General features: G+C 41.5%; 2 protein-coding genes across 2 annotated transcripts; one reads left to right on the forward strand and one right to left on the reverse strand.

The window, feature by feature from the left end:
- The first annotated feature begins 5,209 nt into the window (after positions 1-5,209).
- Positions 5,210-32,090, forward strand: LOC101921636 (translation initiation factor IF-2). Its single transcript, XM_055791084.1, has 8 exons — positions 5,210-5,254; positions 7,958-8,549; positions 9,191-9,301; positions 12,385-12,489; positions 27,900-27,961; positions 28,420-28,536; positions 29,267-29,360; positions 29,773-32,090. Exons 1-5 carry the CDS (start codon positions 5,210-5,212, stop codon positions 27,953-27,955), a joined length of 909 nt encoding a protein of 302 aa, XP_055647059.1. The 3' UTR covers positions 27,956-27,961; positions 28,420-28,536; positions 29,267-29,360; positions 29,773-32,090.
- Positions 32,091-32,230: 140 nt separating this feature from the next.
- Positions 32,231-55,269, reverse strand: MARCHF3 (membrane associated ring-CH-type finger 3). Its single transcript, XM_005240379.3, is given in 5 exon segments — positions 32,231-34,775; positions 38,203-38,412; positions 52,347-52,554; positions 55,003-55,112; positions 55,114-55,269. Coding segments are annotated over 5 exon segments (843 nt in total). The 3' UTR covers positions 32,231-34,616.
- Between the last annotated feature and the right edge of the window lie 16,820 nt (positions 55,270-72,089).

Below are 72,089 nucleotides of genomic sequence, written 5' to 3' on the forward strand. Positions count from 1 at the left end.
CAGACTGCCTCCGCTCTCAATTTTTTGTGCTCAGCAGCTGTCTCTGGCAGTGTTAATGCCCCCATGAGCTTCCTGTAGGCGGAGGGAAATGCAAAGGCCAAATAGCCTGGCCTCTCTGCAAACCATTGTCTTCCCTCCCTCCCCTCCTTCCTGCTACAGTTCTGTTTACCCTTTTCTAGCAGCCCTTAGCAGAAAAATGCTTTCACGTGTGGAAGGGAGACATAGGGCTGCTGCAATTTTCTCAGTACACCAATCCCATGGAGAATAGAGGAGTGTGTATATGAGACAAACTTTAAAGCAATTCTATGAGTGAGTTCATCTTAACAATTATGTGAGAAGTTATAAGATGAGAGCAATGAGAAAGACGTTGCTTATGGGGACTCTGCACTCTGGGGATATCTAAGAAATCATAGTCCCTGCCCAATAAATTTCTAAGAGTGGAACCAGTAGGCTCCTCCAACAAGCCCTTAAAAAATAGGAAATGGAATGGAACAGTTCCAGTTGGAAGGGACCTACAATGATCATCTTGTCCAAATGCCTCTGAAACCCTGACAATCATAGGGCATCAACCACCTCTCTGGGAAGCCTGTTCCAGTATTTGACCACCCTCCTGGTAAAGAAATGGTCCTAATGTCAAGTCTTAACTGTCCCTGATGCACCTTTGAACCATTCCCATGCATCCTGTTGCTGGACCCCAGGGAGAAGAGAAGCACCTCCCTCTCCGCTTCCCCTCCTCAGGAAGCTGTAGAGAGCAATGAAGTTGCCCCTCAACTTCACGTTCCTTAACAGCCCTTTTAAATTATGGGGCCCAGAACTGCACACAAAATGGCACACAATACTTTTTTGGTCTTTCTGGAGCTTTTGGGAGTTACCAATTTTGTCTAGGGAATCTTAAGCCTTCTAGCTGTGAACTGAAACTAATAATACTGTTAAAGCATCCCTGTAAAACTACTTGATATGAGTAATAGATTTCAGATATTTTTATGAGGAAATGAGTTTAAATGTGCAAAAGCAGAATATTCTTCCCTGCAGATGTAATTATATGCAATTTCAAAACTGCCATGTATTCATCGTGGTTCAGAAACTCTTAAAAATGACCAACAGTAGATGCATGTGCCTTGCCTTTCAGATCAGGATAAAGTGGCTAGATGCTAGCAGTTCAACACATACTCCTTTTAGCCTTTTAATTCAGAACACCATGCAGTATGATTTAATGAATCTCTTTCAAAAACCTGTGAATTATCTATGATTTGCAATTCAGAGTTCATTGCTCTGTGTGTACCAGGTCATATTGCAGGGAACAAGGCTATGCTACTGCTTTCATTTATTTATCAGTTCTTGATCTTGCACTGGGCAGAAAACAGAGAAAAGGATTTCCTGTGAAACGGAATTAGATGACTCAACAATGACTTACTGCTATGCTTTCTGGTCTTGTTCAGCAGAATTTTAGAGTTAAAAATGTTGTTGGCATTTGTGAAGTTGTACTAAGGCTATTTGAGAAGGCTACTTTCAGAAAAAAGTTGGGGTTTCATTTCTTTCATAACCCAGTGGTTGACCCTCCTATCTATAGAGTTGTATTGGGAAGAGTAGTTTTCTTTAAGAAATTTCATTAGTACTGGGGGAAGGGAAAGAGTCTTCAAGAGCGAGATGTGAGGAAATGTCAGCTGTATGTTACCTCAGCCACTTCTATGGCTGTTCCTGCGCTCCTGCATGCTTACAACTCTCTTCAGAGTGCTGCTGTTCACGTAGCATTGGACTGGCCATCATTCCTCTTCCCCACACAAGTACCACCAAGCATCTGCTGCAGTTGTCTCTAAAGGTGATCAGAGCTCACCTGCAGAATGCAGACCCCTGGAATATCTTTAAGTGTTTCAAATCCCCAGTTAAGGTTTTCAATTAAGGCCACTAAACATAGCTCACAAAAATCAGATAACCACATCATATACTGCATCTGAGTTAGTACCATACGAAGCAATGACCTCCAATCATGCAGTGCAAGTGTGTAAGATTCTGCCATTGCTTCAAGAAGGGACATAGCGAATGTGCTATGAATCCCCCCTTCCCACATGGCTTTTCTTAACTCTTTAACAACCTCGTATTGCACAGGCTGCCACTCTGGAGACTGATTTGGCTGCTAAAATACTGGATGTGTCATCACGACTCCCAGATACCTTCACATAAGCGCTTCCTGCTTACATTCCCACCACCAATCCCTGAGACCCCCTTTCATCCTCCCCAAAACCACCGTCAACTCATTGGGGGTGGGGAGGGGGAGTGGGGAGGAAAAAGGTCTGGTTCCTTTTCCGGATATATAGGACCTGGATCAAAAGGTTTCTCGGTGCCAATGGAATTGCTGCCCGAGTTGTCCTGTTACCACACTTGGTGCTGTGCTGTGAGGGTTGCTGCAATTGGTGACAGGAGCTTTGGGGGCAGAGGAGGTGCACACAGAGTCTCCATCATTGATGGTGTGTTGAGAAGAGTCACGCTGTCAGTGGAATTTACAGCCTCCCCTGGTTCAGCACTGTTACTGGAATTCATGGATGCTTGGTGAAGACTAGTCAGGATTTGCCACCAAGCTGCTGAATGCTTTCCTGCTGCAGAGTCCCCCCTCTGTGGCAGCATCATAAAATTGTCTGCAAAGTAATGTGCAAAGTGCCGTCAGGCAGGAAGTCCGGCACTTTGTCATGGATCCATTCTAACAGAGTCACAGCTTGTTACTGAGCTGCAAGCAGCTGTTGCAATACATCCAGGCTGCGCTGCTGATCTCAGGATAACTTCCCTCCTATGGTTCCCAACTGCTCACCTTCTTTGTAGGTGACGGGTGCACAAAGTTAGTTTCCGCTATGCCACCGGTTCAGGCTCCATGAGCCTCCTACCCAAGCCCCACTTTTGGGTGCCATTTGTGCCATATGAAGACACATACTCAGGTTGTGGTGCAACCTGAGATGCTTTATGGAGCAGAGAAGCTCATATTGATATCTCTAAGCCCAGATACAAATTCCAGCTGTATCTTCCACCAGGCTCAGGGTGGAAGCTGTTCATGCAGTTACATAGCTATATTATCATTACAAGCACACAAACCCCCTTTTGGCTAGATAACCATGTTTTTTTCTTTCTTTCCTTCATAAGACCCATCTGTTCTTTTAATCAGACATTCTCCATCCTTCTCTTGTACATCTCTCTTATCTCCTGTCAGTAACGATCGGACATTCTCTATCCTCCTCTCACACTTTTTTCCTTATAGAAAAATGCAAAAGACTTAGGAGGAAGACTAGCTTTACTTGCACTGAAACTGTCTTGTGGTTTACTGTTCCAATACTCTGCGTTAGGAATCCCTTGACATGTTGAGGTATTCACAGTTCCTAACTCTGAAAGACAGCGCAGTTTTATAAGTCTTCTTACTCATAAATAATTTTAAAAGAATAACTCTACAACCTAGATGCCAAACTTTACAATCGTAACTACTACCTTGCTAACTTATTTTGAAAATTCATAAGGCTTTCATATGCCTCCCTGTCCTCAGGTGTGTAGTGTGAAAAACTAGTATTTCCAATGCCCATAACACCCTTAGAACAAACACTGATAGTCCTTATCTTTCCATCCATGTAAAAGAAGCTGTTGGTATATAAAACTAAATATAAGAGCATGTTTGCATCTGAAATCGGCTAGATGTTGTTGCAGCATATTTGCACTGTCACCCACATCAGCTACTGTAGGACAGTCAGACTGTATATATTTAAAGTTTTCAGTATTTTCACTGAAGGTCTCAAAAAGCACTCCCTCATAACTCTGTTGTTAGGGAGTCTGGAGCTAAGGTTCTGATGACAGCAAGGAAATCCTAATACTGTGCATCAGTCTGAGTCACTCTTCTTGACCCTTCCCATCACCGCTGCACATGGGTTGTGGTGTTTGGGTTTCATTGTGTTTTTTCTGTGAGCTAGCACCACTGGTTTTATGCTCGGGCAGTATGGAGGATCCAGCCTGGTGAGCCAGTGACTCATGGTGTCAGATATAGTTAGGTATTTCTCCCATGGCTTTCACCTGCCTTTCCCAAGTGCTTATTCTCTTGAGGAAAGGATCTCTGACTGCTGAGAGCACAGCATATATGAGACAAACAGGCTGTTAAAATCCAGTTTTCTGAAATTCTGTGCTACACTTGCTCAGAGATGTGGAGCACACCATCTGCGTAAGTGCTCATCTTAATGCAGAGAAACTGGGAAACTCACTATGCCTGGTATTACTTGTCAGATACTAGTTTAGATTTAGAGCAAGTGTTTAATTTTAAGATGCTTAACTTTGCAGTGACTCACACTTCCAACAATATTTTTTCTCTACATCTAAAGGGACAAGAATCTAACTAAAACTTTGAGTTGTGATTAATCAGAGGAATTCATATAATTAGTCTTGGGAAAAAAACAATACCACGCTTTTATAAAACTAATGACAAAGTGACAGAAGTTGGCAACCCTAACCATACCCTTACAAAGTGAATCGGAGTTGTTCTGTCACCAGCTACAACAAAGCGCTCTCATATACTAGTAGGATTAATACCCCTGCAATTTCTTGGCAAAAAGTTTTTCCCCAAAACTAGTACTTCTGTAAAAGCATAAGGCATCTGTGCTTATGATTGCATTCTTAGCAAGGAGATTCTATATTTGTAATCTGGTTTATAGCCTGTTCTGCAGAAACATAACGTTTCTAGTTTTTCACAGTCATTTTTACAGTGAACTTAATCAGATCTTCATGTGGAGCCATACAGTTATCAGTTCCTGCTTTGCTTTACCATCTGCAGTTTCTTGCTGTCTCCTTTGGGCTTTTGTGATCTCCGTGGGAAGTGACTTCAACTACAACTAACAGTCGTATCACCACATCTCCCCTATCGGTACCTCAGCAGTGTCGGTAGACTAGTCCCTGGACTATTCTCATCCAAAATCAGTCATCCACCCCCACGTCTACATTCCTTTAAACACGCATCCCTGCATGGTTTAGGATCTGCTTGATCAAGGCAAACTGAAGAGCTGTGGTTTCAACAACAAATACTGAGGAGCACTGCGATAGTTACTGCTTCTCTTTCCCGCACTGTCTAGGCTGTGTTCTCCTCCCCCTCCCCCCTCTCATCAAAGTTGCAGCTTGTCGCAGGCATGCACATACAGTGTGGCTGCATCCCAAATGCATTTATTCATTCTATTTTGGCCTCTCCTGTGCCGCGATGAGAGACGGGACGCTGTTTGATGCAAAGAAATGTCGATTTATTGTACACAAACACGAGTTAATGTATGTTTTCAGAAGCTGCACGCTTTAAACAGATTGGTTCTTTAAGCTAAGCATTGCATACTAGGCAATCCCTGATTGGTGGTTAACTACAAACAAAGGACACTTTAAGTAAGTGTTTACAGTCATCAGTTAACTGCAAGGTGTTACCTCTCCTTGGCACCATCCCTTCCCCACTCCCCTATTCTCTCTTGGCATGACTCATCCTGCTGATTGTTATCTATTCACACTCCTTGTCCTCCCAGGGTTCGTGACCTACAAGCTCGAGCACATTCCCCTCAGCTAACTGATTGCCACCCATGGTCCAGATTTCCAGGCTCCCTCCTGCACTCCTGGAGGAGGAGATCCCACAGAAGACTAAGTAAAGTTTTCTACTGTGAAAGATTCAGTAGAAATGAAGAACTGAGTTTTCGTTGTACCTTAAACAGTAATTTTTAACAAATCTGTGATTTTTTTTAAATTTGTATTTCATTTGCATGCAGACAATATTGATAGCTCTGTTTGAATCCTAGTGAAATACAGTGCAAAATTAATATTTTAGAAGTTTCTTTTAGGCAAGGCTTCAAGTTATGCATGAGCAGACCTATTAAGAGTAGTGTAGTCATACATGAGCCATTGCTGTATAGAGCAGCAATCAGAAACACATGGACCATGCAGGACTTCCCTAACTGGCATCGTTTCTGCATTACTGAAGCCAAAAAACAGTGAGGAGTATTACTATTACCCCATCTGCTCATATGAGGAGTCTCCAGATTTTGCTGTCTTCCTAAGCAGCTGGCAGACACCCCTGTGCTCCCCACTCCTGCTGTGGCAACATCTCAAGGGAAAAATAAGATTCTGTCTCCTAGCTGCTTTGCCCCCAGAAGTGGTCTCGAGTCGGCATTAGATAAGCAAAGAAATCAACATTTTGGCTGGCTTGCCAGAGCTACACACCGTAGTATTTATGATGTATATATGATAACACAACAGAAAAAGGAATCTCCTGGCGGGGAGTTTTCTCAGCACTGAAGTGTAAACTTAACTGGACTTTGGATCAGGCTCTGGTATGGTGCCATGTATGTACAAGCTTGTTTTCTGCTCTGACATGAAAATCCTGTGCGAAGTGATGTGGAGAAATAGTGCAAAATAGGGACAATAAACATCGATTGTGATTGTATATGTCTGCTCAAGGAGTGTAGGTGTGGTGATTGGTCACATAACCATATCATTTTAAGGAAATACCTACTCTTCTTCCTCTAACAAAGGGGCTATTTATAAAAAGGATGAGAAACATTCCAATGTTACCTAGAGATCTCCTCGCTAAAGAAAACCAGATGATCGACAAGGACATGAATTAGCTGCAAACTTACAAGACCACCACATTCCAGGAAAAGGACTGATAAGCTAATTAACATACGAAGTGAGAGTATGGGGGTTTAGGTAACGAATATGGATAGGCTGGATAGGCGTCAGTTGAACATTCGTTTTTTTGTATAAATATGAGATGGTTCGTCACTTAGGGCATGCGTGCATCTGCGCACAATAAACATACCTACTTTATAACTTTCGAGTTATAAGTTTCACATACTTAACATTGAATGTAGCTGACAGGAACAGCTGCCCTGCTACACGTTGCAGGACTGTAGCTGTTCTCTCTAACCCTTGCCGTTACAGAAAAACATTTCTCTTCATTTTTTTGTAGTTTTGTTCTGTTCCTTGAAAGCACAGACCATAGCATTTACTCTGTGTAACTGTTCTTTAGCAGACATTCCCAAAATGGAAACCGTCGCATGTCGGTCTGAGACCCGAGCGTGGTTGTTTGTATTCACGGTGATTTAAAGAACGAAGTCAAAATTTCTTGGTGACTAAGTATCCTTTATTGGCAGCGCTGGGTGCATGGGGGATCGCTCCACCAAAGTCATGCACACTGAGGGAAGCCCTCAGCCCCCTCCTTATACAAGTCACTCACGTCTACATATCTCACACCTGGACAATCAGCACATTCCATTCAAGGACCCAGCACATCTTCAAGTTAACAACATAAACATATCTTGTGCCTGGACAATGTCCTTGAGGAGTTATCTCTACGCAGACTGTTCCTTAGCGGCCCTGTTTAAAGCCTCCATCTTCGCCATGTTGCAATGTACAACAGGAATCTAAGACCAAATGTCCCTTTTTAAAGATAACCAACCCAAGGACTTAGCAGTCTGTGCATCCGACATGTTGCAATAAGGGTCCCTGGACATCTCCCACCCTAACTAAACACAGGCGCGTCATCCTTTAGGTAAGTGGTACAGCATTCACCATTCAATGGGAACAGAATTAAGACTCAAAACGTAGTCAAGAGCCAAGGAACTTTATTTGCCCAACAATAAACCTGCAAATGCAAAAGAAGAGAGAGCAAGAGACAGAGAGAAAAGAAGGAAAGAAAGAAGGGGGGGAAAAAAAAAAGGAGAGTTCAGAGCAATAGCTACCACCCCAGAGCCGCAGCGTTCCAACAGTCGTTTCCAAGTCTGGAGGGGAATGTTCCATCTGATGTTAGTCGGTTCCATTTTTTTTATAGAGTTGTTACAAGCTGTTCTGCTTAACCACACCTTTCACCCGGCAATGGTGTACGTGCCCAACATTCCTCGGGGGCCTCCAGGCACCTTGATACCCCTGACCCCAAGTCTGGGCACATGCACAGGGGTTTGGTTAAGTTTTGCAGGATCAGCCTCCCCCGTTATTGCATGGCGTCAGCCGGTTTCGGAGCCGGCGGCAGCCGAGCGCGGGGCCCGGCCCCTTCGGCCCCAGCCCAACCCGGGCTGCGGCTGGCCGGCGGCCGCTCCCGGCAGCAGCGGAGGGTCGGGGGTGGGCCCGCAGGGCGGGGGGCCGCAGGCCACGTTTAGGTCGCGGCGCGGAAGCCGACGGTGGCAGTGCCGAGAGGCGGCGGCGGCAACGGGGTGGCTGCCCGCGCGCAGCTGCGAGCCCAGTCCCGCACGGCCCCGGCGCCCCCGCCCGCTGTCCTTCCCGCCTCGCTCCGCGTCCCCCCGGGCCCTGCTCGTCCGCCGCCACGGCTCACTGCGCGCCGCCGCGCCCCGCGGCCTGCCCGTGCGCGTCCTTGCCGCGGCAGCGGGATGCCCGCCCGGCCGCCTGCACCTGCAAGTGTGGGTGCGGAGGCGGAGGTGCCCGTGCTGCAGCGCGGGGTGAAGCAGCGGGAGCGGAGGTGCGGCCGCCGGGTCACCAGCCGGGAGGCGCCTGCGGGGCCCGCCTGGTCGTGGGCCGACGCGCCGCGGGAGCGGGCCGGGAGGGCAGCACAGGTGAACGGGGACACGGGCCGGGAGGGCAGCACAGGTGAACGGGGACACGGGCCGGGGGGGCTGCACAGGTGAACGGGGACACGGGGCGGGGCGCGCACAGACGTGTGAGAGGGAGACACGGGAGGGCGGCCAGGCTGCGCGGTGGTGGCCGCTCCCGCCCACCGGGAGGGCACGGCGGCGGTACCGCCTCGGCTTTGGATGGCAGCACGGGAGCTGCGCAGCGCCGCTCCCCCCGACGGGCGGTGGTGGCCGGGCCCCCGCGGCGGGCCCTGCCCCGGCCCCGAGCGCCGCCCTCGCCGCCGCGCCCTGCGGCCCCCGGCTGGGCCCGCCGCGGGGGGAGGCCTCGGAACGCCGCGCCGCGCACCCTCGCGTAACGGGGAGCGGAGGGCTCCGGGGTCTGAGCCGCGGGGGCGTCCACCGCCACCCCCAGCCCCACAGACGGATCACTGTCCTTGAGGCTTCAGCGGCTTCAAGGTCGAAAAATGTGCGGTGATGGCGGTTCGTGTAGTGGTTGTTGTGGGTCCTGGCTTTCCTAAGTGCCCTTTCCGAAAGATGTTATCAAAATGGTACGAGAATACAGGAGTCGATATTAAGTAGGGTTTACTTAAAACAGAAGATGACTAACTTATGTTTGTTTGCAGGATTTTCAGATGACAGAGAAGGTCACACCTTCTGTATCTTCATTTGGCCAGATAACCTCGAGTGCAAGCTGTATGGCACGGTGCCAGGATCTCCACTCTTGCAAAGAAACGGTTTGTGCTATTACGTTTTGCTGCTTACACGCTTGACTTGGTTCAGCTGTTTATTTGCTTCCTTGTTTGTGTTTACAGCAGTCACAGAAGTAAAATTTAAGGTAGTTTACCATTAGCAAAAGAGAATCTTCTGGTTTTTGCCTTTTTTTCGCTAATTAGGCCCCACTTGCTGTTTTAAATTCAGTCTTGGGGTCACGTTGTGGTTTAACCCCAGCCAGAAATGTAAGTACCAAGCAGCCGCTCACTCACTTGCCCTCACTGAGGGATAGGGGGGACAGGCAGAAAGGAATGTAAGACTTGAGGGTTGAGTTAAGAACAATTTAATAATTAAAATAAAATAGGAGAGGAAAAAAAAAAAGGACAACAATAATAATAACAGTTGTAATAATGACAATTATAATGAAAAGGAGGGAGAAAGGGAGAGGAATAAAATCCAGAGGGAAGCTCGCCACCTGCTGGCCGATGCCTGGTCAGTCCCCAAGCAGCAGTCGCAGGCCCTGGCCAACTGCCCCCGGTTTATATACTGAGCATAACATTCTGCGGAGTTTATATACTGAGCATAACATTCTGCGGTACAGAATATCCCTTTGGCTAGTTTAGGTCAGCTGTCCTGGCTGTGTCCCCTCCCAATTTCTTATGCCCCTCCAGTCTTTTCGCCAGCAAGGCCTGAGAAAATGAAGAGTCCTTTACATAGTATAAACATCACCAAGCAACAATTAAAACAGTCTGTTACCAGCATTGTTCTCTCACCAAATCCAAAACACAGCAGTGCATCAGCTACTAAGAAGAATATTAACTCTACTACAACTGAAAGCAGGACAGTATCCACTCCTTATTCCATACCATTTATGTCATGCTGTGTTTTCCAGTACCTCATCACCTCTCCTATCATTTAGTCCATCCCTCAAAACTCTGTTCAGAGTTCATTTAGTCTGTGACATTGGGCTGTCTATTATAACAGTCTTTCAAGGCAGGGAAGATGGTATGAGGTGTTGGATTGTTGCATCTTGAAACCAGTTCTGACTCTGTCAGGATGTGCTTGTCTGGTTTCACCAGTCAGTCTTTGTTGCTGTGGCAACTGGAAGGGAGTCAGGTTCAGATCTCCAAATCCAAAGCGGGTGCAAACAGGCATGTAACAGTGACTATAAATATATATAACAATGAACATCACACAGTTCTATTCATTGGCTATTTTCACCCAAATCAAATCCCCTTGCACACATGGAACTTCCCCATCCTCCCACATTACCTGCCAAGTGCACCCAGGTCCTTGAGCAAAAGCAGTCCCATGATGGGTTTGCCTTTGCCTGAGGCAGGAATGATGTGGAGTGTTTTCCCAAGCATATTTCTAAGGTGCACTACAGGAACTTTATCCCCTTCTACAGCATGTAAAAACTTTGACTGGTCAGGCTAGCAGTTCCTGTGGCGTTCACTAACCAGGTGGCTTTTACTAAATGTGTATCCCAATGTTTGAAAGTCCCACCACTCATTGCTTTCAGTAGTCCTCAAGTGTAGTCTTTAACAGTCCATTACATTGTTTGATTTTCCAAGAGGCTGGTGCGTGCTAGGGGTTATAATATACCCACTCAGTGCCATGCCCTTTGGCCCAAGTGTCTATGAAACTGTTTTGGAAATGAGTTCCATTGTCTGATTCAGTTCGTTCTGGGGTGCCATGTCACCATAAGACTTGTTTTCCAAGGCCCAGGATAGTGTTTTGGGCAGTGGCATGGAGCACAGGATCTGTTTCTAGCCATGTGGTATTGCTTCCACTGTTGTAAGCACATGGCACTTACCTTGGCAGGTCTGTGGGACCGTGATGTAGTCAGTCTGCCAGGCCTCCTGATATTTATGTTTTAGCCATTGGCCTCCATACCAAGAGAGGCTTTAACTGCTTGGCTTGCCTAATTGCAGCGTGTGTTTCAGATTCATGGACAACCTGTGCAATAGTGTCTGTGATTAAGTCCACCCCTCAGTCCTGGGCCCATCTATATGTTGCAGCTCTTCCTTGATGGCCTGAGGTGTCATGGGCCCACCAAGCTATAAATAATTCACCTGTACGTTGCCAATCCAGATCTACCTTAACCACTTCAATCTTGGTTGCCTGATCTATCTGCTGGTTATTTCTGTGTTTTTCAGTGGCTCAGCTCTTGTGTATGTGAGCATCTACATGATGTACCTTTACAACCAGGTTCTCAACCTGGGCAGCAGTATCTCGCCTAATGTGGCAGCCCATATGAGTTTACCTTGGTGCTGCCAGTTACTGTGCTTTGGTTGCACCCCTGCAGGGCGTTTGCCACCATCCATGAGTCAGTATGAAGTATTGGCCATCTTTCTCATTCAGCAATGTCTAAAGCCAGCTGGATAGCTTTCATCTCTGCAAACTGACTTGATTCACCTTCTCCTTCAGCAGTTTTTGCAACTTGTTGTAGGAGACTCCATGCAGCCACTTTCCACCTCCAATGCTTTCATACAATACAGCAGGACTGATGCAAAGCATATTGCTTTTCATGTTCCGGCAATTTATTACAGAATGGGGTCTCTTCAGCATGTGTCAGCTCCTCCTCTGGTGGCATTCCAAAATGTTTACCTTATGGTCAGTCCATGATCATTTGCAAGATTCCTGGACAACTGGGATTTCCTATTCAAGCTCATTGTGGGATCAATGCAGCCCACTTATTCCATGTAGCATCAGCTGCATGATGTGTAGAGGAGACCCTCCTTTTGAACATCGAGCCCAGCACTGCAACCAGGGCACCAGAAGGAGCTGTTCTTCAGTGCCAATGACTCCTGAAGTGGCTTGAACCCCTTCATAAGCTGGCAGTATCTTTTTTTTCAGTTGGAGTATAGCGGGCCTACAATCCTCTGCATCCCTGACTCCAAAAGCCCCAGGGTCGACCTTAAGTCTCCCCTGGTACTTTCTGCCAGAGACTCCAGGAAGGACCAGTCTCCCTTGCTGCGGTGTAGAGCACATTTTTTACATTTTGCCCAGTTCAAACTGGCTCAAGGGCTACTGTCTGAATATTTTAATTTGTTCAAAGGCATGTTATTGCTCAGAGCCCCATTTGAAATAATTTTTTTTTCAGGTCAGTTCTGCTGTATTGCCCCACATGATGATATCATCAATGTATTGCTGATGTCCTGGAGCTTCACCCTGTTCCAGTGCAGCCTGGATCAGTCCATGGCAGATGGTAAAGCTGTTGTTTCCACCCCTGGGGCAGTCGATTCCAGGTGTACTGGACACCCCTCCAAGTGAAAACAAATTGTGGCCTGCACTCTGCTGCTGAAGGGATTGAGAAGAATGCATTTGTAATATCAGTGGTGACATACCACTTGGCTGTCTTTGATTCCAGTTTATATTTAAGTCCTAGTATATCTGGTATGGCAGCACTCAACGGCGGTGTGACTTCATTTAGGCCATGATAGTCCATGGTTAGTCTCCATTCTCTATTAGACTTTTGCACTGGCCATGTGAGGCTATTAAAGGGTGAGGGGGTCGTGCTGGTCACATCCAGTCAATGAATCAGCTTATGGATGGGAATCAGGGAGTCTTGGTGGGTGTGATACTGCCGCCAATGCACTGATGTGGTAGCGACTGGCATTTGTTGTTCCTTGACCTTCGGCAACCCCAAAAGAGAAGGGTCTTCTGAGAGGCCAGGCAAGGTAGACAGCTGCTGAATCTCCTCTCTCTCCAAGGCAGCTATACTAAAAGCCCACCAGTGCCCTTTTGGGTCCTTAAAATACCCACTCCTGAGGTAGTCTATGCCAAGGATGCACAGAGCCTCTGGGCCAGTCACAGATGGGTGCCTCTGCCACTCATTCCCAGGCAGGCTTATTACAGCGTCCAACAGTGTTAGCTGTTGTGATTCCCCTGTAACTCCAGAAATACTAATGGGTTCTGCCCCCTCGTAGCTTGATGGCATTGGAGTACACTGTGCACCAGTGTCTGCTAGAACTTTGTACTGTGGGTTTGTCATGCCAGGCCATCAGATCCACACAGTCCAGTAAACCCTGTTGTTCCTCTCCTCTGCCTGGCTGGAGGCAGCGTCCCTCTAGCGCTGGTCATAGGATTACCTACCGTGGCAGCAAGTGGTGCAGAGTGGCTGTTGTGTAGAGCAATCACAGTCATGCCCACTTAGGTCTTGTAAAAATGGATTAGTACTCATTTCCAGAGGATTGAGAGTACAGTCAGCTTTTCCACTCTGGGAAACTTTTCTCTCTGGGAAACTCACTAGAGGTTGGAGCAGCAGCCTTCCTAAAGGAACCCCTTCATGATTTTTTCTTTTTTTTCCTTTCAATTCATGTACTTGTGCCTCCAGAGTTGAGGCAGGTTTTCCATCCCACCTTCTCATGTCCTCTCCGTGGTCCTGCAGGTAAAAACACAGAGTACCCCATGGTACATACCTCCTATACTCTCCCTCTTGAGCAGAAAGGTGCCTGTGATTAATAGCTGAGATGGGGGTCCACAGAGGTGGGGAGTAGGATATATCCTCATCGAGTCGTTGGACCAGTTTCTTCATAGCTGAGATGAGGGAGGTAGAAATGCTGTCTTTGTAGTTGTGGACATGGTGAATCACCTCATCCACTGTTGGTGGCACTTCATCTTTCCAGCTTGTTATTGCCAATGATGTGGTATGTGATGATGGTGCACTTAATACAAATTTCTGCCACATGGGTTGTGTGCGTAGGACTTTGTCAGGATCTGTGGGTAAGTGTGCACCATCTTGGCCATAATAAATCATCTCTTTCATGGCTAATTCCGTCAGGTACTGAATACCTTTCTCTGTTGCAGTCCATTTGCTTGGATGATGTGTAATATCCTCCCTGAAGAGATAACTTTCTTTCACACTTGAAAGAAGTTGCCTCCAAAGACTGAGGACTTGTGTCCCTCTTCTGATCGCCTTGTCAATGCTTCTTTAGAAAGTGATCCCAGCTGCTTGGCTTCCCTGCCTTGTAATTCCAAACTGTTAGCCTCATTGTCCCAGCACTGAAGGAACCAGGTGGCAATGTGTTCACCTGGTTGACAGCCAAAACCTTTTCACCTGTCTTTCTGCTTGCACCTGCTGGCCCCACAGCTGTGCCTGTGGGGAAGGCAATGGCTAGTGCCTGGCTGCCAGAGAGCCACAGCCATGTACTTGTTGCTCTGGAGGGTAAGCCCTCTGACTGAAGTGATGTTGGCAGCATCCTTGAAACTTTGCCTGAGTGCACCCTCATGTAACAGGACGGGAGGGCTCTGAGGTTTGAGTCAGGATGACACTTCACCACCACCTTCTGAGAGAGAGCGCCTGGAGAAGTAAGGAGGGGAGTGATTAACTTGTTGCACAGTAATTTAAGCAATTGAAATATATGATTATAGTTTAAGTTATCTGAGAGTGTCTTCCATGCAGAATAAGACATAACAATGCAAGGAATGATTTGCTGTAGGCTTAAAGGTGGTCTCGTGGACGTGTAATGATAACATGGTAATGGGCAGTGACTTGAAAGGTGTGCACTGCAAGTGTGAAGTTCTGCCTGGATTGCTGGTCAGAGTAGTGGAATTTACATGATTGACTGAGCTCTTGAAGAAGGGTCACTATTGAGTGATAAGTGGCTAGAGATGTTTTATGCTTAGTGTTGATTTCAAACACACAGCAACTGTCTCCAGTTAAATAAAGTGGGTGACAGTGAGATAAGCTGAAACCAGGTTACATATATTTATTTGCAGGAAAGGCAAGCTTGTCCAATTACTCTTACTGTCATGTTGATCTGTATACAAAAACTCGAGCGCTTTTAGACAGATGTTTCTTATGCTACTGTAAATCACATCCTTCCAAAACATAGCCTTACTGTTTTGCCTGTCATAGGCAAAAACCATGGAAAACTGACTGCTAGCTAAACAAATCCTAAAGCTTTAATGACTGTAGTTTGTTTTTTTAATTTTCATATTTCTCTACAACTGCAGTGGAAAACCAACTCAGTGTGCAAATATAGGCTGCATTATCATGAGTTACGACGCTTGTGTAGCTATGTCATGAATTGGCTGAAAACCAGTGTTTTTTGAGGAGAATTTGGTTAATGTTGGTAATGCTTAGCTTTATGATAGGACTGTAAGTACTGGCAGAAATGAGTGTGTGGGCATGGAAGGCAAGAATCTCCTGTAGGGTGGGGGCGTTCTGCACTTGATTGATTTCAAAGGAACTTTAAATGATACCTGAGATCTAGCTACTGACTGATGGTCTGGGTGGGAGGGGAGGGACACAACAGAGGCCTCCAGTGAATAATGCATGAGAGCTGGAAGTAGGAGCCTACATGGCCAAAACAAAAATCCTGTGCTTTTGTCCAAGCTGTGCTCCCAACTGCCCTGAACCATTGGGTCTAAAAAATGGTATGTAAAATCCCATGAAGGGACTGAATAGCACTGAGCAGCAGAAATGGAAAAAAAAAAAAAAAGAGTTGAGTGTAGAAGAGTGTGTGTGTCACAGGTTCTTGCAGTTTACCACTTCTGTGAGTGTGGTGTTACTCAACAGGACCAGGATTAGCTAGTGCCAAGTCTGTTAAGTGAAGCCTGTTACCTTGTGGCTGTAGTGCCAAAATAGCCAAACAGTTGTATTTCTACAGATGTTTTTTTTTGTGCACACACCTCTCTTGAGCATGATGTCAATTGCGTATGTTTGCATGTAATCTTGGAAAAGTATCTTTTAAATTTGAGTCTCTCCTTTTGAAATTGTGGTTTTATTTTACCTTATTCTGGGAAGCGTTGCTGTTGTTTCTTCTGGGCAGTACAGTGATTACAAAAGTAGTGAACGTATTAATGCTTTAACACTTCAGTCTTGTTCTTAAGAATCTTTGTCCAATTTTGTTTCCTTGGTTTAGTGTTGTGAATTCTGTCTTTTTTCACTTCTGCAGAGGTGTGAAAACTGAAGAAGAATGTGCTAGCTGTTGTCTTATTGAGCCTGAATGTCTCCACTCCTGAAAAGTGTACATAGTTTGATGATAAACTTCTGTGTGCTACTGCCTTTGCTAGAGAAATGTAGATATGTCAGAGTGAAAAGGAATCAACTTCAAGATGGAAGAACTTGTGTTACATGTTTAAACACAGCTGCTTGTGCCATCTGAAGGACAACAGTAATTTTGATTCCTGAGTGTGATTTTCCTTTCCGCTCTTTTTGATAGTAGCTTGTTGTAGCGTTATTTCAATAATGAATATAGGCTGAAGAGCATGGGTCTGTGTTTGTGGCATTACTTGACTTTTCTCCTGACTGAACTAAATTTGACTGAATTAAACTGACTGCTTGTGTAGACACAAAAACTACTTTGAGTGGTAATTTGAGAAGTTTGTGTTCGCTTTCATAAAGAAAAAGACACCTGTACCTCTGCACCGGTGCGGTTTCAGTGATGGCACACTTTGGACATCTTTGGATGGACAGGATTTGGATATCTTTCCTCAGATTTGTGGAGTCGGTGTATGGTCAGAAGGCTACTGCAAAGCAGTTCACAAGGCTGCTGCTTCTGCTTATGGCGAGCTTCTACTTATGGACTGTCATATAGATAGTGAACATCAATTTGCATTGAGAAGTTGGTCTCTGCATTGGAAGTGGGCTATTTGCAGCCCAGCCAGTGGATGTGCACTAGTTCCTGAGTAAACAAAAGGCAATTAAGATAAGTTACTTGTTTCTAACCTATGGAAAGAGCCTTCTGATGGGAGAACTTACTTCTTCCTATTAAGATTCTAGTGAAGGTGGGATAATTTTACAGTGGCTAGCTAAAGAGAAAATAAGACATGCCTTTAATGAACAGGCAGTTTCCCCTTTCCGTGCATGCCTTTCAGACTTGTTTGACACTCTTGAGTTTCCCCTATGTTTAGGTTTCTACAGCCCAAGCAGAATATTAAGCTAGTGTTATACCAGATGAGAAAGTAGAAATGTAGAGTTGATTTAAATCAGAGTAAATTAAGTCAAGACAGAGTGTTTTTGTTGGATGTGTCTCAAGTTTAAGATTCAGATTGCACCTTGTTTTATTAGTCAGCAGTCTACTCTGGGGGCATTTCTAGACTTTTTTACCACTTTCTCTGATTTATTCCAGCTATGCAAAAAAATCTGATCTTAATGGAGCCCAGATCAGACTTCAAGAGATGGAAACAGCCCTCAATTCTAAAGAAGCTGCGCTGGCTACAGCCCTTGGTGATAGGAAAAATCTGGAGAGAGAAATTCAGTATTTCAAATATCGAATTTGTAGAGGTGAGAAGAAGAAATATTTAACCATCAAGCTTCTGTCAGCCAATGAGGAGTTTTTATATATAATACATCCATAGTAAGAGCTGTCATTCTGGTATAATGCAACTTTGTAGATAAAAAAACGGATGCAAACCTGTCATCTAGTCACAAGTAGAACAAACTGTGGTTCACTGTCAACATTGGAAGCATTACTGAGCAGGTGCCTGTGTCCAGAACTGTGCAGTTTATTAACAACATGAATGGTGGAATAGAGTGCCTCTAAAATTGCAGACTGTAAAATTGCAAGGGATGGTACTTGTGTTGAAGAAAACAGGTCAAAAGTCAAAATAAACAGTATTAATTGTAGAATGGTTTTGGGGGGAGACTGACTTCACAAATACAGATCATGAATAACTGACAAGTAACAGTTCATGATTCTCCCTGCTCTCCTGTGGTGTTCTTCCTGTTCTTCCTGTGGTCCTCCATCTTCTGGGCATCTGATAGAAGAAAGAGGGGGGAAAAAAGTCTTGTGCTGGTTTTGTTAACCCTTTGAAATGCATGACTTGTGATCTTAAGCAACACCACGTCAGGAGGATGAGTTTAAGAGATCACAAAACTGGTATTTGCAATGTAGGAACACTGAGGTTTTGTAAAGAAAATTAATTAAGTAGCTTTTTAATGCTAGTTACCAGTGTGAAATATCTAAAACTCACTTGTGCAAGTGATTGCAAAAGTGGGGGGAAAAGACATTAGTGGTATAAATACTGGATTTGATTGTCAAGTTCAACCATAACATGTATTTAGCTGTACTTCTAGGTAGCTGAGGTCATTGTGTTATGTGAGTTATGCTACATAATCATTGTTGTGTTATTTTTGAATTTCTTTTTCTTCAAGCTTGAAGTTTCTTTAGCAGTGCCAAGGAACAGCTTGCAGCTGAAGCCATACCGAAGGCAGATCTTGAAAACTGGTGTCAGACTCTCACTGAGGACTTGGAATTCCATGAAAATATGTTTAAGGAAGTAAATGCTTTAGTCTCAAGAATTCACATTTTTAAAGGGAAGAAGACAACTGTGGAGCCATTCTATTAGGTTGCGAGGGACCTCAGGAAGTCATCTGATCTAAGCTCCCACTCAGGGCGGGGTTTACCTCTATTCTAGTTGGAAGATTTCCAACTTCTTTTTCTAGGAAAAATACATTAACTCAGAGCTCATGTGATAAAATAGCATCACATATGATGTTGTTTCATGCTAAATTCTACCTGTGGTATTGCAATGTACATGTCTTTTCATAGTAATGAGACAGTGGGTTAATGATTTATTGCATAATCCCTTTGAGAGAAATAAAATGGAGATAGACACTCAAACAGATGCTATGGACTTGCACTTAATTTCAGAACTTTCTAATATGGTGCTTTTGAATACTGGAAATGGAAGTTGATGAATATTTGTCTTTTAGAGCTTTTTCTTGCCACCCTCCCTGTCACTTGTAGTACTTGAGGCTTTCCAGGAGGAACCTTAGAGCACTAACAAATGCACCTAACCACACTGTCTTTTGTTCCATGTGCACTTTTTCTTGCTAGTTGTATTTTCAGGTTTGTTCATGTTTTTGGAATCCTTTTTTCCAGAGAACATGGACAAGCATACAAATAAATAGGGAAAATGCTGGTTAGTGAAAGTGACTGTTTAATTTCACAGTGTTTTCATTTTGTGCAAGCATAGAAGATACCTTAAGAAAGAGAGGGATGGGTTTCTAATCATATTGAGGTGTATTTGTTGAAAATGCAGACACGTTGTACAAGGATAAGTGTCTCTACATGCTGATGGTATCCTAGGTCTTATTTCAATAACTGGCTATTGCAGAATAAGGTACTATGCAGATCAGACTGGGGAAGTGGCCCTGTGTTTCTACTGAAAGTTTCAGTGTCAAACCAATCTAATGATGATCCACAAGGCTAGCTAAAATCTGCTATTTGCTCAGCAGATAGTCTTCTAAAGCTTTTGTCTCATAGTTACTGGATGTTCTTTATTTATCTGTTTTTCTTAGGAAGTCAGTGAAGCAAGGAGGATGCATAAAACTTGCTTAGATGAGGCTGATAGTAGGCATCAAACCGAATGTCAAGATAAACTGGCCCAAACCATTTGTGAACTAAGACAGCACCATGATGCGGAAGTGAAGCTGTACAAAAAAAGAGCTTGAACAGACTTACCCTGCCAAAGTGAGAACATCTTTTCATATGTTTGTTTGATGTACTTTATTTTTGTTTTGTTTAATGGAAAAATGCCATAAGTACTTGCATTTCAGAAGGTTTTATTATGGAGCTTGCTTTAAATTTATCATACCTTTGAACGTGAATTTACATTCTCAGGTCTCATTTTGGCAGCAAGTTTAATCCTTGGGAAGTGCAATAATAGTAGGAAGCACCATGTGAAAGTGAACTATGGGGAAAAATTGATTAGTACTGGGATTAGTATGAATTGCAGGAAAGTTCATGTGTTATTACGTATCAGCTGTCACATAGTCTTGGTGATCATTAAGGTATCCCATATTTTCTATAAAACTTATTTCTTAATAGGGCTTGCTGAGAAGACAGCATCCTGAGTCCTCTGACCCTGTGCAAAAGTATGAAAGTTTTACCAGACTGAATGATTTCTGCTTTTCACTCTTATAGCAAGGAAGCATAATCAAGCTGAAATCAGTTGCACTTAATTTTCTTCCTCTGCTATGATTGAGCATTTCAGTCAGGAGGGATCCTGATGCCTCAGCTGAACCTGGTTTCTGTGGCTATACTTGTTGCAGTTAGTATTTTTAAAAACAAGGTGGGATGTTACAGCAGAAAAGTTGATACAAGCTGAATTTATTAGCATATTTTTCAGTGGTTTCAGTCTTTACAGTCTTAAAGTGTGCAGTTGCTTATCTTCGCGGCTTCAATCTCACTTGGAAAAATTTATTGAAATAGATCTAATAAAAAATATTTTTTAGTTTAAAAATCCTGTAATAACTGAAGCCACCTTGTTCTCTCTCTTCAGGTATACCGTTTCTGTGGGTTTTGTTTATTATTTTGAAAAAGTTTTTTTAGATTCCATTTCTTCTGCAACTACAAGTTCAATAATAAGTCTGTGGTGCTCCTCAGCTGGATATGGTAGTGTTCAGCAGGAATGATGTAGCCAATTTAAAAAAAAAAAAAACAAACCAATTATTTGAGCTTCAAGTTGTGGTAGAATGAAGCATTGTGAATCATGGCACTGATCCTGTAATCTGAGGGCACGTGACCAATTTGTTTATGTTGGCTAAAAATTACCAGTTCTCTGAAAACAAGCAAACTGATGTTTTCAGTTTAGCTTCTTCTATTTATGCATACTCAAAACCAGTGCTACAGTAATTAAATACATAAAGCTAAACATTGGCCAGTGTGAAAACTGAACTTCAGTATTGTCTACAAGCAACATTTTAATTTAACACTAGAATGAATATTCAGAGGATTATAATTTCAGGTAGGGTAATGCAGTACGTTAATCGAGCCACTATATCGAATCCCTAAAGGAAGAGGTGTTTCATTGTGTTACAGCTGCAGAGAAGAGCTTTGCAGCTTGGTGTTGTGTGTGGGTTTTAGTGACTCATTTTTTCTTTTAATAAAAGCTACTTTGAAACTGATGTTTTAACTTGATCTACTGCAGCTTAACAGTGCTAAAATGTTCTTTGAAGCAAGCAGTTCTGTAGTCACCATAACAAAAGAACTGATGAAATATCACATATGAATTGGTAAACTGTCTACCCATCTTGTCATCTTTCAGGAGGAGGTAACAAGCTGTTTGACTGTTCTGGTTTTGGCTGGAATAGCATTAATTTTCTTCTTAGTAGGTGGTACAGTGCTGTGTTTTGGATTTAGTATGAGAGTAATGCTGGCAGCATACTGATGTATTTTTACTGATGATTTAGTTGTTGCTGAGTAGTGCTTACTCTAAGTTAAGGAGTTTCCCGTGCTCTGCCACTGAGGAGGTGCACAGGTAGCTGGGAGGGAGCAGAGCCAGGACAGCTGACCTGAACAGTTCGAAAGAATATTCCATAGCATGGAACATCATGCTCAGTATATAAACTGGGAGGAGCTTGGTATGTACGCTTGGGGACTGGCTGGGCAGCAGTCAGCAGGTGGTGAGCAATTGTATTACGTGTCACTTATATTTTCCCCTTGGGTTTTATTCCTCTTTTCTCTCCTCTTCATTGCAATTGTTGGTGTTATTAATTATTATTTTTACTACTTTTCAATTATTAAACTGTTCTTATCTCAACCCACAGGTTTTACCTTTTTCTGATTCTCTTCCCCATCCAACCAGGGGCAGGGGGAGGTAGGGGGGAGAGTGAGTGGCTGCATGGTGCTTGGTTGCTGGCTGGGGTTAAACCATGGCAGTGACCCTTCAGTCTTGCCAAGTACAGTTGTTGACTTTAATATAAAAGTTCAAATATATATTAAAGGACTTTCTTTCCCTTAACTTGTATGTTCAGTGTCATGACTTGAATTTGTCTTCTGTTCTACTGTACTTTCTCAAATTTCTTATTGTCTCCTTTTGACAAAGTTGAATTTTTTTATGCAGTATGCTACTACAGAGTGAGTGAAAGGTTGTACTGTTAACTGGCTTTTGAAGAAACTTTTGCAGAATGATGGGACAATATTAGACAAGATCTCTGTATTAAAAGTTCTTGACATTCTAAACAGTTCATTACTGTTCAATAGTAATTGGACAACCTAGCATAGGATTCCACAAAGCAACATTCAAAACCAGAGCTGGAATATGCAGTCTCTGTCTGTCTGGTGTCTCTCTTTATCCTAGATCCAGTTTGCATCAAGGACTCTAAAAAAAAAAAATAAATTAAAAAAATGGAGTGATCTTACCAGGATTAGGATAAAATATGAGACTAAGAAAATAGATCAAATAACTGTACTTGAGTATTTGTAGAGCAAGGTCTTGAACAGAAACCAATTATGCTTAGTCAGGTCACAGAGTATATAGATCACACCCAAATAAATATGACACAACCTATGACAAGCCATGTGTTCAGTACTAGCTTATTTGATGGGAGTAACTTTGTGTGCACTGCAGTGGAAAATCTAGAGTGAAAATGAGAAACGTTAAGAGTTGGTTCTGAAGTGGGCTTTTGTAACTCACTAATCAGCTTAAAATGCACAAAACATTTATTATTTTGAAAAATATAAAATATTAGTAATATTTGCCTTTGATCCTTTCTGTGATACATTTTGAATTATATTTCTCCTGTACTGTGGACTCTTGCAGAATGCAGGGGACATGATTTCTTAATTTTCCAAATAAACTTGGCAGATACTAGTATGAGTCTTCCCAGTTTTTCTGTTAGATAGGCAAATGAGTCTCTGGAAAAGATGGTTACACAAGAATTGGATTGAGAATTTTGTTTCTTGGTTCTTATTTTTGCCTTTAGGTTCCCATCATCTTTCTTTTGGTGATTCAGTCAACAGATGTTTTTTTTTCCTTTTTACTTTAGTCAATTACCTGTGTTCTGTTGCTCACTTGGGAGTGACAGCTAGGTTCAGGGAACTTGCTTCTAAGTTTGCAGAGGTGTTGGTTGTGAACTTCAGGGCTATCAAAATCAGCTTCTGCCAGTTTGTCTGTAATTGTCCATCAAAAAACCCCATTTTGCTGCTGTGTGTTTGGTTTGTTGTTTTTTTTTTTTTCTTGTAGTGTGAGTGCTGTTAACCAGTAGGGTTTTGTTTTCCATTTGCTAGCACTAACTTCAGCTTTGTTCACTTGGAAGAAGACAATTATTTTATTACTGATGCCGGTCTGGTTTGTTACCAACACAGAGCTTTGTAGTAGTTTCCACTGTGACAGTCAACTCCTTTTATTACATTCCTTAAATTAAATTCTTTATCTGACTTAAAACATTGACAGCCAGTTACACTCGTCCTCTGTGTCAGACTTCTAGACTGCCTGTTTTCATTATCTCTCGACTTTGACTCCCTAACTAGAGTGCCTGTATAGCAAACTTGGTGACTTAACCAGACAAGGCAATTGTGGGGTATTGGCTCCTGTGTCTGCCCTGTAATTAAAAAAATCTCAATACACTATCAAACAGAAAAAGGCATGCTCAGGGAAGGTATACCTTAAAGTTGTCATCACTTGGCCTTTCTTTGAGAAGCATTCCATTCTGTATGTACAATACTAACTTTTACTGGCTTGATGTGATTTTTAAAGTATGTGACAAACTGGCTTTCTTCATGGGACAGTTAACCACTGTACTTTCAGCAAGCCTTGAAGGCTTTGGTAATGGGAAATCAGTCCTTTTTCACTGACAACAACCCCTATTCCTTTAGAGGAACTTCTTCCCAGATTCAGAATTGGCAGCAGCAAACTGAAGCAGGAAGTAGACACCTGAAAGCTAAAAAGTAATTACTGACGGCAGGATCTGAAGTACACTGAGCTGCACATACATCATAAATGGTTTGACTCTGAAGCTCAGTTTTTCTTGACTGAGTAAAGTGAGGTAACATATCTTCAGATCTCAGAAAAATGGAGCAGGTAGTTGTCTTTCAAAGTGTGTTGTAAGTTTCACTGGAGTTTAAGGTACAGTATTTGTAGTAGATGAGGTGGAGAAGAGGAAGTTGAATATGGGTGAGTTTGAATTCAGAGCAGGGGAGGATGTTTAACGTGGTGTTTTTAATTCCATGTCACCTGAATAGCAGAGTGCATGGAGGTTTGGGTGAGCTTTCATTTGCACCACTGGTATTTTCAGTGCTTTCTAGTCTGGAATATGGCAAGATAAAGTTTGGGAGCTTGAGGGTGGCTTGTGGAAGGAACAGAAAAGGTCTCATAAATGTTGTGTAAGGAAGAGAAGGAAATGGCAGAGATGGGGAATTGGGTGCAGGAGCAGTTGAGTAACTGAAAAACTTTGAGATGTTAAAGTGACACTTGATGCAGCAATGGATGCATAATGGAAACTGCTGGAGTGTGAAGAGGTGTGACAGAATGTAGCAGCAAATGTTGGTATTTATGTGCTCCCCTTGCTTGTCTCATTCTCTCTTAAAAGACAGTTCTTACTGGGAATGCATTCATTAGGTGCTTTATTACAGTTTCCAAGTCACTCTGGTATTGCCTCCTCATGTCTGTCACACTTGTAAAGCCCCATGACACAAAGCTGCTTGAGTATTAGACCAGTAGCTCTTAGAAGAATGGTGTTTGTTCCCTTGTCAGCACTGAGGATGTAATGAATTGTCATTTGTAGGTCTGTTTGGTGCCATGGTTAATATCCTTTTTCAGAGTTAATTACAGGGTTATTTGTTAGCGTATTAGCTGTTATGATTGCCCCGTTTGTCAGCTAGCTGCATTTTCTACATCTGACCCCATAGTTCAGCAATACTGAGAATTTTTGTCTGGTAAGTTGCAGCTGTCATTTAAAAGTAGTTTGGTATTTAACTTTTCTGAATAACATACTACTGGTCAAGGCTGATTTCTCTCAAGTGCGGGTATGAAACAGCAAAACTGCTTGTACCAATGGATTTGTACATAAATTTCCTACACTGGCTTAAGCCCCCTAAGGGTTTTTTCTTTACATGTTCCATGTACCCAGGAATGCAGTCTTTAACAAATGCATAGATACGCCTTTATGATCTTAATGTAGTAATCCATCAGTATTCTATGCTACAAAAGCATTAATCAGCTGTTTGACATTATAGTCAATCCTTCACAAAGTACCTAAGGCTTCATTTTGTCATGTAACACGCTTTGTTTACTATATTCCTGTACCTTTTTGCTGCATAATTCTGTGGGAAGAAGAGAAGAGAGGAAGAAAGTTTATCAGAAAGGTGGAAAAAGTAAAACCAGCGTGTGATGTATGCATATTTCTGCCTTTCTTCAATATAAGTTGAAATGCCCTTTGGGCCCATCTTCCCAAGTTTAACAGGCTTCATTGGGCTGTAACGTGCATACTACCAGAGGGAAGAGGAGGAGAGCTGATGTGGAGAAATGTGAAGCTAGCAATAGTGTTAGTGTTTCCCACTCAGCTTCTACCGCTGGAGATGTCCGAGTGAGGAGATACACACTGGTGAAAAATTCATCCACTTGAAGAACACCTCTGAACAGGTGTTTGAAAATGCACATATATCATGACTTTACAATGGGCTGATTAGAGATAGAAGGCATCCTCAGCACCGTTTCAGCCCTCAGGCTTCATGTTGATTGTGAAGCTAACGCACACTGTTTAAGAGGTGCCACTAAGAAACTAGTGTGTCACAAAATAAGGTTTCATACAGTATTCTGGATTGATGATGACTTCTTCCTAATGATTTTTAATGCTTTTTATAGCAATTGTTTTATTGCTAGATTCCCCAGCCACCAAAGTGTTGCATCACTCTTCAGAGTTCTGCCTTGTGAGTGATCTGCCTGTAAAGCTTTGCAGATAATGTTGTCACTGATAAGAATTATGCAAGCAGACATTAGGTTCCTTTAGAAGCCTTTTAAGAACTTTCTCTGCCTTAAAGCCCTTGAAGAAATACATACTTGTGCGAAATAAATGTCTAAATGTAATTGATGGCCTGTGTCCTTTGGGCTTGCATATAGCATCTCTGAACCATAGTTTTCCTTCTTCCTTGGCTGCATCCACAGTTTTTAGGAGCCCTCAGTTCCTATGCCAAAGCCACCTTTTGATCAGAGTATTTAATTCTATGAATAGAATAGAGTTTGGATTTTCCAATAGAAATTGGAGTTTATACTGGGGGGAACACACCTGTATTTTTATCAAAGGGTATTTCATTTGAGTAATAATCAAGACTTTTCCTTATGTTGCCTTCAGAATGATGCTCACTGTTTATGTTCAGTAGATTTACCACCCCCTACCTGTTACTTGTAATTTCTGCTTAAGAAAAAGTGTCCTATGCTATATACAGTTCTGCGAGAGGAGAGGCTGGGAACTGGGGACTGTGATTTCTTAGATCCTGTATCTGAGGGAAGAGAGAATTAGGACACCAGAATTACAAGACCTAATTTCTTGCAGCCTGGATTTCAGAGAAGGTCCAAGTAATTCTTACCTTCTCCTGTCCTGTCTGTGCCTTAGCTGTGAGCAGAAGTGTGTCAGCTGCATTCTTGATTTTCAGTGGCACATAGGCTTTGTCTAACTTCATATCCTTTACTTTCACTAGAAGGCAGCTGATCTTGATGTTTTAGATGACAAAGATGGGGCTGGTTCTGAGTGTCTCAGTCCCTTCTAATCAATGAAGAGACAGACTCCTCCAGATGGTGATACATGTGTATCTGCATTACCTGCCTGGAGTGTTGGCTGAGAATGCTAATTTCATTTGCTGAATGGAAGAAACTTTGGCAACTGTCTTGGTCTAGACTACTAAGGGTTTAGATGACTAAATTCAGACAAATCGGACTACTTCTAGTGAGTCGGGACCTGACATTTTTTTCCTCTTCGGGTTTTTAAATTGTACGGGATTCTCCTACTTTGTGTACCACATGGGTTTACCCACCTTTTATTTACTTCTACTCTGCATCCATTGCTCCATGGAAGGAGCATCAGTTCTGTTACCAGTAGTCACAGATGGTTCATGGTTATAGCACTTTGTCAAGGGTCTAGATTTGAGCAACTGCCTGTAGTGCTGTGCAATAAACTGTACTCGGGGAACTTTCACAAGTGTTCAACAGTTTCTATATATATAAAAATAGATAGAAAATATTAAAATTCTTTAAGTATGGTGTGCTTTGTTGTAATGACCAACTGAAATGTCAGCACCCATTAAGATAAATAAGGTTGTTTACTTTAGATGATCTTAACTATCTGTTTTCAGACACCAGTGGCAGCTATTTAATTTTTGGAAACTGTTGGTGGGAGAATGTATGATCTGCTCTTGTTTTGAAACAGTCATTCTGTAATGATGACTTGTGCATGTTTGTTAGTTAGATTTGCTAATGCTTTTCAGGTAGTTGATAGGCAAAAAATAATTGAAAGGAAGAAATAATGTAGGTCTTGCAAAGGAGTAAGTAGCGGAAGGTGTGCATATGTAGAAACATTTTTTAAGATGGCTGACAGGTATATTTTGTTTTCTAAGAAGTCTGCTTATTCTGTGCTTCAAAAAATGTATTATGTATTTTTAAGGGGATTTTAATTTTTATGTGTCTTTCTGGACCAAACGATAACAAGATTGATGTAACTTATTAATATAACATCAGAACTGAAAAGCAGAATGTATTAAGCTTTAATTTGAAATAAGAGGTAAGACAAACTTAACTAAAACTATTCCAATTACGTGCTGAAGATCAAGTGATAATAAATGATTTTACTGAAAACTTAATGTGCCTCATGGCCTTATACGTAAAACAACCTAAATGTGTAAGAGAAAATGACCATTGATGGATTTTTTTTCCCCTCCTTTTTATCCACAGGATCAACCTGTGGAAGGCTGGGAGATGATCTGAAAAACAGGAGACACTACGGCTAGTTGCAGGTATAGCTCAAGATACCTCCTGAAGGCAGGTCAGTCTGTTACAGTAAGTTGTCAAGCTTCAACTTGCTGAAATGGGCTTTAGGCCAACTTGTGCATGTCAATAAGACATGAGCTTTTTAGTTTTTTCAGAAAATAATTACTGATATTTGTGTTGGGCGTTAGTTTTTATCAATTGCTGGGAAGAAGTTGGACAGAGCCATGTTTTTCAGAAAATTGCTTTCTATGTGGAACGATAATTTTGACCATAAACAAGTACATTTACATATTCAAAAGCCTGCATTGAAAAACATAGGGGTGTTTTATTGTAAGAAACTGTGGAAGTAGGTAGGCTAACACTCGTATTTTCTTAACTGGAGAAGATTCATCAATGTCACTTAAAAGGAATACATTAACTCAATAAATAACTTAGAAATGTATAAGACTGGCAAATAATGCTTGTGTGTGACTTCTTTTAACAGATCTGAGCTGAAAATATTGAAGCAACTGCTATGCCTCCCAATAACCTCCTCTGGGAGGAGAATTCTTGCGGCACTGGTAAAAATGTGGAAATGGTACTGAAAAATTCTTTGGGAGAGGTAAAGTACTTCAGATGTGTTTAAACGTGTCTTTCTGTGGTGCCATCCCTTATAAAGATGCAGGTCTTAGGACTTTATACATGAATGTTCAGTAAAGTTTTCTCCTTTTGCTTTCAAACCAAGGATACTGTACCCCTGTCTGTCTTTTATTTAGGAATTTAGGAATGCAATCTATTCACGTGTGTGAATTTTTGCTCCCATATATTGAGTATAAGTAGTAGAAGAATGACTTGTTTAAACACAGCCTGCCCTCATGGCAGAAATTAGGCAGTGCCTTAGAATATGCCTTGACAAGGAAAGGTTTTAGTAAACTCTTCAGTGATTTGTCTTTTAAATTAGTTTTCCTTAAAATTCCATGTTTATGAAGGATGGGGAATGTTACAGTGAAACTGACTTTAAGCAATGAAGCATTAATTCTGGTAAGGTGGGAGTTAAAACTTTGGGTAGAACAGTCACTATGACATCTTGCAATTGAAAGAAAACATTTAAATATATTAAAAAAGCAGATTTTGGAGGAACTTGATGAGTGTCTTGTTACAAAAACTCTTTATTAAGAGATTTAAAACTAAGGTGTTATGAATGCTGTTTTTGCACAGCAGTACATGAAAAGTATATATACGAAATCATTACAAGTAGCTTTCCCAACTGGAACTCCCATTTCTCAAAGTCTAAGTAGATTGGCACCACACCTTTTGAGGAGTCAAGTCTTAAAGATAAAACTCTGTTGCAGGAGGTTTCTCAGAGAAGCACTGTCTGAAAGAACTATATGTGAAGAAGAAGAAGCAGCTGAACCTGTGCAGAAAGCAGACATTTACAGACAGCAGGTATCTTGTTTCAGGTTAACAACATCATTTAGGTTGAAGAAACAGACATCTAAGTCATAAATTTTTGGAAAAACACCTGTTTGGATGTGGATTTTATTTTTGTTTTGTTTAATCAGTAATTTAATGAAAGCATGCAGCTGTGTAATTGAGAACAGTATAAATTCTATTCAAGTATTCTGTTGATGGAGAGAAGTAGATTCTTCTTAAGGTTTCTCTCCCTTGATGGAGAGAAGTAGATGCTTCTTAAGGTTTTAAAGTTCATAGATTTGGGGATTATTTTTTTTTTCTTAAACTCTATTCCTGATACAGTTTCCTCCAGACCAGTTGTTTATTGTAAAGTTTGGCTTAAGCAGGTACACCTAAATTTACCTAAAGTTTTGAGAACTTAAATCTCTTGTTTTCTCTGATACAGGAAATGAGAAATTTGAAGATACTATCAGAGAAAATGTCTCATGGATGCTGAAGAAATGCAACTCTGAAGGCAATGGAAAGATGTGAACTTGCAGTAACAGTATAAAATGTTTTGAAATACAAGGGAGCATAATGAGATATGATATATTTGATTGTTCATATTCTGAGTTTTATCCATTACCTTACCGTGTTCACCAGTTCTTCTAAAAAAAACCCAAAAAACCAAAAAGGGAAGGGTAACAATTGTAAGTTTCTCTAGTGCAACATTTGAGTTTGCTACTTTGCCATGTTTCTGTTAGTAGGCATATTAAAGTCAGTTAGAAAAGGTGATACAGAACAGTAATTAAGTGTGCATATCAAAATGGACAAAAAAATGGAGAGAGCTGGCTGTGTTGGAAATCATATCTTTTGGGAGCCATAGTTTTTGGCCTATAACTGAATCTTAATTTCATGGCATTTAATACAAAATTAGGTTTTTATTGCAGCTATGCCAAAGTACTAAAGCGCCTCCAGCTGCTCTTGCAGTTCCTGGGATTGTGTAGTTCAGCTTAAGTTGTGGTAGCTTTACTTGCAAAAATATTATAGAGATTAGATTTCTTTAGATAAAAAACTCTCAAGGTACTAGTATATGCTCCCTGCAGTATTCACCACCTGTTTAAACTCAGTGATGCTTTCTGATTCGAGATTCAAATACAGTGATTATTTAAATTGTGTTTTTCTGAACCTGTCTTCCATTACCCCTCATAGGAAAGGAAACCAGCATTTATTTACTCACAGGGAATAACAGGTTGTACAGCTTTGCATGCTGACTCTTGATTAGACTGTGCCAGGCTGATTATTTCATATATTAAAAATGCACAATATATTGAGTTCCTAAACCTTTTACTGCGCGATTTTTTTTTTCTGAGGTAACTCTTTGTATTTGTAACAGAAAGACCCAAGGACATTTAACAAAAGCTGTATGATCATGTAAACTTCCAGTCAGCCAGGTTCCTCAAATCATGGTAATCCTTGCCAGCTTAATAGAGCCTTCTCAGAAGCACTGACGAGCGAGGGAAAGCAAGCGGCCGACTCAATATGAGTGATAGAGCAAGCTTCGATTTATTACGGCGCGATTATGTCTTATATACAGTTCCAGTTAATTATGCCTACTAGTCATCTGCTGATTGGCTAAGCTCTAAAGGGTTACATTTTCACACGTCCTCCTACCTGCGGTTTCTGCGGATAGCTAGCTACATATTTTTTTTTTCCTCTCTTGTCTACGCGAATTCCTCAAAGTTATTTACAACATTAGGCACAAGGTCAGTGTTTTTCTCAGCTTCCTTATCAACATGCCTCAGCACAGCTGCAAGGCCTGCTTCAGCTAACTTACGCTAACTTTGTTTCACAAAGATCTTTAAGGGAGTCGTGGCCGTGATCACACAGCCATTCTGCAACAAAGCACAACATATTTTTGTGCTTTCTCTATGTGAATTTTTAATCTGTGAGCCTGATGGCATTTATTTCCTTTGCTGCCAAAAAAGAATTTTTATAAAAGAAACACCTGTAACTTTCTTGCAGGATGTGAATTGTTGACTCTAAACAATGTGCTATTTGAAAAACGATGTCCATGCCCCCCAGATTTATGTGTTAGTCTCTGTTTTATTGAAACCTTGCTGGAATAGAAATATTCCACTGTGGTTTTGGGTATCAATTTTCTTAGATTATACCACTGCAGACTACCCAGTTGCTGTTGACCTCTTCATGTTGAGGTGCTGTTGGGGAAGGCATTTTCAACACTGTGCATGCTTGCATGCTAGAAACTTTGTTTTTTCCTACAGAGCAATCAAGGCTCTAAAACGTTTTTAATAGAAAAGAACAGCTTTGTTAAAAAAACTTAAATGAAACAATAAAACCAAATGAAAACAAAAAAAGCCACACAGAAAAAAGAATGTAGCCCAGCTGATCATGTGAGCACTTAGAGGGTGAAGGATGCAGTGAAATTCCTTATTGGTACTCTTCCTTTATTTAAATTTCTTATTCTGGAGATGGTTTCATGTTAAACATGTTGGTTGTGGTGTTAAGATAGTGTAACCAGCTTAAATTTGCTTACATGATTTTTTGACAAATAGAAGGCTGTATTGATATGGATTGTCTTGCTTATTTACAATTTGTAGGAACAAAACAAGTCTTCAGCGGTCTAGTCTAAGTGTGTATGGAAAACAATTGTAATTTTGTCTATGTGGAGATTTTTTCTGTCCATTTTGCATTAATCTAATGCTTGAAAAAGCATTGAATAATATATGACTGTTAAAGATATTAAAAAGTAAATCTTTTGGAGTTTGTTTCTTCCTGGAACTGAGCAAAAAGTTAAATGAGCATTGAATGCTTGGAACTGGTAGATTTTGAAGCTGGTGAAATGTCCATGTAAATGCAACAGTGGCAAATGGCTTGTAAGAATTTCTTATAAGTAATGGGTAACATAACTTCACATTTGGAAAATGAATTCTTTAGAGCTGTATTCAAATTCTGTTGTGTAACTGTTTCTGCATTGTCTTTTCTCATATGTTAATTCTTACTGGACTGGCTTTTACTACTTCATACAGGTACTAGGCTGAACAGTTTAAGCACAGCACAATAACATGCCTTCTTCAGATTAAATCAACTGTCTTGAAATAAAAAAAAAGAAATCTGTAATAACACAGGTGGGCTAGACCAAGTTATTATGCTGATCTGTGTGCATATACCTTGCAGTTTGATTTGATAGTTGTTTTCCTAGTTGCTTCTTAATTCTGTATCCTATTTTTTTGTTTCATGAAACAAAACCAAGACTAGTACTTAAGAATTACACTTCCTTTGTAGGCCAACTTTCTGGGGCACCTCCCAAAGAAGTAAAAGTAGTAGCAGAATTCTGAAGAAAGCTTACCTAAAGCAAGGGTGTAGGCATTAAGACGCTGACAGTGTCCTGACCCAGCTAAACTGTTTTGATTTCTGCACCCCTGGCTAGCAAGTTTCCTTACAACCTAGAACTCTCTGCTTACGTGCATGTGCAGTCTTCCATCCAGACAGTTAGTTGCCTTTGGGAGGAGTTTTTTTTTTTTTAAAAAAAAAAGGTACTACAGGTTTTAGGCCATCACAGAGTTTGTGATACCCATATCTTTAGATTCTTGTATAGTTTTCTCTTGGAGAAGCATGTATTCACTGCTGACCTCTGACCTTATTGCTGAGAGTAATGAGTACAGATCTGCAGGTTCATGATTTTCTTACCTATCTTGGCTTGCTGTGAAACTAGTCTTACGTCTGAATGAGGCTGTTATTGCTTTATATAGGTAGTTGATTCGTATATCCCCATGAAATTGACAAAGTACTGTTAAATAACATGACTACAGCTAGACTGGTCCAAAGAAGAAGAGTAAATTCTTCCAATAAAGAAGCTAACAGCTTTGGTCTTGTGTACTAAGCTTTATCTCCCACAAAGCACACACAACATCAAATAGGCTCTTGTCTGATGGTAGACACCCATAACATCTTGAACTATGGAGTTATAAATTAATAGCTTTCTTACTGTATGTTCCTTTTTATTTGCAGTTCCTGCCAAGTTTGGAAAACAAGCCAGATGGTGGCATTGCAATCGATGCATACTTCTAAAAAAAAAAAATCTATTCAAAGGTTCTCATGTATCAATTTCTAATTCTAGCAGCATTTGTTAATGAAATTTTGTTTAGTTGTGTAAAATAAGTCTCCCTACATAAATGTGTCTCTTCTGAGGGTAAAGAATTGCTGAATGAATTGGGCATAAACCCAAGGGGAACTAGATAATGCCACCCAGGAATAAAGTCTTGTCTTTAAACACCAAATGCAGTTTGGTCACCATAGTTGGCTGTATATTACATTTTTTAAAAAGTGCCTTAGTTTTAGTGCTACAATGAGAAACCAGGGTTTACATACACTCTGCTAAATCTATCTGTCAAACTGAAAATTCTGCAGCTTTAAAATAATGCTAATTTTTATGGAAGACAAGTTCCTGCTTCCTAAAACATGTCTAATGATCTCATTCATGATGTATGCACAGTTCTCTTAGAAAAATAAGTTAGGGAAAAATACAATTAGGGTTAAATTCAGCTTGGTGTAAATGTAAACCAGCAGAATATGCACTTCATTGCCAAATATGGTGCCTAATTTGTTGCTTCCGAGTGGAAAAAATACAGTATTTTTTTTCTTTAGAATACTTTTGAGTAGGAAGACCATTCCAATTTTTGTCGTTTCTTTTGCACACGCTAGATTTATTACTGAAATATTTTCCTATTAGAACTTCCCTGCCAAATAGGAAACAGAAGATAATCTTCTAATCACTTCATAGCATTTAAATAATATGCCGATTTGTAGAACTTATTACACACATTTTAATACTCCAAAAATATTGGTATAAAGGCCCTTCAAATAAAATAAACTGGGAAAATGCCATTGCTGTGTTTAGGAAAGTACACCAATTACTGTTCAGCTATCTAAAGAAATAATACCAGAGGAACAGGAAATGATGAAAGCAAAGTACTTTTAAAACCTATTTCGCACTGTTAGTTATCATAGTTTAATATTTTAAACAACAAAAAAGTTTGCATCACTTGATGAAGCAAGTATTAGCATGAGTTTGCAGAATTCCATACAGTATCTGCTAAATAAATAAATTTGGCAGCTTAGTAACTGTCCTATGATTGCAGCATCCATGGTTTGAATTCAAGCAGTGACTTACTCTGCAAAGAGTCTGTAAATCAGAATAGCATGCTCCTAGGTTGTGGACAGTACCCGACCCCAGTGAGTTCGAGGAAAATACTTCTAGTGCATGGCCCCTGTGTAGAACAGCCCAAATCAAACGATTGTCTCCTTTGAATTCCTTTTGAGGGGCTGGAAGCCCAGCAGGGACTGCTGGTTGGAGAGGTTGCTGGCCGACTTTGGGATTAGGAGTATCACCTGCTGATTGGTCTGGCGCCATTCGTTGTATAATCTACAGTGATACCTAAACGATACCTGGGGAAAGAAGAGAGATGCACTGTGTTTAGACTCACTCCAAGAATCAACTGGGGTTTGGGGGAAAGGGCATTCAAGTGGAACAAAAAAGCTGATGAGCAGCCTAATTGGGCAAGATAAAAATGAGCAAAAAGTGGTATGCAAAGTTGAGACCTACCATGTAGATGGCTTGTTCCCCAAGCTGCCACAGTAGAGAAGAAAAGCAGCCTGTGCCCTACTTTCTGCTATTGCCTACCTCTCATTCCCTTTTGTATAACATGAAAAATCTGACATTGTGCCTCTGTCTTTCCCAAGAGCTTGAAGTATTGCTAGCCACCTAAAATGAGAATGAGTTTGGAGTACTGCTGTGCTGCAGCCTGTTAAACTGACACATTAGGTAACTGGCTGAGTAGTGAAGTTTTACAGGTAGCTAAACTGCGTGCAAACGCTGAAAGGGTTGTATGTTCTACCATGTAATGCCTTATTGTTAAATGCATCAAAATCAAGATCGCAAAGATGCAACAAGGTGAGTGTGAGCCATCTGCCAAAGTGTGTACCTCGGTTTAGATTGTCTTTGAATTTTTTTATTGTTACCAGCTAACCAATTTCAACCTTAATGCAGTTCTGCTAACCGTGGAAGAGAAATTACTGACTGCTATGTGTGTGTGAGATAGTTTGGCCCTGTATTTATTTTAAATAGCTTACTGCTTATTTTAGTGACTGCCAAGTGTAGTGAGAGTTATGTCTCTGTAAGATGATATGCTTGTGTACGTTTTTTCTTTGATTTGGGTTGCTTTTTTGCAAGTGCAGTATCTATCTTTCAAACTAACTCTGAAATAATTTGGGCTAGACTGTGTTTTAAACCAGCAGTTATGTTATACTGGAAATTGTAGGGCCAAATCCTTTTGTACCCCAGCCTGCTACTTGATCTTACAGGAGTTAAGATTACCCATGTGCAAGAGAAAGTAGAGTGTGGCCCTGAATTCTTAGTTTAGATAGCGGTCTCTGTTTTGTGTCTGAAGCTTTCTTCTTGGGAATAACAGGATTTGTGTGTGTGTGTATCAGTTACAGTGATTAAATGCAGAGAAAAAGCAACAGCATTTTATGGAGAACTTGGCTGTTTTAGAGGAAGGGATAAGATAGCTTCATGGATGCTAAGAAGAGCATCTCTCCTGTTCTGTGATCACTAGGATAATTGTGGTGTGCAAATAATCTATATACCAACTTTTTCATCCAGAGAAAATAAGCTGATTTATTAGAAGTAAAATTCAATTATAATTTTCTTTATTGTCCCAGGACCTAAAGGAGCATTATATCACTTGTTATGTGTAACTTACCCCACAGCACTCAATATATTCCCTGCACAGCCATAGCTAAGCAAGGAGTACAGGATTCCCCATTTTCAAAAACGAAAGGGCAGGTGCTGCTGAAGCACTTGATGGAGTTAGTACTTCTGCGTGTGAGACTGCTCCTCCCTGCTTTGGAAGTAGGAGCCTCCCACAAGGCAAATACAGGCTGGGGCTTTCCTGCATGACTGATGGGTCTCAGCCTGCTCATTAGACAGAGGGGATGTCTTCCACATGTAGGGTACTCAGCGCCACTGGTAAAGCGGTTGCTTTAAACCTCTACCTTGACTTTGCCTATCTGCCCTCTGAGGAAGCATGTGAAAAGTTTCTCAAGCCTGTGGAATTTATCTGCAGATACACCGGAACATCTTCAAAACTCTTCCATCCGGTGCTAATGCTGTGAGGGCAATGTGGGCACCTTCTGTACTGTGAAGAAAGACTGAGACTCTCCCCCACCATGTCCCTCTGCTCTGCCCACTGAATTAAATCCAACTACTTAGCCAAACTATTCTTTCCAACTTCCAACCATTTTGGTGCTTCTGAATCATGTACGTTAGGTAAACTGGACAGCATTTGAGTTTCTAAGACAGTCATACACAAAAGAAATTGAACAACCTTTGCTTGAACACCTGACAGACATGTCTACACATGGTATTGCAGGAAATACAAGTGCCACCTCACTGCTGGAGCAAGCAGCCACCCTGTCAAAGGGGAGTGCTGCTGCTTCGTGGAAAATGCAAGCAGAAACAACAAAAAGAGAAACTGCAGAAGGCTGAGGCAAAACTCTGAGCTTTCCCTGATGCTCTGTGCTGCTAAAATTAGCCTGCAGTCCTTTATGGATGGGACAGGGTTTCACTGTTACAAAGGACAGAAATGAGATGTTACTTTTCATAGTTTTCTTGGAGCTAGGTAACAATGTTGACTTTTTCAAGCTTACTCTAGGGTGAGCATGGGTGTTTCTTGCTGTGGGCTAGCTCTACTAATGCAGTTTTGAAGTGCCATCTCAACAGCTTACATTGATCAAAAATTGCTGAGGAGGGGTCAGCCATACAGTGTGTGGCCATACCCACTGAGGGGGAGAGCTGAGTGCTGGTCCTGTGTGATTAGTGGCCATGCCAGCACCACAGGTAGGGTGGTTTTGCCCCCACTCAGGGCAGCACACCCTCAGATGAGCTTTTCCCCTCACAGCAGCACAGCCTTGCACCACCACACAAGCATTACCCTGTCAGTGTGAATGCTCCGTGTCTGCATCTGCTCTTCTGTTCTCCTCTGGCCACCACAGTGAGAGATGTGAAATGTCAAACTCAACAGTAACCTGGGGTTTTCAGTGAACTCCTAGACCATAACTTGATAAACACTTGTTTTCACAGTGATCCTCTGCGTTCCCTTCATTTCTGCTGAGCCAAATGTTGGTGTGTTGGGGCCAGGAACTGATCTCAGTTTAACAACTTGGCACAAAACAAGTGGCTTTTAGGATGGATTGGCACACGAGTGACAGCACACACGGATGCAGGACAGGAATAAGGCAGCGATAACCTGCACTGTAAAGGCAGCTTCACTTCCACAGAACTGGGTGTAAGGGGTGTTCTGCTGTGAACTTCTCACAGCACCATGAGCACGAGGAATGGGGAAAGCATGAGATAAACCCACATCCAAGGCTTTTGAATTGTAAAATTGGCTAGATGTTGCATTAGAGTAAAACCTGAATCCTCTGTGGCAGCCAGGTTGTTCACCTAAAGCTTTTTTGTGCACTGTGCCTTCACCTTTCATGCATCATCTTTGATGAAATGCCTTCCTGTAGCACCTGCCTTGAACTCCTCCTTGTTACATCCTTGTCTCTGTCTTGCTATACCCTCTGGTGTCTGGGATTTGGGAATCACTGATCCCAAAGGCAAACTGTCTTTCTCATTTTCCAGAGAACCTGAATGGTGTGGAACCAAGAGGTTTCTTGCAGATGTAACCTGAATTTATCAGTACGGAAGGTAAATATAAGCAATGCTTTCATACAATGGTCCACCTGCTCTACAGCACCCTGTGTTAATTAATACACCGATTTGTTTTTTCCCTTATTCCCATGAGCTGAACAGAAAACCAGTACTTACTAGGGTCCAAAAGAGGTAAATAGTGAAGAGTGCGACAGTGAGGGCAATGAGGCCAACAGCTTCTAGCCTACTACTAAAGTGCAGATGGTCCACTGCTCCTCGTAGACACAACCAGCCAGAGATGGTTGCCAGTGGAGTGATAAACAAGAAGCACACCATGTCTCCAAACAGCGTACGTTTCTCATGTTGGGGGCCTGGGTTCCTCAGCCACTGCAGGCAAAATGCAGACAAAGTCAGTGTCAGCACAGGGAGGACTTTGTACCCAAAATGAGCTGCTCACCTGCAAAACATGGACCTGCTGCTTTGAGGAGGGAACATGGACCTCACACAGGACATGATTTCAGCTGTTCCTAGAGGCCTCCCAGTGCAACTTCTCCCCCTCCGTGCCTGCTGATGTGCACCTCTAGTCATGTGTAAGTTTATTCAGCTGCAGAAAAAGCTGCCTTTGAGAAGGGGAAGAGTTTTGCATAGCGTAGCCCCTGGCATTTGGCCACTGAACTGTTTGAGAAACTCTTCTTAATGTGGAAAGAATCATGCTCTCTCCTGGCAACTCAAGAATGCAGAAAATGTTTGTTAATATTTCATATGTTATTTTAAGATTTTTTTTAACATTCTGCTTGTAATATTGGCAAAGCCATTTTCAACTTGCTTACAGATATTCACATGCAGATAGAGTTGAATGCACAGAAGGTTACTTTTACTAAAAGGGTAGTAATCTTGCAGAACAGAGTGCTTGAAAGTCATCTGCTAAAGTGAAGGTTGATTGAACAGCTATCAAGCCCACATGCGCACATTTCTATAAACAGGATTTTAGACAGCAGAGATGAAAGAATTTCAGCCTACAACAGTACACTGGAGACCTTTTAATAAAAAAATCTCCTCACTCAAGTTGATATTTGAACAGGAAGACTACCAAGATGTGCAATTTTTTGCCAATGTAAGCTGTAGGATTTGGTCAAAACCACTCTGCAACATCTTTTTGGTTTTGGTGGTTTGTTTGGGTTTTTTTGTTGTTGTTGGTGGTGGTTGGTTGGTTGGTTGGTTGGTTGGTTAGTTGGTTGGTTGGTTGGTTGGTTGGGGTTTTTGGGGGGTGTTACTCTTTGAGCATATAACCATATGCATGGTACTACCAAGAATAGCAAACATTTCTTACTGTGGCACCTGGGAACCCCAGCCAGGCTGGCAGCTGTACATGCTACCCTAGCCACTGAGGGCAAACACACCACACAGAGAACAGGACTGTGCCTGCCCCAGGCAGTCCACAATCTAAGCAGAGGAGTCAAAGCTGGGAACAGGCAATAGAGGTGGAGTGAGCTGTCGTAACCCCAGCTGCCTGCATGGGCAGAGCTGGGCGTAGGGTAGGCTATCAATTCCCAGTCAGCACATCCCTCCCAGGCCCCCAGCTCTGAGTGTGGAACCGTGTTGAAGGCAAGGAAAGTCATACTCCTCTAGAGAGCTATTGCATTATCTATCATCAGCGTAACAAGAAGCTAAAGCCACTGCAGCTCTTTGCCAACGGACAGGGATAAGGCTCATGCGTCCTTAAACTTTTTGGCCTCTTGCTCCTCCCAGCATATTACACATGGCAGTAGAAGTCTTGTCTCTTTAGCTCCAGAAACTAAAGCTGGGGAGGCAACTTCACCCCTTAACCAGTTAATACCCTTTATCCCCAGCCACCTCTGGTTTTTTTCTTCTTCCCTATTACAGTGCTACAGCCATAACCAAGAAGAACAGCAGGACTCAAGAGTTTTGACAAAAGAAGGTAAGACTGAAAGTGTTGTGCAATCTAATGAATATTTCTCATCTAGGTGTCCTACCACTCTGTTATTTTCAGACCCTGCTTCATCTTTTCCTGCTTTGGCCATACCATGAAAACAAATACAGCATTTCTCTCTCCATCTTTATATGGGGTAAAACAACAGTCAAGAAATTGAGTGCATCCAGGAACTGATCTGTCACTAGAAAGACACAAACCAGTAGACAAGTTTGCCTTAGCCTCACCACATCTCAGATGGAAATAATTAACTACTTCACAGGACTTTTGTGAGATTTAATTGCAAACCAGTAACTCAGCAGCCTAAGATCCATTTTCATGTACAACTCAGGAATTAGGAAAACAGAAAAATATGTTCATAAACATTATTTGCAGGATGTAGGCTATTAAAGAAGGAGACATACATTTACATTTGAACAGGTTTTTCTTTTATTGTGTCTTTATAGACAACACTATAGAGTTGTGTGAAAGACTCAAACTGTTTTCGTTGGAGCTTTCATTCCACTTACTTAAGAGCACCACCAAGGGTGTGTGCATAACAGTTCCAGGTTATATTTGGTTGCTTCTAGACATGACTGGTTGCAACCTTCACCTTGTTCAATTTCCACAAATCCCTGTAATGTGAAATTGCCAAGAAAATTAGATGAACTGAAAGCACCTGGTCACGCAGATTCTGCTTTTAAAGATGACTGTGAAAAGTTTTTGTGAAAATTATTTGTTTAAAAAGTGACCTGCAAGAGAACTGCTGAGCACCTGCACTTCTCCTTGATCTCAATGGGAATTGCAGCATGTTCACCACTTTACCAGGGCAGACCTTAAATGCCAGTATCTCCTCATCTCAGTGCTATGTGGTGACCATCCCCCCTGTAACTGGGTAGTGAAGAATGCACTGTAACATTTCAGAGTTCAAATAGTGAAGGCTGCATCCTGAAATTGCAGTCTGTTGTGATCCTTTTGGCACCCATGCAGCTCCGCTAGTGCAAGAAGTACTGTTTAGTGATCTGAATGAGAAGGAAGAACAGCAAGAACATGTGAGGAAGCACACACTTAAGGCATGTGTTGTCTCTGCCCTACGACTTTCATGACACCCAGTACAAAGCACTTGAATTGAGACAGCACTTTATGGTGTGCCACTTAACACAACAGCAGACAACAATGGTGTGAGACAACTTCACAGACTGATGGTTCCTTGCACTCCTTGTGTCATCTGACCCATTTGAATAAAGAATCAAACCCAAGCAATTCAAATAGTAGATGAGGCTAAGACAGACAAGAGTAGTATTAAATAATAAATTAAACCCCCACCATTCTACAGTCTAACCTTAAAAGGTAAAGAAATTTCATTAGCTAGTTCTGAAGTAGAAGTCAAAAGCAACAAATAAGTAATTTCAATGGCTGTACGGATGTTAGCCACAGCCCATATCTTCCTCCTGAAGTAGTGCACATGTGTTTCTAAATCTACTTCTGTTTAGATTCTAGGTTTCTGTCTTTTGTTTTGGAAATGTGCACTGTCAAGTTACTCTATAGCTAAAATGCCAAGTCAGAAAATCCCTTTGTGAAACTGAAACCCACACAATGATCCCAACAAAGAGCTGAGCTGATTAATTAGCATAGCATGGCAGTACAGTAGGGACCGGGAAAGAATGAGATGTCAGGCCAGATGCAACTATCAGATCTGCACTACAATACACTGAAATTTGTCTCATTAAAATATGTCAATGTGCTCAATTATTTCTGCAATAAATTGAGACTGTCAGTGTAATAATTTCCATTTCTGGGGGAGGGGAGGAAAGAAGAGGTCATAAAAATGGTCATAGGGTCGTTTGAAGCAAAACGTTGGCCTGCCTGGTAAAGCACCATTTTATCAAGTGAACAGTGATTCATGTTCCTGATACACAGGTGGGGAGCCACAGTAATAAGACATGAACTGACTTTAGCAATGAGAGCAAGCATGAATTCAAGAACAGGTAAGCACAGTGCCTGTTGCACAGCCCAATAGTAGCTTATGACTGACACAAAGACACTGTGCCTGGAGACTAATACACACCTGATAAGAACAGTCCCTCAAAGAGGCATGGGATCCCACCTCATCCCTCACAGTGACACATAGCAAATGGGTTCTGCTCAGAAGCAAAACACACCCCAGACCCTGAGCTCATGGCTGTGCCTGCAGGACACCTCTCTGCTCCCTCATGCCATCCCTTCAGCGGTGGCTGCTGCTGCTGCTGCTGCGTTTGTGTGGACCACACACTGTCCCACCACAGGTGCTCTCCACTCAGCCAAGCTCAGCTAGGAGCCGGTGTTGCTGAAATGACCCAGACCATCCATCCACCAAGGAATGGGCACTCTCGAAAGGGCAGATGCAGCAATTGGTCTGCAATCTTCAGCCCCACAGCTGAAGATCCAAGAAACATCTGCCTAAGTCTGCAGGCAGTGGCAAAGCTCTGCTGAGACACGAAGGTGAGCTCCAGTGCTCAGAAAGATTGCTTTAACTGGAAAACAGAAAGGGCATCAAGAAAACAGAAAGCCCACACCACATGATGGGACTTTAAAAGTTTGACTTATTTATCCCAGAAAAGTCATGCTCCAAATGCATCCTGGGGATGGCCACAAGAAGGGAGAGCTGAAAGGGGACATCAGTGAAGTGCTACTTAAGCTAATGGACAATGTTGACGTAAGAACAAACAAGTAATAGCTGGCCATAAATAAATTTAGGTAAGAACCAGAAAAAAAATCCCAGCCTGCAGAGGATCCAGCTCTGGAACAGCTTCCCAGGGTGTGGTGTAGGCTAAAACTCCCAAAGCTGAAACAGTTTTATGAAGGAACTTACTTATGTTTTGAAAGGGATTTTTGATGTACTGCATTTGATGTGAGAAAACACTGGCAACGTACCTGATGTTCCTTCACCTCATACACTGACATGTGTAATGCGCATATAAGGATTTGTTGCAGTTCACAAAGCAGAGTTGAATTGTATTATCTGAAATTATAAGAAAAATTAGAGCTCTTGACCTTCACCAGAGGGCCTCTACTCCTCTTTCAGCTGAATGCAAATTCTAGTGCTCAGCAACGTAATGTGGATTTGCAACAGTCCCTGGGAGGTTTGTGGTCTATGAGCCCACTACTGGCTTCCAAAAATTTATCTGATATTTAAAATTGCATGTGAAACCACATCTATGAAACTGTCCCAAATATGTTTTCAGTGTGGAGGTACAGAGGTGTTTATTTCACATCAACAAATAATCTGAAACCTCAGACTCCTGAGATGAGCGAATGGGCTCAGCTTCCTTCTAACCAGTTTACTTCTTCCTGCCTAAACAAATGTAACTGGAGAACTGCTTGTCTGAAGGGGGACACAACTGAGGCATTCGCGCAATGTGACAGCAAAATGAAGCCTCACATTTGGAGAAGGACATCATCAGAACAAGCAGAAACTGAGGACCAGAACACCTTGGAGAGGCTCACTCTGGGAATTTATCTAACCTAACCAAAATGAGCTGCCAGCAGAAAGCTGCTGTAAAACGCCTCCACAAGTTTGAGCTGCTTCAGTGTTGCCAAAGGCCAAACCCTGAAATCGTTCACCTCTGTAAGTCTAACTTCAATTAGATGACTCACAAATGCTAAGTAAAGTATGTGCATAGTGTTTTCCACATCAGATCCTAAGGCTACAGCCTGTTTCTACTGGGAAGACATTTCTAGTTCACTACATTTTCCTTTGAAAATTGATTTTACGTAAATGTTGCTGGAATTATACCAGCAGCAAAGAAGATTCCACAGAGTATGAAGAAAATCCTTCACACTGCTTTTTAGTTAAAAGTATTGAAATAGTTACCACATATGAAGCTGGGGGGGAGAAGACAGGAAGGATTTGTCTTCCCCAAATGTGTTTCCCTTTGAACTAAAAATAGCTTATTATACATCAAACATATCAGTTAATTCTTTTCATGCTGATAGCTCTACAGTGAATCTTGATGAAAGCACTCTACCCAAGCGGAACTGCCCGCAATTGTTGTTGTTTCTGGTTTCATGCCAGCAGTGACCAACAGGAGCATTTTGCCTTGGGCTTTAAGCAAAGAAAGAGTGATATTGCATGGGTTTTTAGGGTGTTTCTCTTGAATGAAGAACATTTTTAAAGACCAGGAGCACCATTTAAAAAATGCAATGACACCCTCAAAAAATTACATCTGAACAGCTTTGTTCAAATCCTTTTTTACTTGAAAAAAAGTTTTAACCTTTGTCAGTGAAACGTTTCAAAACTAAGACAAACTACATGTAACTCAAAATAAAGTCGCCCAGACCAGAATTATACGTATTTTTTTTTCAGTGCAATGAAACATTTGGAGTGATAAACTTTTCTACGTTAATGTTTTTTAATGAAAACAAACATTTGACAGTTACTTTTCAGTTGAAAAAATATTTCAGGGTTTGGGTTTCCTGCTTAGATCAAAAATTTAGTTACTGGCACAGTGTTACTGTCTTCAGTAAGTGATTTTAGAAAGGCCATGGTGACAGCTCACAGACATGCTCCTTTGGTCCTAGAGGCAGAGGCCTGTGTGACTGTCAGCTAGGAGCTGAAAGACCTGACCTCTGTAACATTATTATGCTAATGTTATGTCCTCTTTGTAACTGAGTCTGCTCTTATTTAAGTTTAACCCTTATTTTAACTCCAGTTTCAGGGAATATTTTAATTGTGCATGTCTGAATGAGACAAAGCTACTTTTTGAAATAGCAAATTAATTTCATTTGCATGGTTTTGTAAGTGGGAAGAATACATTATCCATTCTCAGGGTGGTGTATGATACACCTTTGAATGTTGTCTGTTTTTTTTTTTTTCTAAAAAGATTGAACCACAGTGCAGATAGGAACCAACCCTAGGTGGTAGCTAAGTGTAGGGAGAGTACTGCAGGCTGTTGCTGTCACACCATAACTGAATTTGCAATCTGGACCTTGTGTAGTTTGCCAACTGAAAACCAGGACTCTGATATAGAATGTTCCACCACATAGCAATTATACAGTGGCTGGTAGATGCGGTGTTTAGTTTCTGGATTACACAATCTCAGTGTCTAAAAACAGGATCAGTAATTCTCCGATACTGAAAACAGACAACAGAACGTGCTAAATTGTGCTGAAAAATCTGTGAAATTTCTTGCAGATCCAATTATACAATATTATGTTCTTTAATATCAGTCTGGCTTACTGCTATTTTTTCCAACTATCCGCTTTTAGTTTGTATTTCAGGTGATGTTTCTAACAGGTAAAAGATTTCCAGATGTCTCAAGAAAATAGGTTTTGTGGAACTCTAGAAGAAGCAGTATTTCCTTTTATCTGTATGTTTTTCAAAGCTCCCATTCTATTTTAGATTAATATATTCCCAATTAGGCAGACAAATGTATGCATTCAAGAAAATCAATCAACAAAAATCACATTTTGCATTTTAAATCAAAAGCAACACAGATTTGCTATTGGCAACACATATTTCCACATCTTGCAGATATCTGATCTACAGGCTCAAATATATGGAAACTAAAGACATGATAGATAATAAATGCTTGGTAGTTCTCCAAAAAGACAGATACAATAAAATTTTTCATCTTAGCACTGTTTTTTTCTCCAGAAAAAGCAAACTCTGACTGGCTTCTATAGGTGGCAGGAAATGTTACCAGGACAGACATGATAACCAGGCAGTGCAAAACTGCATTACAGAATCATGATGTCTAAACAAAAGTCACCAAAACCATTATGTAAAACAAAAATAGCTGTACTTTTGAAAACTCACAGCATCTTCCCTCATCTTAAACAACAGCAATTGGCCTTTTCCAAAGCTCCTGTTTCCTCTCTGTTCGGCTACTTTCTCCTGAGAACTTTCCTCACCATTTTTTGCCCTTGATTGCTAGTCCTTTAAATTCAGGAAAGAGCAGTTACAGATGTGATCGTTTGAAGTCACAGTCTGGTAATTGACAAGTAATTTTTTCTTTTCTTCTTTTTTTTTGGGGGGGGGGTGGGGGGGGTGGTTTGCTTGTTTTTGCAGGGGGTGGGTTGCTCTTGATTGCATTCTTGCTGTCAGTACTATAAGATTTGTGCTTGGGAAAAGTCAAGCACTGTAACAAGACTTCTCTGCAAAGAACATAAAACAACTATTTCATTTCTCTTTAAAGGAGAGGTAACAGCTTGTTGTGTTCTCTGGATTTTTCCCCATTAAGAATGAATAGAGTACAGTATACTAGGTGTAAAAAGTGCTCCTTGAAGGGGTTATGTTTTTCAAACTGTATGTGTTGGGGAGTTCATTATTTATTTTTGTAATACTTTCTGTAATTCAGACATACTTGTACTGGAAATCTAGGTGACTGCTTCAAATTCTCCCTGTGTGACTTGGGTCTCGGGGACATTTTTGCAGCTGAAGACAGCTAGGTACAAAAGCATCTCCATCACCTTGCCCTTCTTATTTTGCCCTTTTGGGTCAAGAGGGGAGGAATGATGTACATACTTAAGTTATCTGCTCCCACTCTTAATGTGCTCTATTGACAGCTGCAGTCCTTCCAAACTTGCATTCATGAAGGTTTTCCTTGCTGGTGACTATGCTGAGTCACTGTTTTCCTTCTGGCTTTAAGAATGAGACTTCCACAAATCATGTGCAGCAAATCTGGTATCTCTTCGTTAGACTAATTTAATGCTAATGACTTGCTTCACTGAGCAGGGAGAGGAAAAATAAGTAAAAAGATTCCCAACAGATAAAATCAATGTGACTCAAAAGCCTTGCACAAAAAATAAATTCATATTTCAGTGTAAGGCTTCTGGAAGTTTTAAATTATAATGTAAGCTCATTTTAACTACTTCCTGCATAGATGTAAGTGTAAGGCTTTTTCTAAATTTATTTTAATTTTTTTCTTTTCTAGAATGAGCTGTACAGCCAGCAATAGGCTCGGAAAAACTGAAGTTAATTTCTGCCCATTATTGTGATTATTATCCTGACTATTTTTTTTTTCAAGTCATGCTCTGTAGCTTATGAGTTTTATATTGTTAATCAAGTGCTTTCTGTTTGTTTGCTAGAAATGAACCAATAGATACCAAATCCTGGTTGGTTTAAAACACGTAGATAACTTACAGGCAATACAAGCCTGACTTATATGGTTGCATAATGTTCTTATTTAATATTTATGTTGTGGCTGGTTGTTGTCTAACAAATTTCGTTGCACATAAATATGTTGTATTCCCATGTTTTGTGTCTGTTTCTGTACTAAACCAAGTGGAAGTAACATAGATGCAATATGGAAATTTAAATGAAGATGATATTAAATACTTATATAAAGCTTGCCTAGTCTTTATGCTGAAACATAGCAAAAGCTTCTACTTGAATAATGTCACCCATTTCTAGAGTGCGCTTCTTTCTGTGGATTGGCTGCATTAAAAAAGCAGGCAACTCCCCTTTTAGATATAAGCAGAAAGTCTACAAAAGCCACAAACTGAAACTACCGCAGTTTGATTTTACTGTGTTTGTTTTGAGATCCTTCCAGATTTGCAACAAGGAACATCAGGTCTATGCATACAACCACCGTATTGCAGGTTTTCTTTCCTCTAGTGTCTAGAGTTTCTGCTGCTTCAGTCTGGGTCCTCTGCATCAAATACAGCCAGGCTCTCACTGGAAGTGGAGTGACCAAGACATGGGACAGAGAAGCAGGGCTACTCAGCAGTAGCTGCTTTTCTCATTGAGAAGCGTCATTCCTAGGCACATTCATAATGAGACATCTATGTGCCCAAGCACACGTCCCACACACCTCTAGTTTCCACCAGACTGTACAGGGGTGCTGTGAGTCTAGCACACAGTAGAAGAGGTTGATTCAGACCTTGCCTGCAGTTCCTGAATTGATTTTTGCAGTAATATGAGCTCAGGGACTGACTGGATATGCATGTACTGGTAATGTGTAAATGGACGTCTTTAAGGTTACTGGCAAATAGCTCCTTTTAACTGACTGTAGGGCTGTGGATATCTCAAACAATCCCCTTATCTGAAAGAGGAGTTCTGAAATCAAGCGGCATGGCTAGACTTGCTCTGCTGATGCCTGCCAAGTGCCTAAATAGCAACATATTGCCTAGCAAAAATGTGACTCCAAATGACAGTTCTGAAAATGCTACAGAAAGGTTATCCTCCAATAGATTATGTCTGATTGATGTCAGTGATTTCAGATTTTAACTTTGAATTTGAATAAATTCAAAGCCAGAGCTTGCCGGGTGCCTTGCAGAAGGGAGATGAACAGAAGGACTCAGTGATCTTCAGCATGAAAAAAACTGGTTTTGATCATAATCAGTCTCTTGCTCCTCTGCAACAATGTATCATGATCTCTCCAGTGCAGCTGGAGAGACAAGTTCGTGAGTGGCTAAGAAATAAAGAAGTTCCAGATCCCAGTGGAGGGCTGAGGAACATCAACCCAGCCTCTGAGCAGAAGTCCTACCAGAAGCAGGGTCATCTGGAGGCAGTGACAGTTCCCACTTAGCTCATTCCATAAGCAAAGCAGTGTAAGTGTAACAAAATCTGTTAAATGGGTGACTAATGAGGGCTCAACAAAAAGGAATTCTTACCAAAAACTGTAAAATCACACAGCAGGGCACATTTGATACATGCAGGCCAAAAGTATGGAGACAAGGAACTGCAAAGGAGACCACTCCTTTTGGCTGACCAACCTCTGACCAAAAATTGTGGAGGAGGTGAAATGTGAGCATTTTCTGGTGTGTGCTTCTTTGACTTGATGCAGAGCAAGTCGCAGAGCTCTGATGGTGGATGGCAATAAACAAATCACTTTAATGATGAAGGAGGTATTAGTAACCACCATAGTGTCTGATTCATGGTTCAGAAACACAATACTTCTGCAGAAAATAATCTGAGTTAAAAAAATAAATTGGCCAAGAATATCTGAAGCTTCTACATTTTTGTACCCTATGTGTGATGGAGGCAGGAGGCAGGATATAGCTGTAGGTATGTCCCTTGTATCTGAGCTAAAGATCTCCTGTTTGAGTGCATGGGCCCACACACTTAGTGTGAACATGAGCAACTGCTTAAAAGAAGGCAAAAAGCCATCTTGCAACAAATTTTTATGGAGCACTGGCTTTCATTTCATAATGAACTAATGGCAAACTAGCAACATGGTGAGGGTGAGGGGATGGGGAAGAAGTGCTATGGGTTCACTGGCCTGTTCTGATCAATCATGAAGCCCAGCAAGAAATCCTCTGCTGCTTCCATAATAATGCACACAAGGGAGGCAGGAATATGGCTGACCAGTCAGCCAACACTTACTGCTCACTTCATTTCAAGCCTACCACTGTTACAGCCTCTCCTGGGAGCCAACAGCAGGAATGAAGTCAGATAAAGCAAATCTCTAGATAAAGCAAATGAAGTATCTCAATTTGTTTCCACTGAGATTTCCTTCACACCCACAGCTAAGCCACTAAGAAGCAGTGATCAATCCAATGAAGGGATAAGGAGAAAATATAATACCATGTTCTCTCTTTTTCTTTTTCTTTTTTTTTTTGGCCCCTTTAAGAAAGTGAATAGTACATTTTTGAATAGTCAGAAATGCTTTTTTTTTTTTCTTCCTGATAGAAAATCTTCAGGAGAAAATATGAATATGATGATTGTTTCAAGCATTTTTATATTACCTGTCACTGACCAATGGATGGGATATATTCTCTGCACGAGATAGGGCCTGCTGAGGAGTTACTGGATAAACTTCTATAGGCTATGCTCTACAAATTACTTTAAGAGTACAATAGTCCCTCTTGACCTTCTAAAATGCATTGGTAAACACATCATTCACCTCCACTGAAAGGCCATTTACCATTTCCATTATCTAGTTCAGATGAATCTTTGGAGACCTAATTATCCTACTAAAATCCCCACCCGAAACACACATGCATGCACACACACATACATAATGGAGTTAAAAGGAGGTGGCCACTCTGCCTTGTCGCTCATTGAAACACTGCAGCAGGTTTTTGTGAAAGATGATCCTGCTATACCTGATACACCTCCCTCCATCCCCTTATACTCTAGGTAATGCAGGGAAGCAGATAGGACAGTGCTTTTAGGACACAGAAATTGGGAGAATCTGGCAACTTGCATCTGCTTTAGTCATGTTTTGTGAACGTTCAGATTTGCTGCAATTATTTGCGTGAGGAGGTCTTTGGATTTCAAAGCAATAAGTATTAAATAAATACGAACTTTAAGGACAAACTTAAATTATGCTAACAGAAACCAAGAAGTTTGGCTAATATCTTTCTGCTTAATTTATCCCCTTGCATACAGCTCATCTTAGCTACTCTCTCTGCTGCTGTCAACTTCAAAATTACACCTTCAATTCCCTCCTAAACTGAAAACGTTCTCCTCATATAAGATCACAAAAGACTTCAAAAAAGTCAGTTGCTTTTTTTATGACTTCTCTGCAACTGCATGTAATTATTGATTACTGCACTAAAATACTGTGGGTATAGTAGCCGAGAAGCAAGAAAAGATTAGGTAGTAAAGAGAAAAACATCAATTAACAGTGTGAACTATGTTTTAGAAATGTTCTTATACCTGATTCTCATTTGTCCTCAGCTGAAAAAGAAAATACAGCTTTATCATTATTATTGTTATTATTATTGTTGCTATTATTTATTACTGTTTTTGCCAAAGAGAAGCCTCAGTTCATCCTGGAATGATGAAGCAACCAGACTGCTCCAGCCTGGGCAGGGTTAGCTTTGCTTTCAACTTCTTCAAGCATCATTAGCTCTGAACAATGTCATGTGTGATTTGTGCAAAACAAGCCTCAACATCAGCTGTTGCAAGGGAACATCTTGAAGAAGCTGGACTCTCAAATGAAACTGTTTACGTTGCACTGCCTCAGTATCACTTATCTTTCTTTTCAGAAGGCAAATTCAGAGTAGCATTGTCCTTGTGCCAAAACCACAACCAAAAACTGCTTGGCACAGGCTCAGAGCAGCTGACTGAAAGAATACGTTATAATCTTCATTGGAGAATGCTCAGTCATAAAGATTTTGCTGCTCACTCACTGGCAGCCTGAGAATGCTCAACAGCAGCATTTCTCAAACCAGGATCAGCTTCTTGGGAGAGGCTGAAGTCCTGCTAGAAGCACCAAACAGCAAGCTAGAGGCAACTGAACAGAGCTGGCCTAGGCTTGCTCTGGTTAAGGCTTGACAAGACTACAGGTCTTGTGCTAAATACCATGTCACATCTCTTTTTTGTGGATCTTAAGGAAAAATTAAGATATCCTTAGGTTTAGATATAAAATGCACATATCTAACTTAATCCAAGATAAAGCAGTTTTGATAGTCTTCAGTGAGCTCCCTCCCTCACTGCACAGGTCCCTGACCAACCTCCCAGCAGTCAGTTTTATCCTGTATCCTCTCAAATGTGAACACGAGGAAAACAAAATCCGCCTCCCTCAACCCCCACCTTATTTTTAATACCATATCTCTATCAACCAGTTCCACTACAGTTTACAGGAACGATGAAGATTCACAGGAAAGGCATGCTGTCCTGGACACATGCTTGGCATTAAAATGCCTGTATCACCAACCGGTACAATAAGATGCTTCTTATTTTATAAAATGCCATTATTTGTAATTCACCTTTAAATCCAACACAAACCATAACTTTTACTCCCCCTGTCCCCATTAAAATAGGGGAGGAGAAAGAACATTAACAGCTTAAAGATAGTGATCTTGGCTTCTTTCTTCTTTTCTTTCTTCTCCTGAGGACAAAAAACCCCAAACCTGGCAAACTTCAAGAAGCCACTAAAGCATCTCTAGTTGGCAAAATTTAATTCTAATAGGTAAGGGAGAAACAATTGTCCAATTCACTGCTGAATTTGGTACACAGACAAGAAGAGGCCAAAAGGTCACTTACAAAGAGCTAAGCATGCCATACACTGAGCAAGAAAAACTTCTCCTTGTGGGATTTACATGGAAACTAGATTTATAAGGGTCCTCAGTTTGTTACGACTCTCAGAAGCAAGGGAGAAAAAAAGTAATTCCTGACCTATATTTAATATGCTGAATACTGGTGGTTGTCTTGCATTCCACAGAAACTGTTACTTCCATCCTCTGCCAAGCTGGCTGGTACCCTGTTCCCCAAACCTTCACTCACATTTACAGTCAAGCAAACTCATGGAACCCATTCTTCTTGTTTTGATTTAGTTCAAAATAAGGGTTTTGTTATTCCTGCCCTTTCCCTGAGCTTCTGTGCTCATCTTGCAGAGCCCAAAGCTCATAGCTTGCTTTGGCTTTGGTGGAGCTGCAAAGGCTCTGTGATACCTACATAAAACCAAACATGATTTACTCATTAAAGCTAAGCTTTCAGGGATGTGCTCCATGTACTGACCTCCACCAGTGGCCTGGGCTTGTGCTCCACTGCAAACCTGAAGTGGCAGAGTTCACAGTAGCTGGTGTTTGAAGATGACAGCCAGTGCTCCAGGCAGCTGCGGTGAATAGTCCCCAGGGTCCCTGTACATTCACAGGGGGAAAGCAGGTCCTCCTGACTGCTGCCCTCGTGGCAGATCCTGCACATCGGCTGGTCGTTGAAGGGGCTACTGGAGAAGGAGAGAAAATTACTGGTCAGTATACAGGGCTGTGTTGCAGCCTCTACCTCTTTCTCTCTGTATGTCATGAATTAACTATGTGGGAAACATACAGCTTGTGTACTTTGCTCTGCAGTTAGTACACCAAGCTGCTGGGCTAATGGTCACAGGCATTTTGGTACTGTTTAAAATACCTCTTCTGTGGGGGGAAAAATGTTAAGAGTGAAAAACATCGAGTGGCAGATGAAAGACAGACAACCAAGTGCTTCTGTACCTTTCTATTTCCCACCTCTTCACAGTGCAGCAGTGCAGCCACTTCAAGAAATCCCTAAATGCATCAGGGAAGTTTTACACCTGCCTCAGCTGGGCACCTCTTATGCTAGTGGTGATCCATGCCCTCATTCCTGACCTACAGGGTAGCATCTCTTGTGCTAGTGATGATCCCCTGACCTATAGGGTAAGCTGTTTTCAGTGATCAACAGCAAAAGACTGCTGGACCTGAAACAACAGCACCTTGCCCTGTAGCACTGTGAAGGCAGGGTCATGTCAGGCAGGTGTGTGCAGGCAGGAAGCTCCTGTCCCTGGGGAAGGTTTCCCTCCCTTTGGGGTAACAGCCCATGAGCAGCTCAAGGAGTGACATCAACAGCACTGAAAAGGACTGTGCCAAACACATCCCTAGCACACCGCTGCCCATGGGTATTTCTCCTGCATTGCCTCCGTCTTTCTGCTGGTGGGGTACTGATGTGCAAAGGGGCACGGGCAGTCCTCCTGCCAATGAAAATCTAGAGACTCTGGTTTTAATGATTGAGTTTATTTGTTTTACAGAGTATTCTTTCAGGAAAGAGGAAGGCAGTCATGTGGCTGCCTGGGGTGCTCAGACCGCACAGTGGAAGGAAAGCTGTAGGCTGCAAGCACCAGTGCTGCTGAACCATGGATACACTTCACTGCAGCTTCAACTCAGCCCCTGCACCTGTCAAGGCTGAGAAGGTCAATCTTTTGGTTGAGGTCTGGGAAATGAAAGCTCTCCCTACTGTGGGAGAGGAGGATAGAGAATGTCTGAAGACAGATATGTGAGAGGACGATGGAGAATGTCTGATCTGGCACATGAGAGAACAGCTGGGTATTGTGAAGGAAAGCAAGAAAGATAAATATGGTTATCTAGTAGCAAAAAGGTGTCTGCATGCTTGTAGTGGTACATAGCTATGTAACTTCATGAACGGGTTTCTGCCCTGAGCTTGGTGGTACATACAGCTGCGGTTTGTGTCCGGGCTCGGAGATATAAATATGAGTTTCTCTGTACAATAAAGTGTCTCTGGTTACACCACAAACGGAGTCCGTGCCTTCATACGCCATACCCTACCACATAGCCACTCAGGTGATATCCTCAGAAAAGCAGGTTTTGTCACTGTTGCTGTCATTGGCAGATAGCATGTGGTGGCACACAGCTATTCCCTTTGTCCCCCTGCTGGCTCTTTGCAGGCTGCCACAGGTAGACTCACTCAAGTGTAACCTCAGAAAAGTGTAAACAAGCCAACTTGCTTTTTTCAGCCTGCCTGGTAGAAGGGTATGAAGTTATGCTCAATGCTCTGCACACACATCTGAGCTGTGCAGAATGCACAGGGTTTAAAAAAGTTGCTACAAGTAAAGGGGAAAAAGCCCTTTCAAACTGTCACATCACATATGCAGCAGCAGTTAATAATTTCACTTTTCACATGAGTGCAGGGTCTTGGATTATGTTCACTGTTTTGTGAAAATCCAGGGCAACTTCAAGACCTATGCACTCTTTCCAGCTTCACACCAGTGAAGCGAAACTTGATGTTGACCCAATTATCAGGTCTGGATACGGAAAAGCATCCTTTTACTTCTTCTTGCTTCTAATGAAAGCAAAGTAAACCTGAAGCAGGCTAACGTTTTGTAAGGTATAGTTTAAAGGCATGTTTCATCAACTAATCTGCCATTCTAAATCAACAGAAGAAAAAGCTGCTCTCAGTCACTTGGGTGATGGCTGAAGCAGCAACACTTGTGTGTGCCTCTCTGCCAGAAATAGCTTTGTCTGGCTGCTCAGCATGCTGGCTTAGGAAGTGTGAAGGAAACGTGGCACAGAAGTGCTGGTGGCAGCGTGCAGGCTAAACACTGCATCCCATGCCAGCTGGTGCCCACAGAAGCCTCCCACTACGTATCAGGCAAATTATTGTAGCTGGTGCACTTGAGCAGCAGCAGCGCTAGACAGCTTGCTTCCCCCTTCTTCGCTGAGTATAGTGGTGAGGGCTTAATTACATGTGCAGCTTAACTATTATAAAGATAGGATGAGGGTTTAATTACAAGTGCACCCTGTAAGGCCCTCATGAAGCATGTCACTGCATCTTCCCTTCAAGCACCCGTGGGATTTGTAGGTGGGTGACAGCTGGGGAGCCCATGCACGGAGAAGGGCCCTGGCCCATCCTGCCACTCCCTACGTACCTCTGCGTGTTGAGCGTCCGCATGACGGAGGAGAGCAGCTGCCCATCTTTGGCTGACACCTGCATGACATACTGCAGGCAGCTGCTGGCTGGGCCACCACGGCTGCCACCCGCTGAGCAGGGTCTTGCCGCTGGGTGCTGGCGGGTGTGGGCTCTCCGGCAGGACTCCTGGCAGGTGGCTGCAGTAGCTCGTCCTCATGGTGGTGGGCAGCGGGTCCCCATCTAGGGAGGAGGGAGGACAGGGTGGTGTGGCAGCAGAAAGGGGCATGTCCCTCCTTGTTTGCAATTCCGCCCCACTGATTGATACCAGGCATGAGAAAAAACATCCCTCCGCCCTGCCCCAGCCCTCTGAAATGCGCTCAGCAGGGAAAGGAAGCTTACAACGTTATGTGTCATGGAAAAACAGTCTGTACATCTCGGAAACAGCAAGCTGGGGCTCTGTGCTGCTTTTTTTCTCTGCAGACTCCTGAAGTCATGAGTGATAAATGTAAAAACTGCACCTTTTTGTCTTTTCCCCCCAGCAAATGCTGCGAAGGAATATACAATCTTCACCTTGTGTGTTTGTAAATTTAAAGGCTGCCCCTGTCCACCAAAGGGGAAAGTTATGTCTTGGAGGAGGAAGTGGCGGGTCAGCACCAAATCTCCTATGAAAACACTCCACTGCTGCTAAGTGCCTTCCATCACTAACCCATGGCAGACCACAGACCTGGCAAATAATCCTGTACAGGGCTTTTGTCACACAGACCTGCTTGATAACAGCCATCGTGCAGTGATATTGTGCCACAAGGTGAGGTAGAAATGGCAGCCTGCCTCTGTCTTTCTTCTCTGCTTTGCTCTTTCTCCCATCACTTAAAGTGTATTTTGTATGATGCTTGAAATGGTGATAATTGGAAAGCAAGGGTTATGCTGGTAACAAAGAGCCTGGGAGTGTAGATTCCTGATACCTTTTGTATGACGGTCCTTGCTGGGTGTGCTTGTCAGTGAGAGGAGGCTGTAACAGCAGGCAGAACAGCAGGCCACATGCCTGCCGGCTTGCCCACCCAACAACCGACCATGGGTTGGGGCGGATTGGTTCCATGGGGAATGGGTGGATTAATCCTTCTGCAAAAGCAGGGAAAGACTTCCTAGCGTACTTTGAGGCATTTGGCTGAAGTCACAGTTAAATGCTACAGGTTACTACTACGATATTCACATGTCGAAATCAGGCATGTTTGTCTGCACTGCATTTAACCCGGACACCACTGTTACTTGTGTAGTACCAGTATTGCAGCAGGGAAGAGTGTTTAAAAATTAAACATTAATACACTCTTTTAAACAGAGGTATTTCTCTGGGTTTTAAAAGAAATCCTGTAATCTGATATCACTAGATTCGAGCAAATGGCAGTGCTAACTTTCTGCAGTCTCCTGAACGGATGTCTTTGGCAGTAGAGTGTAAGGATGTGATGGGAATGCTAGACCACTTAGAAAGGTATCTAAAACAGCAAAATGCTCAGCAAGGTGTTTATTTTACAGGATTTTCCCAGCTATTTTCAGATCGTGCATACCACAGAGAGCAGAATTAGGCTGATGAGACAGCTTACAGGGCATATAGTGTTCAGGGAATGGGAAAGGGAATCAGACTCTGGCCCTCATTCACAATGAAAATTAAGCAAATGGCTGATTTCCAAGCCATTAACACACAAAAGATGCAGACTTTTTAATAGAATAAGAGCCATGGACTCTCCAAGGAGACCATGGTATGAGCAACATTTCAGTTTTAAAATCCATGCTGAGACTGTTTATCAAGAATATTCATCAGCTGAGTAGCTGCTTCATTTAACTTAAAAAGCCTAGGTGGTACCATGCTTACAGACCCATGCTACTAAATTATGTATTTCTTTTCTGGTTGCTTCACTGACCTCATTAAATTCTACAGTGGGTTTATCGTTGTGTATGAAGTAACAATCCAAGCTTTTACAAACACATCCATCAGCCACTTGATGAGTTCAGAGCATTCGCTGAAGCATCAGATGATGCAACTAAATGCAGAGCTTTAAAGCACACCAGGAATAATGTAGCTATATCCCACCGATGATGTTAATTCAAATTTCTGTGTACAGTACTGCATTAATATCCCACTTTGGCATAGCAAATACATGTAACCTCTTTCTACCTAACTCTTTTTTTTAAAGAAAGTTGGAAGTTACAAAATATTTTCCTGATTTCAGAAGAATCATTTTCACACTAAATCAGTGTATGTGCATGAAAGCAGTACAATTACAGATTTAGACAATATGTGCTTCAATACTGAACCCTAGGATAAATAATAAAGATTAATTGTCCTGAGAAGCACAGAGATCCTAAGCAAACATGAATTCAAAGACTTCATTAAGGAATAATAATTCTTAATATCCACAAACCCCAAAGTCAGTATTTACCCGTATGTATGTATTATGTCCCATCAGAATGTTTTTCATGTGAAAGAGGTGGAAATCTGTCACAAGTACCTTAACAGAAGAGGAAAAATTAAGAACAAAAGCAGGAATATGTGTTTAGATGTTGTTTAGGGAGAGAAACAATGTTAAGTGGGGGAAGTCAGAATATCAACATTTATTTCAGCTGTCAGAAAATTCAGAGTAAAGTGGCTGAATTCTACATGACGGATGTATGTTTGAAGAAACCTAGTGATTATTTCTTTTTTTCTTTTCTTGTTACTACACCCGCTTCTCTTGCATGTCTCTCATCTGTGCAAAATCTATTTTAAGACTACCTTACTAGTGTAATATTTAAACCAGATCTTTTCCCTATTCTAGTTTTTCTGCTTTGCCTTTGGTACCCGTCACTGACCCCATCTTCTCACCTCCATGGCATGAGAGAGATCTGACGGGAGCTGGCAAAGTCTGTCTTTTAGAGTGAATCTCCACTTACAGCACTATCTTCCAACCATCACTGGTAAGTGTATAGTTCTTAGTATATGTCTTCACTTTCTTGTGCAATTACTTCAATCAGCTATATAAATATCCCATTTTCAGGGTTGTTTAATGATCACAAATTGAAAAATCCTGAGATAAAAATGAATTATTTTTTAGTGTGTTATATATATATGCTGCATTTTATATACAAATATATATGTGGGTTTATGGGTATCAGAGTAAAACTAAAGATATTGCACATATTTTCTTTGTGCCATAAGTGTGTGGGGAAAAAAATACACCCAAAACTGTTAAACTCTCAGAGCTATTCTGTGACCTCAGAAATTTCAGATTCCTGGCTGGAAAGAGGTTGGTACAGGTTTTCCTGGTGGCTGAACATAGTGGAACAGATTCTACTAGAGTGTCCTAGTTGTGATCTATTCCTTCCACTTCATTCACTGGCTTAAGAGGTAAATATCCCCTCAGCAAGCACTGCGAGTCTCATATATGCTCTTGTTACTTTTGCATTCAGCGCTCTGATTTACAGACATGAAAATCACAAGTCTCATAATAACAGGTCTTCTCCCCTGTTCGATTTATACAGTTACAGAGGCAGATGATGACAGTCGTTTGTGGTTATTTATCCTATTTCCTCAAAAAAATATGCAGGTACTACACATGCACTTAGTAAATTAAGACTGTCTGTCACCATGAAGCAAGAAACTACAGAAGGGAATGAGACAGAATGTACTCAGGCAAATTACCTGAGGTCATGTTAGAGCTGAGTAGAAGATTCAAGTGCAACCTACATCCTTTGCCCCCAAATAATTTACAGGATGCTATTCTAGCAAATGTTAGGGATAGCCTACATTCCTTTTTTCTCTCCTGATCTGCTGCCTGTTACCACCAGCATTAAACTGTAAGTCAACATCATCTGATTACCTTGCCTCTCCACCCTCTCTCCCCTGCTTAGTTTTTTAATTCATTCAAAAGTCCAGACTGCTTTTTAGAGCTTCAGTAGTTATTAGCAGATATTTGGAAGTATTTTTCTTCTTGACATTGTGAGCACAAGTACTTTGGAAAAGTTCCTTAGTCCCACAAACAAATGCCACCAAACACTTGCAATCTGTTCCAGAGACAAACTACTTCTGGGCTTAGTCAACCGCTAATTATTGCCAACAATACATCCCCACTGAGATCAACAAACATTTCTTTATATGCTGTAAGGTATTTATAGCATATCCTCTTACGCTTATTTTCCTTTTTAAGAAATTTAGAACTTCTGTATCAAGAGAAACCGAGACTCAACAAATGCCAGTGAGGGAGGCACTGCTACTCTTACTGAATACTACTCAAATATGAGATGTTAAAAACTACCATTACTGCCCTGAAAAGGAATTTAAAGAAGAAACCATCTACATGTACAATGAACACCTACAACTGGAATCGTCGTGGCACTCTTTCCTACTGTGCATGAACTGACCTCACTTCTTAAACTCATAAAGCATTGTGCTGGTGGGTTAAATTACCACAGTAGACTGTGGTGCTTTTCTGCTGAAGCTGTGAGTGACTTAGATTTGCACAAGACAAAAAGATCTTAACACTTCAAGCATCAGGTTGTAAAGTTACACATATTCATGTCGAGATTTTTTGAGAATTGCTTGCTTTCCCTTTTTTTCAGCATCTTTGCTAAGAATAGCACATATTGCATCTCTCATAGTCATGCAGTATCAAACTTGTAAATTCATTCACCTTTCTTATTCCATGGTCTCATAAGTCACCCTATCAATTTCAAGAAATTTAACTCAAGCATGTATCAATCAGTTTCAAGACTTAAAAACATGGAAGAAAAGCCACTACCTTCCCATCTGGGGACATTTTACCAAGAAACACTGCATTATTAATAAAACACAGCCATTATTAACACCTGCCCCCCCCCCCCCCCCCCAGTTTTCAGATATATGTTTTTGTTTCCTGATTATGTACTTTCACATACCAGAATAGTTCTCTTACCAATCTACCCACAACCCAGTGTTCAAGATTAAAATTACAGTCCAGTACCAAGTCAAAATGGTAAACGAGTTGTCCTGAAGGCCAGGAGTGAAACCTGGCCTCATACTGTTTGACTTGATAGGGCTGTCTCCTACATGGGCCCATGACTGCCTTAGTCTGCCCAACAGGTTCTGCAGATATAAACCAATCTCTTTTGCACAGATTACTCTAACAGTTTGGCCCCCAGTGACCAGTGTTAATGGACAAATTTTCACTTCAGAACAGGTCAGCAGACTTGAAACACAGATACAATTCTGCATCATACTGCAATCTGGAAGAATGCTGCACCTTGTGGAGAAATATCTTCCACTTTTATTTCTTCTATCAATCCTAGCTCATTACTCAGAATGCAAATATTTGGATTGTAAGTAATGAATAAATTACTGGTTTCCAAAGTTCTCTGTTATATGGTTATCAGAGACTGTGTAAAAAGTGTTCTTCACTGACTTCAAACCTATTAAACAAGTATTACAATGTATATTATGCTTTGTTTTTTCAAATGGAGAACAGAAATTCATCTTTCCCCCACTGAGGTTTAACCATTATCTTTATGCTGTCCTGCCTATTAAGGCAGTGATTTTTTTTTAGTAGTTTCTCAATACAGAACATGTCCATCTTCCAGTTATTCTGACTTTGCATGATCCTTATAGAGATACACTACCATGCAACTCTGCTTTAATTAAACGACTATTAGGGGTTTAGTTACAGCAGGACAGAAGTCAGGACTGGTTGGGAAACCTCTGTGAGAAGCTAAATGCTTAGGCGGTTAAGCTAGCTGTGACTGAACCCCATTCCACTGCAGCTATGTTAAAATGCTCCAGAGATTAAAACAGGCATTGCAGTGTCTGGATGGCTTTCTGCTTTGTCTCTCAAAATTGTTGCCTCTGAAAAATGCAAGAGAAGAACTAAAATTGCTAACTCCAAGTACTTTGAAACTAATTTTTTACCTATTAAGAAACAATACAGGGGACTGTGAAGACAGCATGGCCAGAACCTTTCCAAAAGAACACAACACCCAGGGGCACTTGAAACTCCTAGTAACTCTGACAGTTGTGAAGTAGTTTTCTGTGCGTCATTTCCAAAGCATTCATAGCTGGAATTGTTTTGAATGTTTCTTGACACTTCCTTCTACACTCCACCACACAGAGCTGCATGGATCACCTCCTGGCTTCAATCCTACTGAGGCTACTGAGAAAAGAAACTGATGGAGTAACTGGCTGTTCCAGCTGCAGCCCTAGATGCTGTCTGCCAACATGGGGGATAGATCCGCACTTCTCCTGTTATGTTTCTTAGAGATCAGCTGAAAACTGTCAGCTGAAAATTACATCTTAGGAACCTTGCGCCATGGGAGATGTCTGAAGGGCAAGTACAAGCTCCCAACCTGCTGCTCCTGTCCCTGCAGCACACATCTGGCCATACCCCATTCCTTCTGCATTTGCCTCCCAAAGAACCCAGCTCATCAGCTACTCTTACTTTTTTCTCAGGACTCAGTTCCAGTCCTGTTGTGTGATCTTGTGCATGCTCTAGGGCTGTTCTTTGAAGTAAGAATTCAAAGCAGCTAAGCCCAGAACTCGTAATGGGAAATGCCAGCTCTCCTACAGCCTTAGCAGACATAAGGATCAGTGCAATTGGTAGACTTGCTCTGTTTCTTAAAAAAATACAGAAAATAAAAAGGTACATAAACTTTCAGCAAAAACACCTTAACTTCAAAGGAGGTGCACGTAAGACCATTAAGTCCTCCAGAGTAAAAAATTATTTTCTGCAACCTGAGAAGATGAAATAACGCCTACATCTGATAGTCACATGTGGCTTAGTATACAGGAAGATATGTAAGATGTACCTACCCTGTTACTGTGGAGGTGCAAAGCACTCAGTGGCATCAAGCCAGCAGTGAGAAAGGCAGAGGGGAACCAGCACCAGGGCACAGCAATTCCTGTACACAATGATAGGAGAAGGATGTAGGAGAACATTTTTGTTAAGAATCCATACAACCTGGTCAACAGCATTCAGTTTGTAACAGCTATAACACCACCAGCACATGTTCCCAAGGAGCTATAAGAGACAACTAAATGCTGCAAAAGGAAGATGTAATACTTGCTTAACAGTTGAGGAGGGTAGTAAACTTTATGTTCCTTGCAAGATTTCATGCAAGATTGAAAGCATGCCAACATATAGAAAATAGTGCAATACTGATCCTCATTGATATTAGGCAATTTTAGTTTGGCTATTTCAGCCCACAGTTTACTAATTGTTCATGCTGTAGATAGCATTTTCAGCTCAGCTGGTCTGACTGCAGAGAGCACCAGGGCCTCTTAAAAACTACCATGTGGCTGGCTGCATGTAAAGTGTAATTTTATAAACAAGAACATCAGAGAACTGCTAGTCTGAGGCAGTAGTACAAAACTCTTCAGCATGAATAGTCCTTAAGTCTTCCCATGCATGTAAAAAGTCACTGCCCATCCATAAATCAATGGTTTTTTGTTATGTACTGAACCTTCAACCACTTCTCATGAAAGCAGCAGGCTACCTTTTTGGCACTGTAGTCTTTAATAAATTGCTTTATGTGTCTGCATGGGCACTACCTTAACTCTTTTGCTTAGATTTTTCTTCTTTTGTTGGTTGTCAAGACAGAAGCTGTTACATGATAATACTTATGTTGGTGGCATGTTAGTCTTGCATTAGTAATAAAAATCAGAACATACCATTTATAGCTGATCTGGAAATACTAATGATAATTTCTTTTGAATTATAAAGACAGACAAAAATTTTCTCTTCTAGGATTGGTCTTTTCTAGTGGCAATGTCTTTCCTCACAGGAGTTGAAATGCAAAACTTGTCTCATTTTTCCTAGAAGACATTTCGGATTGCTAGACAAACAAGAGGAAGTTGTGATTCAGCATAATGAATGGTGCTGCCAACAGATTTTCCCTCCTGAGCTGAACAAGCTGCTTCCAGGTTCTCTGGAGCAACGTGGGTTGCAGAGTACCAGTATTTCCACATCTACCCTTTGTGTGAATGGACTCCCTGTGCCTGCAGAAGCTGGTAAAAGATAGCCATGAATAAAACAGCCTAAGGTGCTTAATTGCATGCTTACTAAGCATAATCCAGGAAATAAATGAGTGTTTCTGTATATGCTGCCAATTTTGCATTTGTAAATTCCTGGAAATGGGTTGGTATGGTGTGCCAGACTCCCAGAATAGCCAATCTACACTTGCCTGTTGCATGCACTAGACATACACACAAGCTCAGCTGAAGCCCATCTTTCTCTCTGCCTACCTGTCACTCCTTGTAACTATGTTCCAGTTCCCCCAGCCCACAAAACTGGCTGCTGCAACTTTCAAGCCCAGAGGCCATTTGCTAACACAAGTTATGGTCTAAGTCGTCCCCCCCCCCCCCCGCCCCCCCAGTGCTCAGCTCCCTGGAGTAGGGTGTCCTCTGGCTTCCAGACACTGGGCAACATCCCATGCCTCTGTGCATTGTGACTGATGTATTAGGAAAAGATAGCAGGAGCATGAGTGGTAAAGGTTGTACTGGATGGGGATACTAAAGACACACATTGCTCTGAGATAAGCATCCTCAGCGAGGAAGGATGTAGTTTTGCTGACAGTCTTGAATGGAGGAGTCAGAATTGTTATTTTCCAGCTTCTTTCCCCAGCCTCCTTTATGCTGATTGTCACTATAAAAATAGTTTTCCCAGGCTTCCTTGACTGAGAAAGCTAAGAATACTTGGCTGGAGTCTAAGAAACTGGAGACTAAGGCTTGCCTGCACCTGTTTCTGGGTGACAACACACAGGCAGTCCCTGCTGCAAATGGAGGAAGGTGCTCACCCTAACACATTCCTAAATTCCCCTTTTTTCATTGCCACATCCTCTTCACACTCTCCCTTCTTTCCCCACTCCTGCCCACAAACATTCTGCTTATTCTGGCCCTGCTTAATGACAGATTTTGGAGGACAATGAGACAAAGCTGGCAGCCCCTTTTGCTTCTGCCAGCCTTGGTGGTGACTGTACCTGGGGGGCAGGGCTGACCCTGCACCAGCCCTCTGCAGGCTGCAGCCACAAGTCCATGAGTTACCCCTCCAGTACAAACCCAAAGCTACCTTTATTAGAAGAACAAGTCCAGGGCTGCAAAATGGTGATTGCTATCAGAATTAAGCTAAGTGCTGGGACAGTGCTTTTCTACTTTCCTTTTGATTAGTGGGTATGAACTGGGAAGTCTGACTTCCCACAAAAACAATGTGCCTGGATGAATACAGCTCCTGAGGTTTGACGGAGAATGAATCTGAAGGGTGGCTTTTGCCAGGAGGGTGTGGTTATGGAGTTGCCCTGAATTACTGCTTCCAAGTAATTTATTTACACCTTGTGTCATCCCAGGACATGGCTTAAACTGCAGGTGTTTTCACACTTAAGCACCAAAACGCAGCAACAAAGTTACTATTGCTTATATGCTGAACATTTGCAGATTAAGAGGCCTAGCAGCTTGTTATTGCACGACACAGTATGTTCTAGATTCCCTTTTATTCTCCTAAATTGGGTCACTTCATACAGATGAGACAAGTAGTTTTTGCAATCAAATGTCAGACATGCATGTTTACTTCTTGGTCTAAAACCTGTAATGTAAGGCTTGCACCATGAGAATTTAATTTCTCTTCAATGAGGGCCAAAGGACAAGGAATCTTACGTCAGTCCCCTAAAGCCAGGATTCATCTTTAAAAATCAAGATGTACTTTGTTCTGAAGAGCGGTAATCTTTTTTTGCACAATACGTATGAGCGATATGGCACTTCCTGTAGCACAGGAACTGTAAAACTTTCAGAAATCCCTTTCTCTGCAAGTACCTACTGTCTTTTTCAACATCCAGCAGCAACATTTTTAACTGGATCAGTCAGTACCTCTGGACTCTGCTTGGCCTCTCTTCTGTTTAGCTCCTTGAAGTGCTGAGGCCTGCCAACTGAACATTATATATATATATTTATATTTAGTATCTGATGATTAGCAAACTATGTATGATCATTAGCAAAAGATATAGCTTAGATAAAATATACATTTTATAAACATATACATATTTTTATAATACATATTATATATATATATAATCATTACTGAAGGTATAGTGCATCCTTCCTTGCTTAGAGGCAGGGGGACATGGCCGTGAAACCAGATGTTTGGCCTTGCTTGGGAACTGGTGGTTAAAATACAGTAGATAAAGGAAACTCCCTCCGTTCCTCCTTGAGACCTGGCCAGGCTTGGGCGGGATCTGAGAGGAGGGTGAAACCAGGTGTTTCTGCATTTGAAATTATCTGAGCTTTTTCATTCAATAGTATGAAAACTGGGCCCTCTTGCAGTGACTTGGGAGACTTCGTCTACGAGGGGATGGTCTGCATAGGACATCCCAGTTGCTGGGACAGGCTCTCCAACTCCTCGCCACAACAGGGGCTCCCCAGAGACTGTGCATCTGGATGGTGGTAGCATATTAGGGCAGCTGGTGATGTCCCTACAACTAACCTGGAGTATTAATGATTAGGTGCATTGCATTGCTTATCTGTTTTATTGCTTGAATCAGAGTATCATAAGCTAATCCTTTTGTATGCGCATATTGCCTTATCTTCTGTATTAATTTGAAATGAACTGTAAATTAAGGTTATTTTCTGTATTGGTGTCTGTGTGCTATCTATTGACCTTGTCAATTGGCAAAACATTCCTTCATTTCTGGTGCTTCTTTCATCAGAATAATCAGTGTAATCCAATGTAGAGGAATGAAGCTGGGTTAATTGATATTGATAACATACAGCTGTGGGCTGGCTTCAGGGGCAGTGGGTTGGCTGATGTAGACAAGGTGCAGCTGTGGGTGGTTCTGTTAAGTGGTTGGGCAGCCAAGGAAGAGAGAGTAGCCAAGGAAGAGAGAGGAGGAAGAAGCAGAGAGAGAACACGTGCCCTGGATGAGGTGAGATGAGGAGAAGGCAGCAGAGGGACTGGTATGAAGAGTATGCTGGTATGATATGGTAAAAGACCTTGTTGCAGCTCGATAGTCTGGAGAGTGCTGTGACAATCCAAGGGTGTGGGATGCTCTTTCCACACAGCACATCTCATTGTGCCCTCTGGAACTCAACACTAAAGCAGCACACTTCAGGGCAGCTAAATGCACCAAAGAAATGTAACAGAAATCATGGCTACTACCCTGATGTTTTATAGGTAACTATTTTTTCAGCAGATGGTGATAACCAAGACAGCATGAGGACCAATATCTTTGCCAAGTACAAAGTCTTAAGAGAACAAGTCAAGTCAGACATGATCCAAATGTGCTGTGTTTGATGGAAATGTTACTATTGACCTCTTCGAGCTTTACATTGGCCTCAAAGTTACTTTTCGGCATCTGTAGGATGAAGCTCAGGGGAAAAATGCCCGAAGTTAAATCTTTATATACTCCCAAAACTATGTTTTCCCCAGGGAACATTCAGAAATACCTGTCACCATTTCCACTGCAAGGCTAAAAGGAGGGCTACTAGCATCACATGAATTATAGCCCTGTCCCACATAATAAATCCCTAACTGTGCTTCATTTTCTGCTTACACAGGTAAACACCAGCTGAATTCAACTGGTTATTCCTGACCAGGTAATGTCAAGCTAAAAACCACTTGCTTAAACTCCAAATGGCGTAAATATTCCTTAAATTTATGCCTGGGGTTCAGTAATGATCTCCTGTTCGTGTAAAGCTCGTATAAATGAATTCTTTGACAAATGAAAACAGTTTGTAAACCTGTGGGTTTACGTGGCTCGCAGTGGTCTAGTTCACACAAATCTTGAGCAGGACTACTACTGAGCAGCTTCTGTGTACAGGAGCTTGTATCACCGAGAACATAAGCAGGGCTGGGTGGCAGTGGAGGAAAGAGTCTGAAAACTGCTGGGCAAACAAAGCCAGGGGTGAAAAGCAAAAAGAAAAATGTTCTTAATTATTAAAGGTGAATATTTGGAGAAATATGGTCACAGTATTTCTACAGATAACTTGACTAAAATGCTAATTCTTTGTTAATTGTTGCCCAGTCTATTATTTGCCTGCTTTCAGTATATTTGATTTTTCCAGCTCTTGTAGTCAAGACTGCACTCAAATATGATCTCATTAAAAATACCACATTTATAGTTCTCATTATTGATGAAAAAACAGTTGATTGTATGGAAGGTAAAAAAAAAAAGCTAAAATCACTTTCAAATTAAAATAAGTAGAAAAGTACAAACATCTCTCACTTTAATAGCATTATATTTTAATTCTAGAGTTTGGCAATATTGGCTGTGTCACACTTGCTAACAAACACTCCATTAGAAGCGCAATGAATAAGACTTCTCTTTAAGATTTCAGTTCTGAAATGGACAAAGATTATTACTTTACCCTGAATACCTCTGTTTTGTTGCATTTTAATTTAACTTAAAATCATTCACATACCTTTATATTAACTTATCTTTTCTTAGTCTTCATCTGCATAAATATTTGTTATTAACATAACCAATAGATTAATATTAACATTTACTTCCTTTAAGGAGCACCTCCCTCCTTCCCAACATCTTAGCATGTGGAGCCTTTCATTAGTGCCCTATGCAAGATACCTGCACTAGTAAAGCAGTGTCTGGTACCCTGTATTGAAGCCTACATGCATTAAATACTGTGGAAGCTTAACCTGAAGGAAGTGAAGGCTTCTACTCCCCTAGTTACTGTGTTTGTCAGTACTGCAACGAGACTGCAAACTCCCTGGGGTAGATTCAAGTCTTCTGTCTTATTCAGCCATGACTCAAATGATGGTACTCTGTAACTACATGAAACTTAGGTTGTATGTGATGCTTTGCAAAAGCTTGCCCCAGACAAACATATTTACACGTAAAATATATGCTTTCTCTTACTCTAAGACTCTGTGATCACCCCATGTGTTTCTGAAGCTTCCATCTAACAAGTTCTTCTCCTTCACTTAAGAGATTTTACTTTGTATTATTTTATCTTGTAGTATTTTAGTAGGTGGTAGTTGAGCTTTTGATGTTTACTGATGAGGGAATTAGTCTACTAAAGATATTGTTTAAAAAAAACCCATATTATTTAAAGAAAAATTACTCAAAATTCATCCTTCTTCCTCTTCTCTTTACTCTTTTTACCTTTCAGACAAAAGCAGCTAAAAATACTCTCTCTGCATTTTCCTCCATGCAGGAAGATACATGAATATGAAAATAAAAATAGTTTATTTTTCACAGCAGGAAAAAAATGTAGACTCCATAGTTTTCTATAAAGTCTACATAAAGATTTCCTCCTGAACTTGAATTCTGGGGGAAAAGAGTTTTTAATCAAACTCCAAGACTTGTGCTCTAGAGATCACTCCAGATGTGACAAGCGCATGGGAATACTGCAGGTTAATTAAAACCAGTGATAGCTCCCTACACGAACTAGTTTTACATGCATATGTGTTGTGCTGTATAAAACTATATGCTACAGGGACCCGACAGTCCCATTCCTTTTCCAGCAGCAAGCACACCAAGAGTGCTTCTAGTCATTGTCAAATGAACTTGGCACTGGTCAAACAAACCAGACCTGACATGCAGACCTGGGAATGAAAAATAATTGCTGTAAACAAAACGTATAAAATCTGACTTCTGTTCAGTAGTTCTCAAGAAAATTACTGAAATGCTGCAACAGTGAATCAAAACCAGAGGATCAAAAGAGCGTAGGTAAAATCTGACTGGACAACATTATTCTTCTTATCCAAATTCAAGAGAAATACCAACAAGAAAAATAGTAAGAACAAGAGTTAGAAGTGAACAAGGTGTTAGACTTAATTCTATGAGAAATAAAGGCAATGGAAGTTTGGAGTAGGTGGCGAACTCAGGTGGGATTTTAGTCTCTGTGATATTGTGACTTCTGCACTGAAATCAACACTGAGATGCAGATTTTCTTGCATGCTTGTAATAAGCTTAGTACAGTACTGTGATAGTGAAACTGCTCGATGATGACATTTCAGCTCACAACAGCGCTCTTAGAGCTTTGCAGCAGTCTAATAACTGTTGTGTAAGTGGTACAACCGCCATCTAATTCTTCAGGGGCTAGATGAACAGTATAGTTCACCTGATGTATACTACTATATAGCTCTCTCAACTGGTAAAATTCCTAGCTAGCTATCATAACATGATTCTGGACCCCTATCACTAAGATAACATCAGTTGTGATCTTCATCTAATGTATTCTACAGCTGCAGTGATTTTGAGTGTGTTCTTACTAGTCTAGCAGTAGCAAGTCCCAGATCCTTGAGAAAAAGATCTTACTTGCATTGTGGACAATGCTAAAGAACAAAATAAGAAATATGTAGCTGTCCATCTTAAGTGCCTTTGAAACAACTCTTCCAATGTCTCTTAGATCAGGCTTCATGCTTATACTTCACAGGAATGCACACCATTTTACAATCATGAAACAAATTCCTTATGTTATTTTGGCCAGAACAATTTTAAAAAATCACCACATACCCGTATCTAAAGGGAAAACATAGAATCATAGAATGCTTGGGTTGGAATGGACCTTAAAGATTGTCTAGTCCCAACCTCCCTGCCATGGCAGGGACACCTTCCACCAGATGAGGTTGCTCAAAGCCCCATCCAACCTGACCTTGAACACTTTCAGGGATGGGGCATCTACAGCTTCCCTAGGCAACCTGTTCCAGTGTCTTGCTGCTCTTACAGTAAGAATTTGATCCTAATATCAGATCTAAATCTACCCTGTTTCAGCTTAAAACCACTACCCCTTATCCTATTGCTAAATGCCCTTATAAGAAGTCCCTCTCCAGCTTTCCTGTAGGCCCCCTTTAGGTACTAGAAGGCAGCTGTAAGGTCTCCCCGGAGCCTTCTTTTCTTGAGGCTGAACAACCCCAACTCTCTCAGCCTGTCTTTACAGGAGAGGTGCTCCAGCCCTCTGTGATTCACCAACTCACAGCCAATATTCAGTCCCATAACCAGTGTATACTGAATATGAATTCTTTTGAAGTTTGTTTATTCATTGCCTGAAAGGTAACTTTTTTCTTCTCGAAGATGACGCATGTCTGTCGAGACTAATATGTGTAGGGTCAGAGAATAGTAGAGAGAAGTGGGCCACTACCTTGCCGCCAGTATGCTCTTGTTTGGAGTTCATCCTGTGTGTATGGATAAGATGAAGGGACTCTGACCAAATTCCATAAGAAGGCCAACTTATGTCACATCAAAACCTACACACATGTACCACTTTGCATATCACAAAGCATCACTGATGGCACAGAAAGTATCCAGGAGTGCGGAAACACTAGAACTCAGCTGAGCATGTCGGTTCTGTTGCAGGTGCACCTATGTGAAATTAATTATTGCCAAAGGGCAAAATAACTAAAGAGCTCAAAGTTTTGCCTCAGGGGCTGCAAAGTTCTGGGGTTTCTGGAGAAGCTGTGAATAGCCAGAATTAAAAGCTAAGGTATTTTTTCTGCCTTCAGCAATGCCTTACGCTAACCTATTTCATCCTCCAAAACATTATCCGTTCTTAGAAACCAAATACTTAAATATTCTCCTCTAGCAGCCAAGTAGGGCAAGACTTGCCCTCCTGTGTAGGTAAGGAGGAACGCTCTGACGGAGGTTTAGGATGTAGGATTTCCATAACTTGTTGGTTAACTTCCATCTTCCACAACACTGGATTTTGTTGATCTCTGTCCCCTCCACTACTCTAGACAACTTATTTTCAGCCAGCCCTAACCTATACCAAGACCGTGGAAATTTCTAGAGTCTAGGCAGTGACTATTCTGTTGTGATATCTACCGTCTAGTGCCTATACACAGCAGTTGAAGAGAGTATAGCTAGAGACGATTACCAATGAAACTTAAAAATGGAAACCTTAAAAGTCCTAAACAATACCTCTACCTAGGTACTTTAGTTCTGTTTCTTAATTGAGATCTATTTATGGTTACATAGCCCATGAAATGTGAAGTTTAAGGATCTGGCTTCAAAGGGGTTGCGTAAAACTGGACACTATTTAAAAGAATAAACAAGCACATGATATTTTCTATGAAGAGCACTTTCTTTGATTGAATTAGTGCTCAGGCTTAAGTTTCAAAGCCCATTTAACGATAATCCAAACATGGTGAGCAAACAAACAGGATCAAATAACTAGTTTTCAATTCTATCTGCTTATTCAGTACATCATGAGCACTGAACTCTACTCTGAGCAACAGAAAGAAAAGATGACACTTCTCATCCGAGGAGGATTCCACACAGAAATGTCTCAAGCTCAGAAGTAAATTGATTACATAGATAATTTTGCTGATCCTGGCAACCAGAGAAAAAGCAGACAAACAAATTTTGTCTGGTGCTTCATTATCAGTTTAATGGCATCCCAAGGTTTATTAGCCTGGAACAGAAAAAATGGGTCAGAAAGAAATTACACCTTGGTAGAGGGAAGCACTAAAACAAATTTCCTTGTGAAGTACCATGTATCCTAATTTTTCCCTTTTGCTAGAAGGATCAATTTTCGCCCTGTAAGTTGGCTAACTAAGAGACAGTCATTTTCTGTTTTATGTTAGGCCATCTCCATCACTTTTACCTTTCCTGTCTTTGGCTACTTAATTTTTAAGTGATCGCTTCTGAGTCTTGATATACTTCCTATGCATTTTTTATAATAACATTGATAATGAAGCAGAAAAACTGATCACTTTATGTATGAACATCTCAGTAGACTAGTGAATTTTTGTCTCATTGTTTTGAGACTCCTGCATTGCCAAAGTTTAATTACATTTTCTATACCATCTGGACATTGTTCTCAGTTAGTCATGCTTTTCCTTAAATTTGTTCGATTTTCTGCCAAAAGCATCCCCAGTGCTGTTTGTTAGAGGAAGCTTACAACCTCCAACAACTCTCCTTCCTTTCTACCTCCTAGTTTATCTCTTACCACAGCTGAGGATGTATAATGAATACTTGATGTCGCATCAGTCTACGAAATGAATCTTAATGCTCTTAACATACTTGTCTATGTAATATTCTCCAGGCACAGAATTGATTTGTAAACCTAGTGAAGAACATTGATTCTAAAGAGTGAAAATAATTAGTTGAAATAAAGCCAAAGTCTTGTTCAAACCTCTCCTCAGTGCAACTTTTCTCCAAAGCTGAACAGTC

The sequence above is a fragment of the Falco peregrinus genome, chromosome Z (genome assembly GCF_023634155.1).
Source record: "Falco peregrinus isolate bFalPer1 chromosome Z, bFalPer1.pri, whole genome shotgun sequence".
NCBI classification, from domain to species: domain Eukaryota; kingdom Metazoa; phylum Chordata; class Aves; order Falconiformes; family Falconidae; genus Falco; species Falco peregrinus.

Bases quoted from the DNA above. Each gene is read 5' to 3' on its own strand.
- LOC101921636 (XM_055791084.1), top strand. From the start codon at position 5,210: ATGAGAGACGGGACGCTGTTTGATGCAAAGAAATGTCGATTTATT. The intron at 5,255-7,957 runs GTACACAAACAC...TAAGTTTTGCAG, and splicing joins CAAAGAAATGTCGATTTATT to GATCAGCCTCCCCCGTTATT. The intron at 8,550-9,190 runs GTGAACGGGGAC...GTTTGTTTGCAG, and splicing joins GGGCCGGGAGGGCAGCACAG to GATTTTCAGATGACAGAGAA.